This window comes from Glycine max, chromosome 19 (assembly GCF_000004515.6).
Source record: "Glycine max cultivar Williams 82 chromosome 19, Glycine_max_v4.0, whole genome shotgun sequence".
Classification (NCBI taxonomy): Eukaryota; Viridiplantae; Streptophyta; class Magnoliopsida; order Fabales; family Fabaceae; genus Glycine; species Glycine max.
Genome location: NC_038255.2, coordinates 39,363,516 through 39,424,265, shown reverse-complemented (window position 1 = coordinate 39,424,265; position 60,750 = coordinate 39,363,516). Strand labels below are relative to the sequence as shown.

The following is a 60,750-nucleotide window of genomic DNA, read 5'->3' as shown; positions in this document are numbered from 1 at the left end:
AAATTGTGATTGAGATTGCGTATAAGTGACAAGTTGAGCATGTGTTTATTTGTGAGATACTCGTAAGCATGTGATAGTGGATTGTGACGTCGTGAGATGTTAAATTATGGACATGAAATATGATTGTGAATAAGTGTTTGATTAATACTTGATGTGATATTACTTGTGTTGTGAATTATGAATTATACAATAACCTGACTGGTGTTTACCTTGAGAAAAATATTTATGCGCAAGATGTTAAAAGGAAAGTGTAGGGTTCCTAGTTAGGAACCTGAGGTGTTAAATTATAGCGCAATGTGTTAAACGTGTTAGAAAACAATTGTAAGGTCCTGGATATTATATAATTCATGAGCAGTGTCTGCGTACAAAAGTTGTTTTAGGGGTTAGACCTGAATCATGAAGGTGAGACTCTAACGGATTCTTTGGAGTCTAGGCCTTGGGGATAAATACACTCGATTTGAGTGCTCTTTTTAGCCTATGTTGATCCCATATGGTTGGAGCATTCTCGCCAAATAGTGTTGTTTTTCATTGACATGGTACTACATTGCATATAGGATTAAATCTTGATGTATCTATTGCATAACACCTATGTAATGGTCATTGTGACTTGTTATGTGATAGTATGTAATGAATTGTGTAAGTGTGAGATATGGTATTGTATTTGAGATGTGTTATCCTGAACACGTGATTAATGTGAAGGTGTAGAATGTGATTTTGTGATTAAATCCTTGAGGACAAGTGATGTTACGTAATGAGTGATAAAATAATATAAATTGCACTAAGTTGAGCTTGTTATACTTATGTGTGTGTGTGTGTGTGTGTGTGTTTTCATTTATCTCTACATGTTTAGGAATGTGATAACTCACTCCTTGTGTTTTGTTTGTATTTGGATCATGTGATGATCTCGAATCTTGTGTTCGTGAGAGCAGATGGTTAGGTGGATGACTTTAAAGAATCTCATGCTAGAAGACACTGGGACACAATGCTCTGATAAGATGTGACATTGGGGCATAAGTTTTTGTATTAATTGCATGAAGTTCTGAACATGTAGTTTTTATCATTTTTGTTTCACATGCTGAGTCTTTAGTTCATTATCTAGAGTTTTGGACGGTCTTGTTTTGAGTCAAAAATGTTTTCATACCCTTAATTGATAAGTTTTTAATTGATTGACATTTGAAAGAAAAGAGAAACCATTGATGAAATACAGAAACAACACATGAGGTGCAAAATGTGCAAGGGGATTATGGACTTTCACATTGAGCATTCTATATTGGCTGATAAGGTAGAAATAGAAATAGTTTAGTGTCATGTGGCTTTTCCTAAATTGACCCTAACCTGTTTAGACCCCAGTAGAGCATAAGTAGATTTCTCGTCCTGATTTGCTTAATTTGTTTGCTCATTAATTATGAATATCAAACTTTTCCTTTTCCGAAAAATACAGTTCACACTTCATAGTATGCTTCAACTCACGTTATGTAATCATAACTAGCTATGACTAGGATGTTTACATTCAAATGAAGTCAATGAAGGTGAGTTGAAAGACACTAGGATTGTTCAATGCCTAATATGACTAAAGGTGGACTCTCCTCAACCTATATTAGTCTTTTACTTAACAGTTTAAATGATACTTTGGGAAACAGATACACGGTATATGTCATGTGTGTTTACTGAAAATATGAATAAAAGTTGACATGGTAAAAGTTTTAACTTTTCACATTTTGTTTTGTTATTAAAAGAAAGTGAAAGAAAAGAAAGTTAAATGAAAGAAAGATAATAGAAAATGAGATGATTTTTTAGTTGTTTAATATGAAAAAAATAAAAAATAAAAAGAAAAGAAAAGAAGTTTATCTTCCTATGTATGATTGAGATGAAAGTGAGAAAAAAGAATGTATTAAATATTTTTTTTATATCTTTTTAATGTAAAGATAAACAAGTGATTAAATGAATAATTTTTTTTACTTAAAACAAAAATCTCTCTTGTTTTCTTTACCCGAGGAAAGATGTTTTTTATGAGTCATATTTTTTTTAGAATGGGATGATCCATTACTGGACGATCCACTCATCTTAGTTTTGATGAGAACAAAAATATAAATTTATGATGACTAATGATTTATGTGTAAGTGAATAGGACTTATCAATTGAAGCAAATACGGTAAGATCTTTCTAGTCTTAAGTGGTCGTTATCATTGTCCACTCTCATTCACTGGAACTTTTTTTATACTAAATCATTTTCAATGTCCAATTGTCCTCAATACTTAAAAACAAATATGATATATTACTTTAAGAGCAATCCATTTATTTCGTTTTGTATAAGGATCAGGTTATAAAGAGTATATTTTGTGAAATGATATTATCTTTCTTTTTTAAATGGCTAATGTTTAAGATTAGAATGTGAAGAACAAATTTAGAAAGAATTGATTCATGGTCATTCTTACTGAGGAGAACATGTCACACATGGTATGACCACACTATTTTCTTCTCTTCCAAGCTGGTGCCAAAAGAACAACATAGATAACGGTCAAAAAATTGAATGCACAAGATCCCACAATGATTTGATCTTCCTTTTCCTATAAAAAGCATATCAAAGCCCCGCTTAGTACTAACAAACATTATTCATACATTGAGAAGAAGCGAGAAAGAAAAAAAAATACTATTAAGTGAAACACGGTGCTTATTGAGTCTATCATTTGCTTAGCTAAGTCATTGTACTAAAGATTACTTCATTGTAAACACACTCTTCGAGTGATAGAATCCGTGATTCTACAAACTATTTGTTTGTGAAAGTCAAGAGTGGGTTAGTGACAAAACAATACTTTAGTATTCTTAAATTCAGGAGAGGTCTAAGGATTATGCTAGTAGTGGCCTAGATAATACTTGTAAAGTCAAACATGACATGTTAAAATACTTGTTGTAATCAAATATTGATTAATGAAACTCTTTACAAGTTCGTGAAGGAGAACTGAACATAGCTCAGGTTTAGTGAATCAATATAAATTAAGTGTTTATATTATTATTCTTAAGCTTCTTTGAGTATTTCTTAAGGCTTATTATTAACACAACTTTGCACACAAGTTTCATATTAAACTGCTCTTTAAATTACTGTTTTGTTAATCATTGGATGACAAAACATAACTCTTGTGAAAATCTAAGTTTTGTCACTGGACAACAATTCTCTGAGAACACGTTTTGATTGTAAAATAACTTTCATTGTGAAAAAATTATTAAATTTATCTAATACATTATTTAAACTTCCTTCTATTGTGATTGATTGTATTGTATTTTCTCTTCCATGTAAAAAAACACATTTTTTTTATATTTTCTTTTCACTTATTTTTGCTTTCAACTAAAGAAAGTTAAAGTAGTAAGACAAGGATAAGTGGTTAGTCCAAAAGTAGTGATGAGTTTGAGTGCTTAACTTCCACTTGATAGTAATGAAATAAGCAACAAATGTCAAGGAAGGTAGATAAATATGGGTGAATTAGGAAACTACCATTGTTTAGTAGTAAAAAAATAGAACGAGAGTTTTTAAAAAATGAGTCTTATTCTGAAACATTTATACCCTCAAATGCAATAAAATAAGAGGAAGTGAAGTTGGTTTATTTATTACTAAAATAACTCTTTTATTAAAAAAATAGGATATTAATATTAATGGCTAGTAATATTAATATCATATATGATTGGTTATATAAGCCACATTTGTACTCATGTAATCTGATTTTTCTCATTTAAGTAAATTCACTTTTAGTTTTATCCATTTTTTTCTTTTCTCTTCTCTGAACCATGAATGCTCACACCGTGGTTAATGTCTTTCACTATTGCTAGAGAATGCTCACACCGTTGTTGCTTGTTGTTTTCCACTGATGAAGGCGTAGCATGAGCAACACAGATGAACATAATCAAAATATAAAAAATATAATTATCTAATAATTATAATTTAAAAACACAAGCATTTGAGCATGACAAGCGTCTAAGCCTAAGCCTCTAAGGGTTCAAATTCTGATTCTTGTATATGAAGAAAATCAGGACGAGAGACGGTAACTCACCTTTTAGAGTCTTCAAATCTCCCAAAGGAGAAAAATATTCAAAAAAATAGAATAACCCTGTGTTTTTAAATGGAAAAGACAAGGAGAGAGAAGAAAGAAAAATGAAATTTAGAATGAAAACATTTCTCAAAAAAAAAAAAATGGTTACGAATTATGATAGGAAATGATTGGCAAAATGTATGAATGATTGAAAGATGCAAATACAAGTGGTTAATCAGTATTTATCATATAAAGATATAAGATTAACCTAATCTTTGATGAAAAAAAAGATAAAAAATATAAATGACTAACTGATATTTTTAATAAAAATTAACAAATTAAAATGAAAAAAGGATATTTATCCTAAAGAAGAGAAACATGGACTTGTATTGGCAAGGGTGTGATATCAAGCCGTACAAGTAGAGACAGGTGCATGAAGGTGTCCAAACATGCGTGGAAACGAACCGTGTGAGGGGTGAGACAAACTTTGGATTTCATTTGATATTTTGCAATCAAAGCCAGTGCACGCTCGTGCAGGGGACCAATTTGCTGCTGCTGCTTTCACCACTCTTTTTTCTTCCTTTAATCACCTTTTTATTTTTTTAGAGGGAACAGTTTGATTAAAATTTATTCCAAACGTCACAACCTGCTTTTGGGAGAATGAAGAACTAGATATTTCTAGACTTCGATTGGTATCCAAGAAATTGGAAAAGTAATACAATGAGAGAAAAAAAAGAAACGCATTTCCCAGAACTTTCCTTAGATTGGTATTGGCAAAATGTAGGAGGAAAAAAGAAAATTAACAGTGAGACGAATGCAAAAATTACCTTTGGTTTAGTTTAAACATGGAGACTAATAGTTTTTTTCTTTCAGAATTTAACAAAAGTATGTCATTATTTTTTTAAAATAAAATAGTCAAATATTTAATTAGAAAAATCAAAGAAAATGTAGTCAAGGTATTTGTATAAGTGTATAACGTTTCAATCCAAAATATGTTCAATATAATCATAATCACAACAATTTATTGCGAATAAAGATTTTATGATCGATCCCATTAATCTGTCTAATTATATATGTTATTAAATTTAAAACAACATATTATTAAATTAATTCTAAATAATGACTTAACCAAGTAATTCACAAAAATATTTTTTAGTCAAATTTTAATTACCTTATAGTCAAACTCGGAAGTAATTGGAATTTATTTTCCTAGTAAACCGAATGATTAAGACACAAAAAATTTAAATAATAACTTAACTACTTATTAAATTAAAAAAATAATTTATTGCTTCATTAATGTTTTAAATTTTGACCAAACACTAAATATAAGTAAAATAATTAATTTAAAACATAAACGGCTAAAATAAATGTTTTTAACAGAAAACAAAAAATGAAATATTTCAAAACATAAAAAACTAAAATAAAACTTTTCAAAATATAAAAGCTGAAAATAAAACTTTTAATACAATAAAATAAAAAATATTAAAACATAACAAATCAAAAACAATATTTATTAATAAAAAAACTGTAAGTGAATATAATATCATTTTATTTTAAGACAAAATGAGTCATGTTTTTGTCGTCCCACGATTGGGACACGAGGCTCCCCCATTCAGAGGAAAAGGGTCCCAAACACTGCATTGGTTGGAATTGGATTCAAGTTTTGTCATGACACGTGTGTATGCACTTTATGCCTTTTCCTACTCGCATCGCATGTGCTTCCTCAATCCTCATCCTCTACTTATTATCCCATGAACCTATATATTATGGGTCTTACACTCTTACTTACCACTGTCCTTAAAGTTTCTATTAAAAACTTTTAAAAAATAATATTTAACATACGAATTATATGATAATTATAAAAAAATTATAAAACTTATAATTTTTATATCTTAATAAAAACATTTTACATTTTAATTTCTTAATCAATATTTTTTAATGATACTTATTAGAATTTATCGTATTATATATGCCCTCCTTTTCATTTTTAATTATTTTCCAGCAACCAAACCATTGTCACTATTAAACCTACACGGCTACACGTGTAGGATCATTCTTTTTCCAAGAAACACGTGTATGTTTCCCTGGCCATGATCTCAACCACACGTGCCCCGCGTCTTCATTCTTAATCTTTTAAGATATTTTATGACATTTTCACCAACAAAACAAGATATTTTATGACAGCCAACCAAGATTAATTTTTAGTTAATAAAAAGGTAGTTTCATATTTTATGTAACCGCGTGGGTTCGAATTTTATCATTAATTAATATGAGGATTTTAATAGTAATTGGTAGGTAGTTTATAGTTTTGTGTACATAATTTTATAATTATAATTCTATAAGAAAATAAAATAAATAAATAAAAATAAAATAACCTTCTTATAATTTAAAAATAACTTAATGTCATGTGTTCTGTAACGGTATTAATTTTATAATTTATAATTTTTTATATATTATAACTTTTTAATGTATTTATCTATTATATTTTAATTAAAAAATATATTAGTATATATACACAATAGCTAACGATATTAATATACAATAAAATAAAATGTTAAACGTTATAAAAGTCACCCCAATTTTTTTATGATTATACTATATTTTTATATATGTGGGTCAAATTTGTATTTTTCCTAAAATTTTATACTTCATAAAAAAATTATCCCCATAAATTTTATTTTATATTTAATAAATTTATATATTATTTGTTGAAGAAATTTGAGCATCAATCAAATAAGTTAATTTAAATTATAAAAAACTTTTTTAATTGAATAAATAAGGAAAAAATGATTTGAACTAAAAACTTATATCCAAATTGGTGAATGTTAACATTGAAAGATGGGGTTCATGAATTTAATGTTTTTTCTTATAATTTTAATTACATGATGTAAAACATGAGTCTATCCTTATTCTACAAAACTGATATAATTAATATATATTGTCTAAAAAAGATATATTGTTAACTAAAAAGTATAAATGAAATAAATTAATCGATCATTTCTTGTAGTACATTATTAAACAATATTAGAATCGTTATTAGAAAATGCAAAAGGAGGAATGAAATAATTGATTAAGAATAAAAATTCTAAAAATGAAATTGTTTGCATTTAATAAAATAATAATTGAATATAACTCTAATAGAATGAATAATAAAATAGGATCTATTTATACAATTGATTAATATTGATTTAATTAATAATTGAATTAAATAATAACGTTTAATATTTTTGAAGAAAATGAATATAGGATCATAACATCACCTCATATAATCAAACCTTCTTTTATATAATGCCTAAAAATGATATATAAGCAATTTATAAGTTAAAAGATTCCAAATCTCATCCAAATACAAACAAGGGTATAGCTTTTAGTCCTTGTAAATTTTTATTTTTTTTGTCTTTAAAGCACTTTAGATAAAGTAGGATAAATCAAGGAGATTTTCACCTATGGATTATAAGTAATAAATAATTACATAAGTGAACTTTATATCATACTTCAATCCAAAATTTTAAGGCTCAAATTTATGAGTCTTCTCCTCATATATATGATACTTAACTTTTTTATTTATATCTGATGTGATACTTCAAATTAAACTTTTTAAAAGATAAATGACAAAACTAAACAAAAAAAAGATAAAGAACCAAATAAGTGATTTTTTCTACCTCTTAATAATTGAAGTTTTATTTCTTATTGTACATATGTAAAATATTCTGTAAGAAAAATATTTTTGATAAAAATAAAGTTCTTTTTAAGTAATTCTTACATATTAAATATATCGACCGTCAATTGTCACTTAAAAAGATACCTATAAAAAGGACAGAAAAATACTTTAATAGAGTCAAAAAAATTTACATACAGTATTTTTTATTTAGAATTAAATAAAAATAATTTAAGAAGTATTATTTTAAACCATTAGTTTTTATTAAAGTGCCTTTTTTAATTAATTCAGACAACAAATTTTATATTAAAATAATTCTGAATGTAACATAACAAAATTAAGTAAAACAATCACATTGTGCTAACGGGACAAGCCCAAAGCCTGATTGGAAAATTTTCTTAACTACTCCCCTGTTTGCAATAGTAAAGATTATATGTATCTTCTATTTCAATAGTAAAGATTATATGTAGTAAATGGATTATTGTATTTTGGGTGGTTGGTCACCTTATTATGTTTCATCAATAAATTTGTTGGCCTTTAAAAAAAAATTATTGCTTGCCCTAAATCACACACAAGAATCAATAAGTCATTGGTTAAATGGTATTAGGTTAGATTTCTGTAAATAAGATCTTGGATTCAAGTTTTATAGATGGAACTAACATGATTAAAAGAAATTTTTTTACTAAAAGTGATCAATCAAATTTTTTGATAAAAATTAATCATTAACAAAAAAAATTGGTAGAAACTCTATATTAGTGTCATGGATAAAAAAAAATCACTACAAAAACATGCATTATGAATTAATAATTTATATGAGTAACTTCTCTATGATTGAAATGTTGTCCACATTACAAGAATATTTATTTATAAAATATTTTAAGAGTTGAATTGTTATACATATTTGTGTAATGTTTTTTAAACTATCAACCAATCATAATACATAATACATATGTTATATGTGACTTAAGGTGTAATTTTTATACATGTTATATGTTAGGATAAAAAAAAACTTTTTAAAATTGTGATATTTTATGATTGATTAATTATGTAAAATTTTAGTGTATACCAATTGAATCCAAATTTACAATTTGTTTAATTTGTATGTGTAGATCATTTAAGATGCATTATCATAATATTATTTAATAAATTAGGCTTGTCAAAATTATTAAATAACATAGTAAGTGTAAAATATGTAATAATATATAAAATGTTATAACCAGTTAAGAGAAAGTCGTATTGTTCGACTAATATATCAACAAATTTCAAGCACAAAGTAAAATAACAATATATTGTCCACAATTGTTCTAGTAACTTTGGTGACACGAATAAAATTAATTAAGATCATACTTATGTTTAATAGTCTTGAATTTGGTTTAGGTTAAATCACTGATATATTTTTTAAAATAGAAATTAATCCTTCTTGAATGATTTCCTAAAATTGTTTTCAAGTAATTGCCTTAATCTGAGAAGCATGAATCTTATCACCCTGAAATTATAATATAAAAATAATTAACTACACTATTGGAAAAAAAAAAACACAAAAGAACTAATTATTAAAATATCCTTACTTTTTCATGAAGAAAAACATTTCAACTAATTTGACCATGTTTATTAATTTTAAACACTGTTAATAAATTAATCACACAAATCTTTAACTTGCAATCAATCTTTTCAATAACAATATCACCTATGAATATAAATATAAGGATAATTGTAATACATGAAACAAAGATATATAAATAATAATTTATGAATTAATTCATGATTTTATATAGAAAAAGACAAAGCACAAATAAGACTTTATGAATCATTATGCATTATGCTCTTAGCTGATATGATAAATTTATAAAAAAAAATTTAATGAAAAATCGTAAAAATGAACATTATGTTTTATACTACCTAAGGCCTTGTTCCAATTTGTGGTTTATGGTTTTGAAATGTTATTTTTTAAAATCAAAATGTGCTCAAATAATCTATGGTGAGTTTTGATTTTATTAGATTTAAAAATTATTTCTACCAAAAACACAAACAATTAAAGCAGGTTTTAGGAATTTGGCGTTGGTTTTATCTTAGTCTGTTCACTTTTCTCTTCTCTAAAAATGAGGTCGCCTCTCCCATGCCGTGTTGCTCCCCTCCATTCACGTCTTGTTGTTGGTGCTCTCCCTCCCCCCTCCCCCTTTGTTCACGCACTGCTACTCTTTGTCTCTCCTCTGTTCACACGCCGTCGTCTGCTCTATTGATTCGCATCGGTTGTCGCCCTCCACTCTCGCAGCCACTCGTGTCCCTAGTCTCCTGCTTTCTTTCTGTGTCGCTCACACCTCTTTCCTGTGAGTGTATTTTCTTTGTTGCATTGTCTCTTTCTCTCACTTTTCGTATGTGCCTTGATATGTTTTATTAAGGTCTTGTTAGACATTTTGTTTGATAATTTGTGCTGAGTTGAATCTATGTTTAAGTTAAAATTATCCCTTTATTTATACTATTAAGATTTTTTTTGTTCTATTAAGATATTGTTAAACATTGTTTTTGATAGTTTGTTCTAAGTTGAAACTGAGTTGAATCTATGTTTGAGTTGAAATTATCCCTTGATGTATTCTGTTAAGATCTTTTTTGTTCTATTAAGATTCAAATGGAAATGATTTTTCTATAAAAAAAGCGTAGTTTGGAAAATTTATTATTCTATTATGCTTGTGTTGCTTTTGAATTTGTGTTGTTGATTAAAAGTTTTGGTGAAGAAATTAACAAAGAATGCCTTGTCTTATTACTTGAGTTCCATAATGTTTTTGAGAACATTGATTCTGTTATGGTATAAAGGGACAATTTTTTGAAGTGTTCAATTTGTCCTTACTAATTGGTTTGAACTTTGGGAACATTTTGTGCATTAAGTCAGTCTTATTTCAGCATAGCTGATGGAATGAAGTGGTTGGAGATGATGTGGTTAAGATCCTACAGACAAAAAAAGATATATGACCACAAAATGTTGAATCTCATTTCATAATTTTAATGGAGGAGGAAGTTGAGAAGGGTAATAGACAAACAACTACTCTTACAAGGTTGGCATGTCAACATATCAAGGAAGAGATGATTTCTTTTTGGCAAGAAATACACAAAAATCAGTTTAAGAACAAGTTTAATTAGCTAAGAGGAAAATGAAAAGATTTCACTAATTTGATTAAAATAGATACTAGATTAAGGTGCAATTCGACAACTAGTAAAATTATTGCCACAAATGATGAATGGAAAAAGTTATATAAGGTTTGTTTTAACTTGATTCTATGTCTTTATGGTATATTATTTGTTATTCTTTTACAATATACTAACAATTGAAATTTTGATATTGTTGAAATATAAAACAACAAAGTTGTTTAAGAATAAAGGTTGTCTTCATTATGATATATTGTCTATCATCTTTGGGGACACAATTGCTTCAGGTGCAAATCAACATCCTTCAACAAAAATCCCGTCAATATTAGATGTTGATGATAGTGAAAGAGAGGATGTTGATCAAGAGGAACATAGCTTGTGTTTGGATTAAAACATGTGTATGCTTGAATTTTTGGATTTTTATATTTATGATTTCATTAAGACTTATACTTTTCTATTTTCCATTTTACGAACCAATGATATAGGTTGGTGAATTTTTTCTATTTTTCGTTCTACGAACCTATATTATGGATTGTTGGATTAATGAATGCTAGTTAGTTGTCCTAATTTTTAGTGTGAAGTGGAAATATTTATATTTGTTCATAAATTATTGCTAATATGTAGGTTAATGGTCATGGAAGGCATTATTAGAAGCCTAGAAAATGAAGAGCTTGAAAAAGATATGCAACTTTATATTATGTTTGAATATATTAATTTGTTGAAGCCATGAATGGGTGGTTGAAACATCAAATGATCATTCAAGAAATTGTTATGAAAATTTTTGAAATTTATTAAGTTATGTGAGCTGTTAAAAGAAAAGAGGGAAAAATTAAAGACATTAGGTTTTTAACTGTTCAAAAGCATGTTGTCATATTTTTTGTCATTGTTTGTCAAATGACGGTTACTAGATTTGTAGCAGGTTAGTTTCAACACTCAGTAGACACTATTCATAGGCATTTTAATACTGTTTTGAAAACCATTTGCTATCTATCCAAAGAATTGATTGTTCTTATTTCTTTTGATAAAGTTTCTCTAGAAATATAATTGAATCCAATATATAATAATTTTTTCAAGGTAGTCTTTCTTCTTCTTTTTTATAATCATAAGGATTATTGTTTTATATTTTTATATCTTAAATTTTTTTTATTTTGTTAAAGGATGATGGTACACACATTTCAACATAATTTCAAAAGATGAGCAAATTTTATACTCTGGAAGAAAACTTGAACCAACTTGCACATTTCAAAATATGCATTTCAATATGTTGGGTTGTTGCTCATTTGACATGAAATTTACATTTGCAATGATTGGTTGAGAGGGTACGACAAACAACTTAAGAGTCTTTTTAGAAACGACTCAAAATCCAAATAATCATTTTCCTATTAGTCATGAAGGTAAATATTATCTAATGGATTCTCGATACACCAACATGCCTGACTTTCTTCACAATATCGTGGAGAACGCTATCACTTGCGTGATTATAGAGGCTAGTGAACACAAGATCCAAGAGAGTTATTTAATTATACACATTTTTTATTAGATAATATAATTGAAAGATGTTTTGGGATTTTAAAAGCATGTTTTCCTATTCTAAAATCAATGTTGTCATATGGCTTGAAAAGACAAAAAATATATACCACTCGCATATTGTGTTCTTCATAATTTTATTAAAATGAAAATACAAGATAATCCTTTATTCAGACAATATACAAAAGAAAACAATGAAGTTGAAGAACTAGATGAGAAAAATATGACACAACAACATAGGCCACCATTAGTGACTACAAAAAATACCCATCGAATGATAAATTTTCGAGATCAACTAGCTCAATGATTATGAGATTCAACTAATGTAATAGTGTAATTGTACTTAAGTGTTATTATTATTATTATCACATTTTAGATATATAAACCTTATGCACTTTTATGTTTACTCGTGTAATTTTTCGTTTAATAGAAACTAAATATAAATTTTAGAAATATGTGTTAGATATCCCGACATATTATTATTAGTGTAATGTTTGTGTCATTTTTTTAAATAATTTTAAAAAATTGTTGTACAACTTTTTTAATACTTTTTAATTATTTTTTATTGTGCTTAATTATTTTTAATATATTTTTATATTGCATAATCTGGTAATGAAGTGTGCTAAAATATAATAGTGAACTTATTTTATTTATTTTCAATTTACAACAACTTCTTAAAATTTCAAAACCAAAATAAACTGGGTTTAATTTTTAATAATTTTAAAATTAGAAAAAAAAACCACTCTCAAGGAGACCTAAGAAAGTTAGTGAGTTTAAAAAGAATCATTTAAAAGAGTAATATAATTAAAGCAAAAGAAGAACGATGTAATGAATTAATTTGGTAAAACATTCCCTAAACAAAAACTTGACAAAAAAAAAATAGATGAAATAAATTCTAAAACTATCACACGACTAATAAATCTAAAATAAAAGCATTATAATATATCAAAGAGTAATGTTAGTGATATTATCTCTGTGATACTTTGTTTGTATTTATTGAAATTTATTAAAAATTATCCAACATATGTGTCTTGTGTATCGTTATGCATTGTATTAAAAACATAAAATAGTCATTATGCATTGTATTAAAAACATAAAATAGTTTTATGATGCGTATAATATTTGAAGAGAAAACAATTTTTAAAAAATAAATTAATATCCTTTTTAATTTTATTAAAAAATATTAATTTACATTCAAAGCAAAAGAAAAAAGTATTATATATTAAACTTAAAGTGACATAATTATTTAATAGGACGATCAATCAGTTGTAAAAGCCATTCTTGTAGACTTTAGTTCTCCTTCACCAGCTTCATAAAAATAGATAGTGACATGAGATTTATTGTCTCAAGAAGGACAAGAATTTTTCATATAGGGTTTTATGTTTTTAATTCATGAACTTTTTTTTTTTGAGTATTTCACTTTTAGTTCTGGAATAAAAAAATTGACCAGTCTTAATTTGTGATATTTTCTACTTATATTTTTAATTCTTGTTGTCAAATATTATTATTAAATGATGATGTTGTGTTAATTTCATTATTATTTAATTAAATTTAGTGGTGACTCATTTTCTAGCCATTCAAAGTCAAACCTTAGAAATGAAATGTCAAGGTCAAGAAGGACCCTTGTAGGCAGCGACAATATCATGTTTTGTCTAGAGGGGATCATCATTGAAGGAGGGAGGTTGGACAAACCATTGGGAAGGGGAGGAGGGGGGTTGAAGGGTTTGAATTTGGGAATGGGGTGACTTAGAAGAGGGAAGGGTGGTGCAACATGATTTGTTGATTAGATGAATTATAAGGTAGTAGTCAAAGAAGAAGGAAATCAAGAATGATTACGGGTTTGATTTTCTAACTAACAAAAGTTAATAATTAATAATAAATTTGTTGATTAACAATGAGAACATGATAATAGAAAGATGATAGTGATTGTGTTGAAGAAAGAAGGAGAAAGAAGAAATGATTTTATGAGAGAAAATTTATAATAAGATTATATATGTTTAAAGTAAAATTCATCAAATTCTAAACAGTACAATTCCTCTTTTTTTTGTTAGATCTCTTTTAATTGATTGGATCTAAGTAGATTAATCTTTTAATTCTTTCAAAAACAAAGAAAAAAAAGAGAACGATTACATTTGCTATTTCATCCTTACATTTAAGAGAAAAATGTAATGAATAATTTTATTTATTACACTACTTATCTTAAAATTTTAAATACAATCCCCATTATTACTTTAAACAAGTAAAAATTAATAAGTAATATTATTAATTTAACTGGACTTAGAAAAACAATTTAACTGGACTTAGAAAAACAATTTAACTGAGTTTTTTTTTTTAAAAATAGTATACAGACAAAAAGATAACAATAGTTTTGGACCTTTTTGCGTTTTTGGTTTATGGATTAGGACCCTGGTCTCTCAATACTCAGTCTGAATTGAGAATAACCGCGTATAATTTTATAAAGAAATTATGATTCTTATTTTTATGATTTGCATTGAAACCTAAAATATTTTTGACTGTGAATAAACATGCACTTGCTACTTTACCTTATCTCAGTGCCACTCATCATCATCACTATCTTCCCTTCCCTATTTAAAATCCTTGACTTATTTCTCTTCCAAACACTGCCTACTCCTTAATATCACTGTCACTACACACACAACACCACAACAAACTAACACAGTAACACAACACACACACATTACAAAAATACAAACACACCTCTCTCTCTCTCCCTCTCTCTCTGTGGTTGGTTTTTGATTTTGAAATTGTGGTTAGGGTTCATCTTTTTCTTGTTTGTTATATGAGATTGAAGCAAGCATTAGCAGATCTGTGATGGCGAGCACCCACATTGGGAATGCCGGAGACGCCGACGCGAAGGCCTTGAAGGGTCGCCCCAAGAAGCCCTCCGACGACTTCATCTCCCTCTTCCATGGCTCCGATCCGGTCCGCGTCGAGCTCACGCGCCTCCAGAACGAACTCCGAGGCATGCACCATTTCTACTTCAAAAAATAAAAAAAATATTATATCAAATACCTCTTCAATCGTGTGAAAAATTGTGCTGTATTGAACTTGATAAAAACCGAAAATAAATAAATAGTCGCTTCTTCTCAATTTCTCTATCTGGATTCTGGAGCTTGCTAAAATTGAGCTTATAAAAAGTTAATTGAAAAATGCAGTTACTTTATTCATATTTATGGCAATGCGTTTATTTTTATTTTTATTTTTGTTTAGTGAATAATCTTTAAATTGTGTGTGGTTTATTTTGATTGTTTTTTATTATGTTTTTTTAACAATGGATTGGCTGGTTTGCAGAGAAAGATAGAGAGCTTGGGGATGCACTTGCGGAAATTAAGTCATTGAGGAATTCAGAGCGTCTTAAGGAAAAGGGGGTTGAAGAGGTATCTTTCTGCTTCAAATTCTCTAAATGTTCAAAGCTGTTAATCTGCTTTGTAATTTTTTAAGAAAATTAATTTGTGAAATAGAATAGTGTCTATCTCGTTGGACCATCAAATTGCGGTTCAGAAAATTGCTTTTAGTAATTCTCTGACTTGCAGTATAAATGTTGAGAGGCTTTTGCTACGTGAAGTCAGTGTGCAATGAAGATTTCGGTAGTTAAAAATTTCAAATTTCAATATTATGACACCTGTGTTTTCATTTGTTTAATCATCTCAGCTAACAGATGAGCTGATCAAGGTGGATGAAAAGCTAAAAGCAGCTGAAGCTCTTCTGGAAAGTAAGGTACACTAGATATTTCCTCGTTGAATTTTTTCTTCACTTCTTGCAAAAACCATTATTCCAGTGCCACTTAATACTTATATGTTTGACAGAACCTTGAAATAAAAAAAATCAATGAGGAGAAAAGGGCAGCACTGGCTGCACAATTTGCTGCAGAAGCCACACTTCGAAGGGTTCATGCTGCACAGAAAGACGATGAAATGCCTCCTATTGAAGCGATTATTGCACCCCTGGAGGCAGAACTCAAGCTTGCTAGGATGGAGGTACATTTTGATGGCTATGTTATGCATTGAATTAGCTTTTAGCTGGGACCGGATGGTAGTTTATTCAGTTATTCAATGTCCCATGGATGCTCATTCCATGATCAGAATCAAGACCAAAGGGGTATATATTATTTATCCTTGCTGCTATATTATTTTAGGTGGCAAAGCTGCAGGATGACAACAGAGCACTGGGTCGGCTAACCAAATCGAAGGAGGCTGCTCTTCTTGAGGCTGAGAGAACTGTTCAGATTGCTTTGGCAAAAGCATCCTTGGTTGATGATCTGCAAAACAAAAATCAAGAGTTAATGAAACAGATTGAAATATGCCAGGTTTGTGATTCTTTTTTTTTTTGAAAAAAAAATAATTTTTGCTTATACTTGCTAGTAAGGCACATATTTTACATACTCAATTAGTGGAATGCAAAATTTAATGAAGTATGTTACACTCTTATGTTAGGAGGAGAACAAAATCTTGGACAAAATGCTTCGGCAAAAGGTTGCTGAAGTTGAAAAACTAACTCAAACTGTTCGTGAGCTTGAAGAGGCTGTCTTGGCTGGTGGGGCTGCTGCTAATGCTGTCCGTGATTACCAGCGTAAAGTGCAAGAGATGAATGTAAATATTAACCTTCTTCAGATAATCATCATATATACTGTTTGTTGTTTTGAGTCTATTGTAGATGCTCTTGGCTGCTTATAAGTTCTAACCTTCAAAATTGACATAGGATGAAAGGAAAATTTTGGAGCGGGAAGTAGCACGTGCCAAAGTTACTGCGAACAGGGTTGCGACTGTAGTTGCAAATGAGTGGAAAGATGCTAATGATAAAGTGATGCCTGTGAAGCAGTGGCTAGAAGAAAGAAAATTTTTTCAGGCATGTAAACAGCTCAGAAATTGCTTTTGCTGTCTTTTGCAAGTTATTTGGATGTTTCTTGCAGCAGATGTTTTGCAAAATACGCCTGTTGATTGATGTTTTGTCATACATACAATATGTCATTTACCGATTTTTCCTGTTCTAATCTTTTACACTAGTCTTCTTAGTTACATTGTGGTTGGATGTTTATATATCTAATGCCAAGGTTTGAGGACCATTGACTGGTAGAGAGAGGGAATGAAAGAAATAAAATTGATCAACAAAGTAGCTATCGCAATTTGTATTTCTCTTGTTGCCTCCTCCTGCCATGTTGATGAGGCAGGTGTTTCTAGCTCAGGTTTTGGAGCCAACACAGAAGTATTGTATAGCTTTCTACCCTGTGACTTCCCATTATTTATTTTTACTATTTTATATAGATTATTTGTTTTTACTATTATATCTCTATTTTTCTGCTATATACCATACATTCCCTGTATATTCTTGTCATCGATTAACATAGCAAAAACTAACAACTAACATTGGCTGATAAAAAAATGACAAAGTGCTTCCCTGATTTGAAACCAGTAGTCAGTCATAAGTGGAAAAACTGTAAGAGAAGCTGATAAATGTTTTTGATATTATTTGCAAGAATTTGAGTGCTAGAATGAAGTTATTTGATAGCACATAAATTAGATGGAGTTGTTGATTTTTTATTAGAAACTTGAATTAATTCCATTATTTTGTAGGGTGAAATGCAACAATTACGTGATAAATTGGCTATAGCTGAGCGCACTGCAAAGGCAGAGGCACAAATGAAGGTATATAATATGTTTATCTGACTCCAAACACTCAATTCGTATCGAAAAGCCTCTTCTAAAATATTTAATTGATATGACAGGAAAAATATCAATTGCGCTTCAAAGTTTTGGAGGAAAGGGTTAAGACATCTAATGGTAATTCCAAATTCACTGTATCAGATGGAAGAAACATTGCCACTGGGCCTTCGCGGAGACAGTCTTTTGGTGGAGCTGAGAGTCTCTCTGCATCTTCTTCCAATGGATATCAATCTAGGAAAACCTCAATTTCGAGACCAGGGTCTCTAAGATCAAACAGTGCTAATGTGTTACTAAAACATGCCAAACTTTCATCGAGATCATTCGATGGTGGTAGTAGAAACTTGGAGAGAGAGAGGCCAACTTCAGATGCCAATGGGCTAGATAACATGCCAAGAAACTCCAACATTCAGACCATCACCAGTGAAACAATTACTACACACGAGGAGAGTGCAAATGGTACTCCAGTCAAAAAATCTAAATCAGAAAATGAAGACTATGTTTCAGGAATGCTGTATGACATGTTGCAAAAAGAGGTTATATCTCTGAGGAAGGCTTGTCATGAAAAAGACCTGACTCTTAAAGATAAGGATGATGCAATAGAGGTATCATCTCATTTCTTAAATAAGATTACTGATTCCACATTTTCCCTCATCTAATTCAGTTTGTTGTTTTAATGTTGGAAGATGTTGGCAAAGAAGGTTGATACATTGAGCAAGGCTATGGAAGTTGAGGCCAGAAAAATGCGTAGGGAAGTTGCTTCTATGGAAAAGGAGGTTGCCGCAATGCGGATTAGCAAGGAACATGATCATAGGGCACGGCGAGCAAGTGCTCCTAGGGGGGCTGTAAATTCCCAGTCAATTCCTTCCAGGTCAATTTTTTTTTTTTTCCCTTTGTGTGATATTGTGTCTTTTATTCTTCATAGTTAAGTATAAAAATACATATTTTTCTACTTGAACATGGTTTTATCACTGTCAAAATATAAGATTTGGCTCCTCCAGATTGGTGTGTTAGGTACAGAGTGGATCAGCATTCATCATTGATGAAAAACTCAACTGTTTAAATATTTAGAAAGTACGAGCAACTTGATAGCAATATATGAATTTGTGAGAACTTATTGAGTTTCTCATGAATGATTGCCCAAATTTAGGTGCGCCCTGCACTTTAAAGGATATTAATATATAAAAATATATGATGTCAATATGAGCTTCAACGTTTAATATTGAAATGCAGCTGCTTATCATAATTCATAACTGAAGCTAAGATGGTCCCATTGCCTTTTGTATTTGAATTAGAACTGCTACCTATTGGGTAATTCATCTGGTACTTGAGTAATTACCCTGCCTGGTCTGGTTCCAGATACTTTACAATGCATTAGGATAACTGAAACAGTTTGATCCTGAAAATAGAGGGGATTTCAGTCCTAATATTTGGTATAAGTTATAACACAAAGGCTTGTATCTTTAAAACATAGTTTTACTGTAAGCATTTTATCAAGGGATGCTCTTGTATGTTGCGGTGAAATGATGCTATCATTTTTTTGCGGATATTCACAGCACTTTTCATTGGATTTTCAGGAGTGCACGTAACTTTTAGCCAAACTCCTTGGCATTGCCTGTGATCCTGTGTAACTCTAAGGAATTCTTCCCCCATGTGCTGAATATTGTTGTTGATTTATCATTTTTTATTCTCTTTTCCTTATCTCCTGTATTTAAGCTGTCTCGACCAGGGGTAAGGTGTAAAGAAGGGACCTTGTGTTCTTGTAGGGCATCCATGTCTTGTATATTTTTTTGTATACCATCTTCAGAAAGAAAATTTAGAATTAGTGGTTCCACTTGATTTGTGGAAGTGTATCTGAATATAGCTCGCTCAAAAGTTATTTCAAAATGCTTTGAGTTTCAACCTTTGGGCTGTACCTAATCTGGATTGATTATAGTCTAAACTGGTTTGAAGTTTTCTTTATTTTCACCGAACTCTTGGGAAAAATATATTGATGCCGCTCATGTTCACGTTTGGTTGTTTAATGCAAAAGCTGTTGGACATTCTTATTTATGGTAACGAAATCTAACAAAAACAGAATTACCAATTTGTAACTGACAAAGGTCTGCCCTTGGCCCGAGTCAGAAGTCTTTAGTGACCAAGCATTGTGCTCACGCTAGAGTTGTCTCTACTATTTCTAGTAATATAACAATATCATATATTATAAAAAAGAAATACACAAAAGCAAATATATTATTAAAAAGAAATACGCAAAAGTAAAATTAAGAGTTTACTCAAATAACGATGGGTGATACTATAATTTTGCGTTTCTATCTTATACATAGACACAAATTGATATTAGAGGATCTTAATCTTAGAAATACTTTCATTCAAAAACTAAAATTAACTAATTAGTATTCATTGCAATACAAGGACTTTTTATTTAATTTCAAATAAAACTAATTTATAGAATTTAATATTTAGAGATTAAATAATTGACTTAATTTTAATTCTAATACTGTATCTAACTTATTTTCAGTTTCAAATTTCAAAGGAACGCAATATATGATAATAAAATTCTAGCCAGTTAATTTCATTAATCGGTAAGAGTGACAAAAGGAAGGAAAGGTTTACTCAATCCTAGTCTTTATTCGAATTAACTACATCGAAAGAAAGGGTACATAATGATTTTTTTTTCTTAATTATCCTTCGTTTTTAAGAGTTTCTCTTCTTTTTTCCCCCCCTTAAGAGCAGGTTTTCAAATTTTATCCTGTTTTTAATGTATTGGGGTATGAGAGTAAGCGTTAAAAAATAAGGTAAAATTATCAATTTTCCTTAAAGACACAACGGTTCTGATATTAAATTTTTAGAGTGCCTATTGATGAGCACCCATGTGGCATGTTTGTTATGGCACAAAATTTTTGGGGTCCAATAAAAAACCTTCCTCTATCCTAATAAGGGAAAGTAGCAATCTACGATTTTTGAGCTTAAATTGTGCATTTTCTTCCTCATCGTTATTAATAAATGACACGGGATGAGATTGCAAATTTCATAAAATCGTATCTTTACATCATATCATTTCATATAAATACTATTACATCAACGGTCACAAAGAATGCACCACCGGTGATCCATTTTATCCCGGACCACACCATATACAGACCCATCAAACTTGTATTTTTTTCTTGTTGGAAAATCACACGTGTCTTTAATCCATGGAATCTAATCATTTCTCAATTGTGATTTATTTATTCATTATTATTATTTTTTAAATCGTGGGTATGTTTTTTGTTCTTTTTCATACAAAAACATTGTTTAACTTCGTGTGGAGGGAAAAGATTAAGAAGTCAGGTACGCTAAAATGAGCAGTGTAGGGTTTAGAGAAAGAAGATAGCGTCAGTGAACTGAAGAAGGTAACTTAGGAGGGAAACGGAACGATAAAGTATTTGATTTTGCACCCAAATGCGAATGTGATGGCACATGTTCTTCTGCTTCGCCCTCCTCTGCTTCGCGTCATGTCCTTTCGCTTCATCACCTCCTTTTCCTTCCACTCGCGCCTTTCTTCATTCCCTTCTTCTACTCTCTCCAAAACCAGGTATGCATAATTTCGCCTTCTGCTTTACCCTTTTGAAAAAGTTTTGAAATTTCGATAATAATGCCATAAGGGGTTGTTTTTTTGTCGTTATTTTTTTCTGGGTTTTCTCAGGACGAGTTTTCCTCTGAGAAAATTTTGGGCTCCCTGTTCGGTTCCAAATGCGGTCACTCCAAGGGCGTTTATGTCTTCTATCTCGACCACCGAAGCTTTTCACAATAGTGAAAGTCCCACAGCTTATAGTTCTGATCAAATTCAGGTGTTTTGTTGATTTGTTTTGATGTGTCAATTTGATTGTGCTAAATTTTTTGAGTGCCATATAAAAAAAGATGATATCTTGTGTGTTTCTTGTTAGTTAGTACCTTTGGGGTTTAGTGAATTGCTTTGTTAAATATGGTTTGGAAGTGGCATGTTTTTTTTAAAGGGTTGTTTGATACATGTAGGTGCTTGAAGGCTTGGACCCTGTGAGGAAAAGGCCCGGGATGTATATTGGAAGCACCGGCCCACGAGGGTTGCACCATTTGGTATTGTCTTCTAGCTTTTGTTTTTTTGCAGCTGTTTTGTTGATGCTTTGTTTTTGTTCTGAGGTTTTTCTTATTGAAGAAGTGTTTATGTGGTGTCATAGGTGTATGAAATTTTGGATAATGCTGTTGATGAAGCTCAAGCTGGGTTTGCTTCCAAGATTGATGTTGTTTTACTTGCGGATGATTCTGTGAGCATCACAGACAATGGTCGCGGGGTATGCTTTGTTGTTGTTTTAATTTTCTCATTGGTTGATTGTGCTTTGTTTGCATGTATCTTACTTTGTTCTTTTTTTGTATAACTGTGACCCGATTTAATTTTAATTTGAAGTAAGAACTTTGCCTTTTATTTACATTTAGAATTTAGATCCCCCTGAAAAAAATGAGTTGTTTTTTGCATACAGTATAAAGCTATTTTTCTTTAATGTAACCTTTAACTATTTTCTAACTTTCTTAGTTTTATGGAGTTAAATATTATACATGACAAACTAACTACTTCACAGTTGTGTCGACAACGCTAGGCAATTGTTATTTTGTGGAAATAAATATAATTTGCCATCTATTATGTTTTTAAGCTTCTATCTCTTGTGCTCTTTTGATCAGTGTTTATTTACTATCTTTTTCTTTATTTTGACTATATATACTAATTTATCTCATCATTCTCATGGAATGCAGATTCCTACTGACTTGCATCCAGTTACAAATAAATCTGCCTTGGAGACAGTGTTGACGGTATTGTTGCACATACTTGAATAAGTCTAGATACCATGCAATTCAAATCCAATTGAGTTTGTTGTGATATTTTAGCATAGAATATTATGTTTATACTTTATAGTGTAAGGAAATGCATGACTATTTGAAATTTGTTTGAGCTATTGAGTTATGGAGTTGATTTCCCCATTAAATAACTATTAGTTGTTATTATTGCTATAGTTGCCTTTTGTTATTCCATGCTATGAAGCATAGACTCTGACACGGATACCGAACAAGACACGGACACGAACACTTCGATACGACTAATGTCTAAAATATAGGACACGGCGACGCCGCACACCCTCAAAGAGAGAGACTCTAATAAAATGAAATATGAGTAACATATAACAAAATATTTAAATTGATGGTATATTCTTCTTTTAAAACCAACCTTCTATGTTTTTTCAAGTGTTTGAGTTGTGTAAAGGTGTCTGCTTAAGTGTCTAAGCCAACAAAAAATCATTTTTAAATTTAAAACCTAATAAGAAGTGTCAGACAAGTGTTGAACAATTGTTGGGGTGTGTCGGTGTCGGAAACGTGTCCGACACGGCGACACTTCAAACAAGGAAAGTGTTTGTGCTTCATAGATTCCATATGCTCATGTTTTAAATTTGTTATCCATTTGCTCATTGAAGGAATCACGATTTTGACCTTTTTTCACACCTGACATATGGAGCTATTTCCTCAGTCCTCGCCTTGATTATCTGTTTACTCTAGAAATATGCGATGTGAACTTGGTGTTTATGCCATCTATTAGCTTGTCAATGCTAAATTTGTCAAGAGGATCATTTAACCTTTTGCAGATATGATTAAGATTCTTCTCTTGGTATTTTTCTGCAAATGTTCTTGACAATATTCAAGGATATTCAAAGAACTGATTAGAGTCATCCATATCTAGATCTGTATTGTTGATGGACCTTACCATTCTTGTAGTTCCATAAAGATAAGGAATTGTTTAATCTGAGAAAATATTTTCTATTTTCATTTTGCTTCATGTTATCTGAAGTTTATACAGGAAAAAGTGAAAACAGAAAATGATAAAATGTTGACTGTTTCCTATATAAACTTTTAAAAACAGAAAACAAACTGAAAATAGAAATAATTTTTTTAAATGTAACTCCTCCTAAAATTTCCACATTTGCAAAGTTGGGAATTTGGGCCTTATGCTGTAACACAATTTTGCCCAAACTTTTGAGTACATTTTATTTATACTTGATCTTTATTGTTATTTTTTTTAGTTGATAACAGTAGTTTACTCTTATGAACTTTTCAGGTCTTGCATGCTGGTGGAAAATTCGGTGGTGCCAACAGTGGCTACTCTGTTTCAGGAGGTTTACATGGTGTTGGTTTGTCTGTTGTTAATGCTTTGTCTGAGGTATCTCTTTATCAATTTGCCGTTTTCTTTACGGTTGAATTTTTTCAAGGTTTAAACGAAATCAATGGATAACAAATTTCAAATGGGTATATGGATGTTTTGGCACTAATTTTACACACTTCATCATATAGTTAGACGCTAGCAAATAATGCAATCACTTTTATATCCTGTTTCTAGTCAGGGGTTGCTAATTATGCTTAGTTATCAATGTTATCTAAAGATTCAATTTACTATCTAACTTCACAGTTGCTAGAGATAACAGTTTGGCGTGATGGAATGGAATACATGCAAACATATTCTCGTGGAAAGCCAGTGTCAATTCTGAAATGCCTTGTGCTTCCAGATGAAAGGAAAGATCTTCGAGGGACACGTGTTAGATTTTGGCCTGACAAAGAAGGTTTATATTATATGGTCATGCTTTTCTAGGTTATGGAAAATTTCAGTTTTACACATGCTATACTTTTATCTTAACATGCAGTATTCACCACTGCTATTCAGTTTGATCACAACACAATTGCCGGACGCATTAGGGAATTAGCTTTCCTCAACCCAAAGGTGAAGTTGTTGATTTAATAATGTCCATTTGTGATGTTGCATGCAACACTAATTTTTCTCATTAGATATGGTCTTAAATGTGGTTATTTCATCATGACATTTTATTCATGGGTTTTCATTACTTCATGAATGTGTTGATTAGTGACCGAATTTCCTTTCATGACCAGATGGAACACTTCTTCTCTATTGGATATAAAAATCATTCATGAGCCTTCACCTAATAGCACAAGCCTTTGGGAGATTGAGTGATATGGTATCAGAGTCCCTATAACCAAGTGGTTAATTAAAGTTGAATTTAAGCATAAGATAAGGTGGCTCTGTGCATTTTCTATGCTTCCGGCCCACGAGCTCTTGTGTGAGGGGGAGTGTTGCACAATAAAAACCATTCATGAGCCTCCACCTAATATTTTACGCATTCGGGACACTTAGGTGATTAACATTCTTCTTTTGGAGTGAATTGTAAATATGGCAATTGGATAAAAAAAAGTGTTAACCGCTGGAACTGTAATTTGATGTATTAAGCAACTCTTGTTAAGTTTTCTGATCCTAAAATTTCAATTTTTTAGTAAATAGCTTCCAGAATTTTTTTCAATGTGATTGAAGGGATTAAGTTTTAGATTTATCCTTTTTCATTATCTTAGACACAATGAAGCACTGTAGGTACTTACAATCGTTTAAAATTAAAACTGTCTCCTTTCTCCCCATAGTTTAGCATATGGCCCAATTAATTTGTTTCTTTTTCAAAAAAATTAATAGAAACAGCATTTTATTTGTTACTGAATTTGGAGAGAATTATGAATAATTTTAGGCAATAGCACAACAAATTTTTAATAGATAAATAGTATACTTGAATTTTGGTTTTTTAAAATAAATAATATTAAGCCTAGCTCTTCACTTCTAATAAAATTTCTTGTTGTATTACTCTTAAATTAGATAGACGTAAGCTATTTGGTGTCAACAGAAATCATTATCCCTTCGTATCCTTTCATATGTAACATTTAATGCTTGGCTATTCTTTGAATCTGCAGGTTATATTCCAATGGCTTTAGTAGTGATTTAAAGGGAAAAAATGTATAAATTAAAAATGATTTTAGGAAACTGGTAACAACTTGTTCATTAAGCTGATCTTTAAGTCTTGTAGAGTTCTAATGTCATATCACCTTAAATCAAGAAACACCATTTTTTGTTTGTTGCTTTTTGAAGAACCTGTCAATGCCATTGGCTCTTGATTATCAATACCTTTGCTGACTGTTGTTTGTCTCTGTAAATTTGTTGAGTTCCTCTGGTAGATGAAAGAAGCTATAAGATATTCTACTCTACAATTTAGCATAGTTGAGTCTTCCAGGTCTAATAGATGAAAGAAGTTATGAAATAGAATTTAGAAACATCTTTTATTTGATGTGTTTGTTAATATGAAATTAAGATGTTTTGTAATTGATCAGAGTTGAGGGCGAGCCCTGGCACAGCTTTAAAGTTGTGCCTTGGTGACTGGTTGGTTATGGGTTCGAATATGGAAACAGCCTCTTTGCATATGTAAAGGTAAGGTTGTGTACAATGATCCTCCCCTATACTTTCGCATAGTGAGGAGCCCTCTAGCAATGGGGTACACTAGTGTTTCTTCTTTTTTTTTTTTGGTAATTGATCAGAGTTCAAGCTTTATCTTTATTTATCGATTAGGTTGAATATTAGTTTTTCTAGATCTTTTGGCTCACCTAACAAACCAGACCGAGCTGCCTCTAGCATTGTCACTCAATCCTCATTGTGCCACCTATAAATCAAAGACTTTCAGAAGAGCATTTATCTATCTACTTTGCGTCTTACAATGGGTTTTCTCAACCACTGCAGCTTACAATCACGTTTCGGAAAGAGGACAATGATCCAGAAAAAGTTCAATATAATGAATATTTCTATGCTGGGGGATTGGTTGAATATGTGAAATGGCTTAACACCGATAAGGTCTAGTACTTTTTTACCTTTATGCTTGTAATGTATGGTTAATGTCATTATTTTTTATTTTTTTATTGTTTGGTGTTTGCTCAGGTAGGATATCTTATTCTACTCTGATTTCTGTTATACTCTTGTACATCACATTTTATTATCTGTGTTTTTCTATAAAATATTTGTTATACTTCATAAAGTTTTTACTGCACAATTCTTCAAGATCACAACTCACAACTGTGAACTTCACATGCCAATTATTTAAAAAAGTTTAAATGGTGCAAGTTTTATTACTCACTACTGCTTTTGGGGTAATGTTATTGACACAATCAGTTGAATCACAATTGAACTCACCCCTGCACTGGGGTCATTATATCTCTGTAGTTTGTCAGGCAGATTAATGACCTAGACCTATGCCGGATGATGCCATGACTTGCACAGGTTTTTGTTAGTATTTCACTTTCAGTTATGTGGGTACTGGGTGGGTAGCATTAAGTTTTCTTTACATGCTGCATGGGAATTAATAACTTTGGTTTGATGTCTGACAGTTGCCCATGACTGTAGAATAACAAAATAAGGCCAAATAGTTAGATCTGGAAATAAGGCAAAGCAGTTACAGTAGTAGTTAGTTACAGAATTAGTTGGGTAGTTAACTTAAATAGTAGGAGTGTAGAAAAGATTGGAGGAGATTTGTTCAACTGTGAAAGGGGCAAGCCTTGGAGGAGATATCTCTACTGTGCATTTTCAGTCTAGCAATAAAATTGTTTTCTTTTTTCTATTTTCTTTTATGGGTTCACAACAATGCTTGTAAGTGCTGATTTTCTATTTTTAAAAAAGGTTATTTTCTTTAATTTGTTCCTTTTAAATTTTAATTGAAAAACTACTTATTATCTAATATATTTGGATTTGATGTTTCCAGTAGCTGTAAATTGGTTATTGACTAGTGACCTTCTGTTCCAGAAAGCTCTTCATGATGTTCTGAGTTTTAGAAAAGAAACAGATGGCATCACAGTTGATATAGCTTTTCAATGGTATGCCCTCCAAGTCCAATTGATATATCAGAGTTAGCTAGTTATATTTCATCTATTTTGTCAGGATTTGTTTGTCTTTGTTTGGCACCTGACTCCTTATGAATAAGAATAAGTTGTGAAGTTAAGGGTTAGTCTTTTATATCGTGTAAATATAGAAGCTCAAAATGAACAATGGAATTGTATATTTTCCTGTATAATATGGTTGACAACTATTGATAATTCCATTTTAGTTTGTGATTCATTTCATTGCTTCTTTACCAGGTCTGAAGATGCATATTCAGATACAATACTGGGATATGCTAATAGTATACGCACTATTGATGGTGGCACTCATATTGATGCTATGAAGGCTTCTATAACAAGAACTCTTAATAGTCTTGGAAAGAAGTCCAAAGTTATTAAGGTATTCCTTAACTGTTGTTTCTTTTTTCATTTATTTTACCTGTTGTTGATTTGTGCCTAGCAACTTTCCTGAAATACAAAACTCCTGCTCTAGACTTTGCTGCTTTGTTATTCTCTGACAGTAACTAATCACATTATTTTACCCTTAACTTTGGGTGCACTACAGTAACTAATCACTCAAAATGCCCAATCACTTTCCTTATTTTATATTTTCTCCTTAACAGAACTGGAACTTCTGTACATGTTGACATGTTCTATTAAACATGGTAATTGTATAATAGCAAATGTCTCCCTTTGTCTAAAATGGATTATTTTATGAATAGTTCACAAAGTGGATTCTTTTCATTGTTAAATAGCATTCTGTTCTTTGCAGGAGAAGGATATTACTCTAAGTGGCGAGCATGTGAGAGAGGGTCTAACATGTGTTGTCTCAGTCAAGGTCCCAAATCCTGAGTTTGAAGGACAAACAAAGGTAATGCCTTTATATTAGTTTGATGGAATGCTTATATTCTTGCCATTAGGCCTCCTGGAACATTGGAGTTTCCACAATCTTAATTTCTTTTCCTGTATTTCATGGTACTCCCTTTTGTTTTTTCTTACCATTCTCTTTGCTGTGAAAAGACAAGGTTAGGAAATCCAGAGGTGCGAAAAGTGGTTGATCAATCTATTCAGGAATATCTTACTGAGTATTTAGAATTGCATCCGGATGTTCTTGATTCAGTACTTTCTAAAGCTCTTAATGCTTTTAAGGTAATAATCTCTTTCTCAAGTTTACTATTCTGTATTTTAAACCCTATTGCTGTTGATAGGAATGTTAACCAAAAGCTTCCTTGTGAATTTATTGTCTAATTAGGCAGCTCTGGCAGCAAAAAGAGCAAGGGAATTGGTGAGACAAAAGAGTGTTTTGAGATCTTCATCCCTTCCAGGAAAACTAGCTGATTGTTCATCTACAGATCCTGAAGAATGTGGTATACTTATTTCTATTTGATGTGGAACTTATTTTACTTACCGTTTGAATCACAATTTTGTGACAGACCTAGAATTATTACTGTTAATCCTGCATATCATATAACTCTCAGAATATGACATTTGTTGAGATCTCACATTGACTATGAATATGGCATAAAACTTATAAAAAAGACTTGGACAATCCTCATTTCATGAGGTAGCTTTTGAACTTGAGTTAGCCCAGCCCATATATGAGATGGTATCAAAGCATATCGTAGATCTGATATTGGGTCACCCTCAACTGTCCAAAAATCTATCTGATCCCATCGCTTTTCTAGTACAATACATAATAAAAAAAATATTTCTATCTCCCTGCTCTCGATCTTCAATCCTTGGTGTGAAGGGTGTGTTGAGACTTGATATCCCTCTGTGACTAGATATGGCTAAAGGAAAGTTTATGAAGGCTTGAGCAATCCTCACCTTGTGAGCTAGTTGAGGGTTGAGTTAGGCCTAGTCCAAATTATAGAACATTAACATATATATATATATATATTTGCTTGCAAAAGTGCTATTATTTTATTGTGTTTTCATCTGGAATTGCTATCCATATGTTATCTCTTTAGTCAGTTTAGTGCATGTTTTCCTGCTCTTATTCCTTTGTAGTGATGCTTGCTTGTCTCTGAATCAACTTAACAAATGCTTAAATTAACCAGAGATTTATCATTTATGTGACAAAACAAAACACACTCAATTAGAAATGAAAAAACAAGGATAAACTCCATTTATGTTGTGCTAATGTAACTTAAAATAAAAATATTTTCAATGAATCTACAGAGGAATTTAATTACAATGATTTGAGCAATGAGAGCAGCCTTTCCAGAGTCTAAATGCAATAGCATAATAGCCATCTCTTTTGATTGATTGCTTTTCTGAAAGCATTGTTGTCATTCCTATGCGCTTCTACAGTATTGTAAATCGTAAAGGTTCGATAAAGAGCATGGGAAATTGCTGGTGGTCCATTATAGTAAGTGGTGGAGGATGAATGACATCACATGCTTCCTTATTTCTGGTTTTTAGCTAAACAATTTTTTAGATTAGATCAAGGCTAGGAGTCATAAAAGATAAAACTTGAATTCTTTAATCTCTTTATTTCAGTGTATTTCTTCTGAATTTTGACTTGGTCTTCCCACCTAGTTATTTTTAGAGTTTTCAAAAGTATGTCCTTATCAGCTATTGCTGAATTATATTTCAATTTTCAAAGCTGTAGGTTGATTCCCTCAGGCAATTGTGTGCAGCTTGGTTTGTAAGGATTGGGGTAAAAACAATAATTTAAGAGTCCTTTGGTGATATTTGGGATCATGTCTAGCCAATAATATTCTACTCTTTAAAACTAATTGCTTCTTAATAGACCCAGGACTATTTGTTCAATATATTTGCATTTGCATTGTATATGTAGAGCTTTGTCCTAGCATGGTTAATCAAATTAGCTGAGATCTTTTTGTTAAATCTTTTGATGAGGTGGTAGAGTGTTTTGAATTGAAAGTTCTTTGTTCTTTGTCCCTATATTGCAGAAATCTTTATAGTTGAAGGTGATTCAGCTGGAGGAAGTGCTAAGCAAGGGCGTGACAGGCGCTTCCAGGTAAAGTATAAACATTTGGATGAAAGTCTGCACAAAACCAAGAAGTGCAAAATTCCAAAGAATTTTTTAATCTTTGTTACATGCTTTGCAAAAGTTGGAACCACTGACTCTCCTAAAAGCTTAAGCTCTTAGGTGTTGACACAAGACATGTTTTATTATATCTTTAACATGCTCCTTGCAATAGCCCTTTGAGTTTGAAGGGCAGTTGTGGACAATGCACAGCCTTGCCACCCAATACCTTTTGTGAAATTAAACTTTTTTATTAGAAGAATGGAGGCAGTATGGACCAAACTCCTGACCACTTGTCAAGAAGGCTTTGATGTAATTTTGAGGACCTAAAATCTTACATTCTTAGATGAAGAAGGCGTAGAACTGGTTTTGTTATGTCTCTAATAGAAACTTTTTATTTGATTTCTTGATTTAATTTTTTGACTAGTTTATGCCTTTGAGAGTTAGAGTTTCATTTGGACACAAAGTTATGTAAAATTGTAGTTGTGCACTTGTGCTTTTAAGATTGCCACTTTCATCTTGAAAAGCAAATAACTAAAGGGAACTCATCTTTTACTTTTTTTAGAGGAAATAATTTTTGTTTCCTATATCCTTCTTGTACAATATTGCCATTTCTACCATCTTTGGATATTAATAACTAACTTGATGAAATCTTAGAGGTGTTAACATTGTGAATTGTACAAGGTGCATTTTTTTCTATGAAAAATTTATTAAAATGAAAGTAATATAATTTTGTTTTTTTTTATTAAATCTTCATGTTACAAAATGGTAGATGTCATATCACAGGTTTCTAAGTTTAAGTATCTGGGATCAATATTACAGTTACAAAACGATGAGGAAATTAATGAAGATCACACTCAAGATACAAGTTGAGTGGTTAAAATGGAGAAAAACATTGGGGGTTTTTTGTGACAGTAAAGTATCTACCAAGTTCAAAAGGTGTGAATGTTGGGCTTTAAAGGTATAACAATAGAAAAAGGTGGGAGTAGCAGAATGAGAATGTTAAGATGAACCTGTATGCAAAAAAGGATAGGATACAAAATGATTGTATACAAGGAGATATTGGTGTGGCTCCGGTTGAGGAAAATATGATAGAAAATTGGTTAAAATGGTTTGAACATGCAAAGAAGGTCCCTAGAAGCATCAATGGAGGTAGTAGATTGTATGGATTTTAGCCTCGTGAAAAGAGATAGAGGAAGACCGGAAAGGATATTGGAGAATATTGTTAAAAGAGTTCTCATGGTGAATAATATTCCTAAGAGATTTTGTTGTCATTAAAGCTTTATGTTACATTTTGAATGTAAGAAAACATTATAACAAAGGTAACATTGTGTTCAATAGAAATTTAAAATTTTGTGGAGTTTTCACATATGGATTTGGCTTTCATACTTATTGATAATTTCTTGATTGAATATTCCAATGCTTATTTTTCTAATTGTTGTATCTAATCTAATGCGTTAAATTCTTTGTTTACTGACATGTGGAGCACTTAGTTAGATTGGTGTTTATTATGTATATAAAAGAAATATTTGGAGTTGTGCAAGTTATTTATCATACCATATTTGATGCAGGCCATTCTCCCTCTGAGGGGTAAGATTCTGAATATTGAAAGGAGGGATGAAGCAGCAATGTACAAAAATGAAGAGATCCAAAATTTAATTCTTGGTCTTGGTCTCGGGGTGAAGGTTAAAATTGTTCATGTTTCATTAATTTGCTATTAAGGAAGGAGTGAAAGCACATAAATGAATAAATAGATGATTGAAAATCCTGAAAAACAAGCTGTTGTCAAGTATAACTAAATTATATTACTGAATTGAAATCTCTTCAATAACTGGTACGTTTTGTCTTTGTCTTAGTGATTTTCTTTTTGTTGAAAAAAAAAGAACTGATTTATAGTGATATGATATATGATCCTGACTCCTGAGTCCAAGTGGAAGAGTACATGCATGCAATCTACTTAAAATTCTAATTTTAAATAGTAAAGGAAATCTTTAAATTGTTGAGATTCCCAAATGAAGGCCCACAAAAAAACAAGTTAATACCAATTGATGTGAATTTCAAAATGAATTTAGAGACAAAAAAATAGAAATGTGAAGATGGACATGGTAATTAGGAAAAGACAACAGATACATTTAGGGTTAATGTCAAAAGTAATCCTGATTCCTGAATATGATAGGAAGTTAAAAATGATCGATGAATTCCAAAATTGAATTGGAAAATCCATCTTTGAATAGTATGATAACTAAGCTATTAGTGATATTCTCGGTACCTGCATTAATGCATCAAAACAATTATATCAGAGTAAAAATCCTTGATCACCTGTGCCAGAATCCTTTGCTCTTAACTAACATAAAAATTTTAATTAGGAAATTCCTTTTGTTGTTTCAGGGAGAGGATTTTAAGAAAGATGCACTCCGATATCATAAGATTATTATTTTGACTGATGCTGATGTGGATGGTGCCCACATCCGAACACTGCTACTGACATTTTTCTTCAGATATCAGGTAAAATGATGGCAAAATGCTAAAATCTACTCTTACATGGAAGATGAAAACCTAGTCGGCTCCTATAAGATATAAATCAAAATAAATGATCAAATTTGATGCAGTGTTTCTTTCTTGCAGAGGGCTTTGTTTGATGAAGGTTGCATATATGTTGGTGTTCCACCATTGTACAAGGTTTGCCTAAAGTTTTTGCTACATGGAATGTCTATCAGATGGAATCATGCTAACTTTGAGCTATCTTTACTGAAATAATCAGGTTGTAAGGGGAAAACAAGTGCACTATTGCTATGATGATGCTGACCTTAAAAAGCTTCAAAGATCATTCCCTCCTAATGCATCATACAACATGCAAAGGTTCAAAGGTATGATGAGAAGTTATTTTAGTTGCATGCATTAGAAATATTTGTAGGCTTGTATAACAATCTTGACAAAATAAATTTTATATAAAACAATATCTTATTTAATAGATAGGGTTATTAATGTCTCAAGAACTGCTATTTTATCATGAGGTAGATCAAATGAATCTGACTACAAAAGTGGAAAAGTATATGGAAATATGGGTGGTCAAAAAAATGAATTTAAAAATAATTGGATGCACTCATCTTAAACTACCAGTCTCCCACCTCAAATTTGTGAACAAAAAAAATTGTACAAATTAAGATTTTCTTGTTGTCATTGAGGTTGTTTTCACCCTTTGGCGATTCAGGTTTTAGTTACACCATTTCAATAATAGGGAGTTTTTGTGAAAAGCGAAATATCTGCTTCATTCATGACCATACCAAATAAGAGGAACAATATGACCTCATGTCAGTACTTGGGGGTTTAGTCGATCTTGTAATATGATTATCTCTGCCATGAGTGGGGCGTCTTGTAGACCCTTGTAGTGAACAATATATTAGTTGAAGAAAGTAAGTTTTAAGAGTCTATTGTATTGAAAATTATCTGTTTCTTTTAGTTTATGACTTCTACCCATTTATTTTAGTAGATTCATATGCCTCCCCAGTCCCCAATGCTGAACTTTTGTTTTTCTCTGGGAGCTAATTGTTTTACAATGTTTTCTTGATTCTATTGATAATAGCGTGCTATTGTATATTTTATAAATGCAGGGTTGGGAGAGATGATGCCTTTACAACTATGGGAAACAACCATGGATCCAGAACGCAGGTTATTGAAGCAATTAAAAGTTGAGGATGCAGCAGAAGCAAATATTGTTTTTTCCTCTCTTATGGGTACTCGGGTAATGTGACTATGGCTACATATTTTGTGATTTTTTTAAACCTGAATCTATTTGTTTCTTTATATTTTATTACTGATACATTGAACTTTAAGAAAATTATGGGAACCGTATTTGACAATTAACTTGTGATTTCAAATTTTCAATACATGTTTTAATAAAAAAAGGGGGAAATCATCAATGCATTTGTGAACTGTGATCCCCCAAGCTGTTATGCACATTTTTTGTATTAAAATAAATAATTGAAACAAGGTAGTTTTCTATCTGAGTCTCCCTGATGAAAATTGAGGTGGCTTATGAAGTTAAAAAAATAGCAATGATCAATGTGTTATGTTTTTTTGTTTCTTGTTCATGCATAATCATGAAATATGTATTGACATGTGCTGTGTGCTTAAAAATACTTGAATACTGGCCTTGATTGATGCTAGATTCTAAGATACAAACAATGTCATAACAGTAACAGGTGATTACCACCGATCAGCTTAGTAGTTATTGTTGTTGTGCCATAATCTGATTTTTATTATTAATTTGTATCAGGTGGATTTTCGGAAGGAACTTATACGAAACTCTGCAAGCATGATTGATCTTGATCAGCTAGATATTTGATGGTGCAGCTAGATGTGGAGAAGTGGAATGCCTTCCATATTAACCATACACTACAATACAGTCAAGCACAAAAAAATTTCTATATGCTGGGGAATGTGGAGAGGTCTTGAATGAAAGCAAGGCTCCTGTTTTTTCATTGGTGCCATTTGATGATTTAGAGGAAGGGTTTACTAGCACAAAATGGAGTTGCACTTTTAGTTGATGGGAAATATTTGGGAGGCATGTTGGAGGTTCTAATTTTATTTTAAAAAATTTGTCAAGTGCATATGTTTTTTGCCCCCACCTATGTATGGTCCCAAATTTTGTAACTGCACGTGTAATCATATTCAAGTACTTCAGATGTTACCCTTCACAGGTTACCATTAAAATGCAAGGTTAAAGTGTACTGTGATCAAACTGGGTCGAGTATTTGCAGAAATACTAGAATTGAAACTTTTTTTGTGTTCCTAAATTATGTTTGAACGGTCAATGACTGAATGAAACGCGTGTATGGGGAGGCATCAACTTTAAGGAACATGACAAAGGCTATATTCACTGATATACTGCTACTTATTAATCTGCCATTTTGATAGCCGTGGTAAATTTCTTTGATGGTCTACAAAACACTTGTAGTGCTAATAGCATTATACAGATATCCCTTTTGCGTTTTGCTTGGGTCTCATTGAAAAACTAGTGTAGAATTACATGAACAGTCAATTATTTCATGCAACTTATTATACTTAGTCATCAATTATAATTAAATTTATGTGAATTAAAATTGATTCAATGCTGTTGATTAAAATATCAATAATTTAATTTCGTGTCGAGTATGAACTTCGAAATAAGTTTTTTTGTAGGAAAAATATTTTGGGATAAATGTTAGTACAAACTAAGACTGAAACACAGGTTTCAAGCCTTTTCAAAATTAAATATGCCACTAAACTAAAGTATATTTAATGTAAATAAGTATACAGAATTTTATAAATATTACCTTTATTACAAAAATTTATAAACTTATATACCGGTTCATGCAATTTAATTAATGATCTTATCAGTTTGACCATTGAATCATCAATCCAGGTAAATGATTGATTCAATTTTAGGAACACTGATTTGGGCCTGTGGTTTGGTTTATAGATCTTTGTAGAGGGCAACTTTTTTTTGGTATATAACTCATCAACACATCAGTATGATTTACAAAATAAAAAAGATGACTTCAATATGATATTGCATTTATATTTCTCACTTATTTGTGAGAAATAATTTATATTAAAAAAACAAAAAAAAGAGAAAAGATAAAAGTGAGTTAATTCGGAGTGTAAGAAAAATGATTGGTAAATAAATCCTTTTATATTGCATTTTCACATCTCCATATCATGTGTAAATTTTATTTGTCTTATATAGATTTTAATATACTTTTAACAACTATTTATTTTCTATAAAAAAGAACATAGACACAATATTTTAATATGATGTCAATAAATATTGATTGGGTTGGTAAAGATCGACCTCATATTTCACAAGAACTAAAATTTAATTCTTGCGATATGATAATCTAGTTGAGTCTTTTCTTTGAGACCTAACTTACCTAAAATTCATTCCAAACATATACTTTAACACTCACACAATGCACAAATTTATATCCAATTTCACAAACTTTTTGTACCACATCATTTTTTATTATTTTAAACAACTTAATAAAAATTTTGCCCCAATCATTTTTTTTGGATTTGAACTTGCATGTCTCCAACCCGAGACCATTAATATGATGTTACAGTAAGCAAACTATTAGTCCAGGTGAGGACATACTTTTGACCCAATTATATAGTTCTAAATAATTTCTTAAATAGGTTTCATAACCTACCCTACACTATCAACTTTATTGTCGCTCCAAAATTATTAGATAATTAGTGAGACTGATTCTTAATAATAAATAAGTTGCTAAGTAAGCAACCGAGATGGCTCTCCGATCGTGTATAATGTATAATATTTATTAAAGTTGCCTTTGGAGTTGCTAATAGAAGAGCAACTCGTTGAAAATGCACTAATTATAATTGATTGATTAAAAATCTTCACATTCATTTTATTAGTTATCATTTCGAAAAAACAAAATATCACCACTTATTTATTATTTTAAAAGTTTAAAATAAATATTAATTATAATTTTTTAGCTGCTCCCTTTTTTTTATACTTACTTACATTTTACTTAGATTCTTATATTTTTATTTTAGATCCAAAGCAAACGAACCCGATTGCTCCTAAGCAAAACAACTTTCTTTCTTGTATTGATATGGTTATTTATTTTTGCTACCAAGAAAGTTGCAGAAACTTTGGGAGGAAAATAGAAATAAATTCATTAAATTGCACCTAACGCGCTGTGATCACAAGGCTCCGTTAGGCTGCCATTAGTACCCTTCTTTACTAGTGAGAAATGTGCCTGATTTACATCATGCAATTGGTTAGAGTCCAAGCAGACGATATTTTCACCTTCAAGTAAAATTAGTTAAGCCGGAACAATTCTGCTACTTCAACGCAATTTCTAGACGCGGGTATTTTGCAAACGTTTTACCAACAATCAATTTAAGTTCCAAAACTCTTCCACAGAGCACGACTGCTATCATCAAGCATCTTCTTTACATGTTTGCATTTCAACCGAAAGACGAAAGATATAAGAAAACTAATAATAAACTACGCAATCGCATGCATACTTGTTAAAGACGAGTTTTACTAGTATGCACACAAAATATTCAAATCAAAGATACTTAAACCTACTATTTGACTAACAACAGTTGTATGTGTATGAGTAGAAACAACACATGCGCAAGAATCTGTTGGCCTCCTCAATCAAGCAAATCGGAGACTGGATTCTTCCTAAATCCATCAACTTGAACCAACTGGTTTGCCAAATTTCTATTGGGATATATACTATCAGCTCTCAACCTGTCCCTAATCCCATATGCTGGAACCTTTGCATTTATATAGGCATTCATTAGAACTTGGTACATCTTTGCTTTAGATGGATAATCAGCTTGTTTCATTCTAAGAAAAATCTTCTCCGAGTTATGGATGTCACCCCTATTAGCATACTGTTCCAAAATAGTTAGGTAGGTAGAAAATATTGGCTTCATCTGGCTCTGCTGGGCTGCCTTCTGAAGAACAGAATCCGCCTTCTCTACTTCCCCAGCTTGGACATAAAGTTTCACTATTGCATCCCAGGTCAATGGGCCAATTCGGCACCCACCATCTCCCATTCGCTTAATAAGATCCTTACCCTTCATTAGCATCTTATTATTTGCATAAACCTTCAGCAGTATGGAACAGGTCTTGGAAGAAAGCTTCCATTTCTTTACCATAATCTCAAAAACTTTCTCTGCTTCATCAATTTTATTCAACTTTCCCCAAGCTTCAATTGCTCCTAGACACTCATCATACCGAGGGTTTGTCTCACAGACTTTCCAAATTCTTCCCACTTCATCCACCTTTCCTAGGTTTGCATAGAGGGGAAGCAAAATTCGGCATAGCCACCGATTCTGTTTTAAGTTTTCCCCTTCCATCTCCTTTAATAAAGTTTCAGCTTTATCTTGAAGCCCAGAAGAGATGTAATGCCTAATCAAAACAGCCTGCGTGTTGATGTCTGGTTCAATGCCTTGAGCCTTCATCCTATCAACAATTTGATCCATTCCATCAATATCTTTGGACTGGCCTTTTGTGTCTATTAAGATCGAGTAAGTATGAGAAGAAGGGTTGATATTCTCATTTTCCATCAACAATAACACATCAGCTATTTTCTTCCTGTCATTCCTCTTATACAGAAATAGCAACTGATTGCAAGTAAATACTGTAATAGGAAAATCCAAGTCCTTCATTTTACTAAAAACTTCCTCTGCTTTCTTCACATTATTCTGACTGACACAGTTAGCCAATAAAGTCCGGTACATTATCTCTCTGCTACAAGATTCTGGAATAGTCTCAATGTAAACCTCTGCCTTATGTAAGCCACGCAATTTGGCAATTAAATCAAGCCGACTTGCATAATCTCTTTCAATAAACTCAAACTCCTTTTTTGACTCGAGCCATTCTGAGAGCTACATAACCAACAAGAAAAAAAGAGTAAATTTGCATAATCAAACATTCTCACGTGAACTAGAAAATAAAAAAATTAGGAAATTTATATGGAGGTTTTAAATTGCAGTCACACTGTCACAGACTTCCAAAAGCATGATATTGAAGCTGCAATTGAACTTGTGGACCACAATTTAAAACCACACTAAGTTGCTAACTACCGATCATTAAAAAAAAACATATTGAATGCAAGTCTAGAAAAATCTCCCATTATCATAACCATTTGCAACTGATCAATATGCAAGACAAGAATCATCCTCCCTCCCCTGCAGCCCTGAATACTAAATAGAGTATAAATAATAAAATTAAAACTAGGAAAAGTTTATGCTTAATCCACATCAAAAGGAAGGTTATTCCAATTCTATGGCTAATTATGTGGGTGGGAAATAAAAAAATACAGTACTAGGTGAAAGAAAAAGAAGAGCACCAACAAGATTCTTCTTCACAATAATCAGTATCAGTTCAGAAGGAAGATGGGCACAAAAAATCAAGTTGAAAGAGCACTAGGAAAGCCAGTGGCCAAACAAGCTCAAAATCCAAAAGTTAAGCTACAAAACTAATTCTATCCCAAACAGCTCTTGAACTGTAGACAGAGGAGGCATGGAATGCAAAAAGTTGTGGCAGATTAAGAGTGAGGATGTCGAGGCAAATTTGGAGCAGGTAATGACAGCTAGAAATGAGGCTCCACATGTCATGCAGGACAGGGAGATTCATTAGAAAAGCTACACAAGAAAGCATGTGCATGTAAGGATGTATGTAGGGTCTATTCAACTCAAGATCATCAGGGCTTAACCAGTATTGATGGGGTGACTTAGATACAAGAGTCACCAGCCGGTGGAGGACAGTGGCAGTTGTCAGAGGCAAAGATGTGGCCAAAATGACATCACAAAAGAGGAGTGTTGGAAGCGAAGATAAAACCAGTGGAGGAGATGGCCAGAATAAAGATTCTCTTGTAAATGCTGGAAGGTTGGCACAACAGCCAGAAAACTGTTTGAAACACACCAAAAAAAAAAATGCACATCGAAAATCATAAATCAAAGAGAAACATAGGTGTTATGGTTCACCAGAGATGTCATGAAGATGGATGGTAGTTGAAAATGACAGAGTGAGTGACAATATTTAATGGCAACAAACTAAGAGCTTAGTCAGGTTTAGCTTGAGGATGAGTGCTGGAGTGGATTATATTAGGACTTAAGAGATGATACAATAATTAAGCATGCTAGATGGTTCTATTAGGAACTTGGGATACATATCATATAATAAATAATTGGACCAGGCTGGTGCCTCATACTAGATGAACATGTACTTAATTTTGATTATTAGTATAAATAGGAGTATAAGTCTTTTATATCAAAACAACATTACAACTATTCATAGCTTCAGTAGTTAAATATATTAACACTTCCTCTTTTCTATCATATGCAGGGCATATGAAAGTCACTACACTTGAACAGTCAATCAAAACAAGCATTGCATAAGATTGAACAACAGCATTATTTTGCTCAGATTGAGAGTCAAGGAAATGATGGGCGCATTTGGTTTGAGAGCGTGGTTTCTATTTTCATTGTCTGTTTCCACTTTTAATTACAAAAAGGTCACCTTGTTTTTATTTTGTTTCTTGTTTTCAAAGGTTTGTATAGGAAACAGAAAAAACAATAAAAGCTTGTTTCTCAATACAAATCTTTGAAAAGAGAAAACAAAACAAAAATAAGTAATGACCAATGACAATTTAAGTTAGCTAATCACCATCAATTTTCAGAAATTAAAAGGAATAGTATACAAGCAAATTCAAACTTAACCCAATTACCAGCAAAGCTCTCCCAAACAGCTTACGCTTTCGAAGATAAAGCATGGCAAGCGAAACCTCCTCTCTGGTAAGCTCATTCCCTTTTTCTAACCATTTTTCCAGAACCGAATGAAGAGAGATACCCTGTGCATTCATGATCTCATTGAATAGCTTTGATTCAACCCTTCCACGACGCGGGTTTCCTTTCTCCTTGGCCGCCTCATCAACCTCATTGTGTGGTGGCTCCTCAACATCCTCCTTCTGACCATCATCCGATAGGTCGCCATCATCGGAAGTTAACAGATCCTCACTTTCATATCCACTGCCGGCAGGCATCTCCAGCTCGGAAAACCCATCCTCCAAATCATCCTCCTCTTTCGTGCTACTTGAAGAAAGCGCACGTTTTCCCACAGTAAAATTCAGGGAGGCATTATGTACCGAATGGAATCGCATATTCGGCGATAAAAATCCACCATACGTTATTCCATGAGATTCATTGATAACATCCTCTTCTTCAACAGAACTAGTTCCCGCTAATTTGACACAGGAAGCTCTCACATTAAACCCTCGGGTCCTATGCAAACAATAAACAATCACTTCCAACTCTTATTGATATTAAATGAAGTATGAACTAATAAGATAATCTGTGGCGCGGAGAAAATAGATTAAAGAACGAAGAATGTAAAATTTCGAAGGTGAAGGGATTACCTGAGAGGAATCGAAGCTCGACGAAGAGCCCACATGGGTGGTTACGCTACGAAGGTAAAGAAACAGTGAAACAGTTATGGAAACGCTTGAACCCTAGTTAAAACCCTTTCAATGGCTTCGCGCTTCTATATAATGCACCTAAGTCCTTTTTTTTTTCCTTGCACAGCAAAATTTACTAGAAAAAAAATCAAAATTAGTCGAAGTTGATTTAGTTTTAAATTTTTTACTTAACTAGTATAATAATCCGGTAAATATGTTTTGTTGTAATCCCCTCTATTATTAAATTTAGTAGCTATTTTTACATTTTAAATTTATTATAGATTATAGGAACTATTTGCCTAAAAGGAATTATGGGTTGACTTAATTTAAATCATTTAAAATTAATGAGCCAAAATTTAATAGTTTATTATTTAGTTAAGTTCATATTTCTAAATATCAAATGGGTTGTTTTAACAGTTTGGTTATTAAAATAAAATTATATGATTCCAATACATCCTCAATACATCTAAATAGTATAACCTTAAGAGGAATTAAAATCTGTAATAGTATGAAAACTTTAAATATTTGTGTGAAAACCTGTAAAGAAAATAAAAAAAAGTTTTGTACGTGGATAATAAAAAAATATTTATAAAACTTAGAATACCAAAAGTTTTGATTTACTCGATTGTCCATACTTTCAAGTCGTGCACAAAATTCTATAAATTCATAGAATGAGAAACCTACTCAAAAAATTGGATACCAAAAGGTTGACTTACTCGATTGTCCATGCTTTCAAGTTGTGAACAAAATTCTGCAAATTCATAGAATGAGAAACTTATTCAATGGTTCATAAAAAATTAAATATACTTTTGAAAGCCAATCAATTAAATTATAATAAGCAGTAAATCATAAATCATAATAAAGAATTAAGTTAAACAATAAGTAAATATTGTCAAACACTTCTCAATAAATCGGTTGTTGATGTGTATAGTTTTTTTCTTCATCCAAAATTAAAATCTTTAGATCTTTTCTTGATGTGACTCTTGATATTGCAAGATATTGCACCGGAGTGAAGACAGGCTTTGGAAGATAACCCCCCATGGGAAAGAAATTGTCCTTGACTTTTATTCATTTTCATAGTCAAATACAAAGTCACTTGAAATTGTCTCCTTTCAAACTTAAAAGATAAATCAAAATTAGTTGAAATGAGATTCTTCTTGGGAATGAATATTTTGTTCCCTACATTAATTCTAGTTAAAATTATGGCAAATTGACCAATAAGGATTTCTTTTACAAAGTATTTCTTAAATAAGGTTTGTTTTGAAAGATATGAAGGGGGTTTGATTTGGTCAGATTTCGTTATCACCGGAAACAAATCTCATCCACATAGCAACAACATGACATTTCGTCACCGACGTTGGCGAAACCCCTACACAGCTGTGTCCATGACATGCATATTGCCAATCGTTTCAATTATTTGCTTTCTCAACTCGCATGGTTTTTTAAAATGTTTTACATGTAATATTTTATTTGTTTATGATTTTTAAAAATAGAAAAAAAAATAAAAACTTTGTCCTAAAAAGCTAGGCCACGTGAAAAGCGCAGCTAAAAAGCTGTACCTATTTCACACACACGATTGGCGAAATGCATGCTATAGACGCAGCTGTGTAGGGGTTTCACCGACGTTAGTGGCAAAATGTCATGTTGTTGCCACGTGGATGTGATTGACTTACAGTGATGACGAAATGGGTCCAAAACAAATCCCCCTATAATATCTTTCAAAATAAACCCTATTTAAAAAATACTTTGTAAAAGAAATCCTTATTGATCAATTTGCCTAAAATTGTTGCACCTATAACCATTTTGCCCAGCTCATTGACCATTAGTTCTATTACACAAATCAATTGGCTGGCCAATGTTCCTCATTAGCATGAGAAGAACTCTCACCTTTAATTTCAATTTATAATTTGGAATTTCAGAACATTTGATTTTATTTAGAAACTCAGTAGTAAACCACTCACCTTCTACCTCATTGTTTTCGTCTGATTGACAAACAAAATTCAATATAAATATTTAATTTCATTTCCAGGAAACATTGAAATGACAAATTCATTAACATGTTGAACTGAATCTAGACTTGGTGCTAGAATTCCCCAATCTTAAAAATAGAGTTGGTGTTAGAAATAATATATTCATTAATCGTGAAAAAAATAAAACATATAAACAATTGTTTACAGCTTCAATCAATTCCGCGCAAGTCTTGTTTGAACATTGTTCTGTTTCATCATCAAACATTACAAACTTGACCTCACTTGTATCGTCTTTGACGGGTAGTTTGAGAAAAAAAAAACCTAAAACACAATTAAGTACTATAGTTTTAAAAAAATCATCATTATTGTATGAGTTATTTAAAAGTATTAACACTAATTTTAAAATGATTAAATTCAAAGAACATTTACAATTTATAATTAAATACCTTTTGGTGACATCTTTCACTTTGATGTGCTTACATTTACCACAGTAGTACATTCCTCACCAACAAAAGAATTTATAGTAGTAGTATGACAAAAGTAAAATCCTGAAAATAAAAAATAACATCAATTAACAATTAAACATAGTTTGGATATTTGTTGACATATTTCTTCTTTTAATATCAAAGTCAAACACCTCCTTCATATCATTTTTGCGGTAGGCTTCCTTCATTGCTTGCAGAGTAGTCCTTGGTGTAAATTGTAGGAATTCATCATCCAAACTCATCTTGGAAACATATTGCACATGATTGAATCCCTTAATAGGAGTTTCCATTGAACCAACCATTTTTTTACTTCAATTTAGCGACTTCAGGAATGTCCGGGTTCAACATCAGTCATGAACCAAAGGTACTGCTAATGTTTTTGTCCCTAATACAAATTTCAATAAAAACATCAGGTACAACATATTGATACGTCAAAAACTCTAATTTTTTATGACTATAATATTACCTTTCCAAGTTTTGACTTTGGAGAAGAGCACAACAATTACAACATTTGTTGAATCGCCACTTGCAACTAAAGATTTTAACTCGTCCACTAAAGCTCCAAACAGAGTGACATTGAAACGATAAATGTGGAGCAAAGAAAACAGGACCACTGCTTAATTATTATCATGTGATGTATCTTATTCCAATTATTATTAAATATTCGTAAAATATTTACCACTGCTCAACAATCTCAACGGTAACGACTCCCATATATTTGAGAGACAAAATAATCATATAAGATTTGAGATAAAAAAATACAATCCCATTACCTAAAACTTAATCACAAAAAACGTGAGATTAAATATGACACCAACATACCAATTAGGTATTTGCAGTCAAATCCTTCATGCACAACTATTGGGGGGTGAAATTGAATTTGTTTTTCGGCAAAACCGTTTTACTGTGCTTTATGTTGGGGAGATTTGAGGAGAATAAAATTTCGGATCTTCTCTTCATGGTGTTCAACTTTTCAATTTATATCGAACATGAGATTTCAGTATTTCACTTCATTCTTGTATTTCAATAATATACTTAAATTTGCATTTATATGCATGCATAGATGTTCGATAGTCTCCCCCGTTTGAGATGATGTTAAATTTTGATATGACACAAATTTCACCCTCTTTCAGCTTAGATTGGAAACCATAAAGAAATTGTTTTTGAGTCATGGCTTAGATTTTTTCTCCCTATAGAAGCAAACAAATCAATTTTTGTTTCCCTCATAAACAAAAAAAAATGAAAATACAAAATAAGTGAGATTTTTTATACACACCTTTTTATCCATGAGTATCAATGTCAAATACTATTTATATGTAGCATATTTAGAATCCATAACATTACCACATGTGGACAATTTTCAGTAGTAGATTGCAGTTTTGATTCGAAGGTGTCACGTGTGAAACAAACTCTATTTTGGAAGCCATTATTTCTGATGGGTAACGAATTGTTTTCACTAAAGAAAGGATAGATTTTATAACGTGAAATACCTTTTTCACAAATGCAATGTGTTTTTAGTCAATTATAAATAGTATTGGAAAAAATGCGGTTTTAGAAATTTTTAAGGTATATATGATAATTGAGCACCAATTCAGCACATCCTTAAAACATATATAAGGCCAATTTCAATTGATATATTAATAATTGATTTACTTTGAAATTTATAACTCAAGTAAACGTATAAGGCCAAATAAACTTACCAAATAAGGTATTTAATGAGACGAATCAATTGAAATCAGTTAAGTAAATTTATATTTTGGTTAATTAATTTCGGATTAATTTTTGTAGCAAATATATTATTAAATGCGAACAAATCAATTGAAATAAGTTGTCAAATAATTTTAATTTTTCTTATTACGGATTACACTAATTTATAGTCCAAGATAATATATTAATCTTGATTCAGTTATCAAATATTTTTTTTGTTAAGGAATGTCTAAAAATTAAGTAAATAGTATTTGTCTATAAAAAAAAACTTTTTGTTCAATCACCTTCTATTTTATTATTATAATCCTTATTTTCAACAAGTCATTGAGATGATCTTGGATTCGTTCTCCTTAAGTAAGTTCTCAAATTCAAATTTTATAAATGAAAAAACATAATTAAAAGAAATTTTTTTACTAAAAATAATTAGTCACATTCTCATATAATAATAGAAATTAAGATCAATTACATATTAATGATATATTACGTTTTAAAAATATTTATAAATCAATTAGAAACTAATTTATCTTGCAAATATATTATTTGATGAGAAATAAATGTATTTAATTTAAATTTGAATTTGGTTCATATTCAAACCAGTTCATTTTGATGACATGTGACATTCAAACCTTGATAAATTATCTGATTTTACCTTATGTCTTCCAAACTTGTGTAGGAAATATCAAATTTATAATTATAAATTACATTTTTTATGGCAAAAGTATCATAATATTGCAAATTTTGTCTTCTATTTTTTTTTTCAATGATCATTTTGATCTTTTATCTTATTATTTTTCAGTTTGATCATTTTATCTTTCAAAAGATTCACTTTAGTTTTTTAATCTTATTTAAAAAATTTAAAATAATCTTTTATTTCTTAAAAGGTTCAATTTAATACCTCATCTTATTTAAGGATCAAAATATTCCTTCAACTATTTAAATATATTTAAAATGGTTCTTTATTATTCAAAGAATAAAGTTGAATGACCATTTTGGAACTTTTAAAATAAGATGAGATATGAAAGTGAACTTTTTAAAAGATAAACACTTATTTTAAACCTTTTAAATAATATAAAGGATCAAGTGAACTTTTTAAATAATAAAAAATTATTTTGAACAAAATAAATCACCAAAATGGTCATTTAATCAATTTTTTTTTAATTTTGCTCCCCAATTCACAAACATTGCTAATTTTCTCCTGACACAAAAATGTCACAATTAAGACACGCGTGGTGATTTTTCTTTAAATCAACATAATTAAGTTAATTTTGTAATTTTTTTTATTAATTGCGACAATTTTTTATGTGGGGGCAAAAATTGTGATACTTTATAAATTAGGAAACAAAATTCATGAAAAAAAATTAGGACAAAATTTGTAATATTGTGAAATTTTGGAGAAAAAGTGTAATTAAACCTAAAAATATTATATGAACAAACATTTAGCAATTCATAAGTGGAAGGTTTTTTTTTTATATTTTGCCTTTTATAAAATAGGAAAAAATAGATATTGAGATAGTATTATGTTTTTTAAAAATATTTAATTTACTTAATTTGGATTAATTAATATTTAATGTATCTTTTAGATATTAAGTGTCACAAAAAAATGTGTTTTTAATATAATCAATCTCTATTATATTTTTATGTCTTTTTTATAATAACTAAATTAGAAGTTTCATTTATTCCTTCTTATTATAATTATTAATCTAAAATGTATCTCACATTAATTATTTTTCACAAAATATCATCCATTATGTGTTATTTTTTAAGTTCAATAAATAATAAGTAAAATGCTTTAATGTTTTAGACTTTTCATATGTAAATATTGAAAACCTTATTTTTCCCTTTTACATGAGTAGCTAATAAAAATCAAGGGTTCATTTGGTAGTAATAAAATAAAGGACAAACAGGGAAGGAGCTAGGAGAGAAAATAAAGAAGAAGTTTAGGGTTTTAGTTTTGTGGTGACATAACAGAGGCCTTAAAAGTCTCTTGAAAAACAAATACGAACAATATCCTCTCTTTGGGATGTGTTTGGTAACATTAAAATAGGGTGAAAGCGAAATAAATTTTAGTTGTGTTTAGCAAATCACCTTTTTTTTATTTAAAGTTTTTAGAAATGGATCCATCATTGAGTTAAAAAAAATGAAATTGATCCATCGTATATTTAGAAACCATGTTCTTTTTTTTCTCCCTTTTCTCAAGTATCTAATACCTAGTAAGATTGTTTAATTAATATCAAGCGCTAAATTTTGAAAATAATATTGTATCAACGTCAAAAAAAATAAATTGTAGATCAACTCCGAAATTTATGGTTGTATTACCAATGCAGCATAGCCTTTGTTAATGGTTGAATGAAATACTAATATACTATGTATCGTGGGAAGAAAATATTTAGTCAATGAATTAAAATCACGGCAAAAAGCCTCAAATTTGTGGCATAATTCTAGTTAAATTGAGAAAAATATTGTCCATAAACACTTCAAGTGTTTGTTTCACGGATTTTTTTAATTCTTGGAAATATGTGAAAATCCTTATTCCCTTGTTTGTTATTAGGATCTCATTTTCATTTGTACTCTCCTAGGTTTTGAGTCTACCAATAATGGTCGACCTCTACCAGGTTTACCACTCTAAGGATTGTAGGTGAACGACTTTCATAAATTAGTTAAGCTACATTCATTTGTTTGGATAAGAGACTAGAAGACTAGGTACTCTCTTAGATTTTGGATTGATCTCATCAAGGTTGACCACTCATGACCAACCTGCTTAGGTTGAACTCTCTAGCTCAATATCTCCAAGGTTGAAAAATCTTTAAGCAAACTTTAGGATGATCTCCCCAAGGTTGACTGATTGACCAAGTTAATTAGCCTAGTGCCTTTCTCATGTAAGTCGATTGAGTTATGATTTCTTCTAGCTTTTTCGTGTTATCATCCTTGAGGCTGAGGAATTGTATGCCCTTTTAGTCGTATGTCAACCCAGTTATGGTTTTCTTCTCACCTCTTCATGCTATTGCTTTCAGGTTGAGGGTTGTAAATCCTTCAGTTCACATGCCGATCGACCCTAGTCTAGGTGCCAACTGACCTTGTCAAGGTAGCAAGGCTCAATGTTGTGGCCTTATCCCAAAGTCACGTCTATGTCACATGTTGTGGTTACAACTGCCTAAGAGATACCTGAACCACTCCCAGGAAGATCACAATAGGCCTAGGCATGACAAGGGCTTATAATATGAAACTGGATCTTGAGGAAGACAAATTGCACACATACACTTAAATGCTTCAGGCTAGGTATCCCATCCCTAAGGATGACCTATACCGAAACACCATGAAAGTTACATTCCCTTCTTTACACTAATTTTATTCTCATGTTGAGGGGTGAAAATGTTACATTCCTTTTTTAAATCCCACTATAACTTCTATTTTTACTTCTTTTTATTTTAAAATCTAATTAAAAAGAATTTATAGAAATATTAAAAGTTAATAAAACATTTTTTAATATTCTCATAAAACTTTTCTAGTTAAAATATTCCTAAAAATGTGATTATGGCAATGCAACATTAATTACAAACTTGAAACAAACTCCCAAGAAATAGGTAAAGCAATAACTAATGACTTCCTTCATCTTAAATAGAAAGAGGAGAATTTTATAGTATTTTTTATTTTTTCTTTGAATTTTTTTTATTGTCTTACCAAATTGTAAAACGCCGGTTCAATTAATAATTCACGTATGTGTAGATAATGAAAAACAATCCGATAGAGCTGGATTTCTTATGATCTACATGCTTTTTTTATTATTATTATTATACTCACTGTTAGTTGATAGTTTTTGTTAGAATGATAAAAAGGATTCAAATTAATCTTTCAACTCATCTTTTCAATCACCAAATGAATCTTATAACTCAAAAATGAAACTTAGGATCTGCATGTGAAGCAACTCATGGCAATGTAAAAGATTGGTGTGTGACAAAAAAGAAAACTGAGAAAGTCTTTTGGTCAATGCAGATAAAGCAAGTTTCATTTACACAGCAACAGGATCTATATAGATTCATTAGATCGGAAAATATTGAGGAATAACCAATCAACCGTACAAGAGTTGAGAAATTCTCATCAAACATATTCACCAACCAAACAAAGGGCATCTTGATTATTTCTTCTTTTATGTGCAAAACTCCACCTATCCATAAAAGAAAAAAGACTTACATACACACCCTCTAGCCATATGCATGCATCAACTTAACGAAGCCGCGGCAAATCCCCCAGCCTTCATCATTTGCTTAAACTCTTTGTAGTCAACCATTCCATCACCATCCACGTCCACTTTCTTGATCATGCTTTCGCAATCCTCTATGGTTTTGCCATGCTTTAGGCCTAAAGAACACAACACCGCACTCAATTCCTCTCCTGTGATGAACCCATCTCCATTTTGATCAAACACATTGAATGCCTCCTTCATATCCTCCTCCTCGTCTTTCTCGTCCATTATTGTTTGGTACAACTCGCCAAACTCGTTGATGTCCACGAACCCATCTCCATTTACGTCGATCTTCTCGATCATTTGGGTCAAATCTTGCTCCGAGATGGTGATTCCAAGGTTTTTTAAGGAGTCACTAAGCTCTTTTCGCGTGATGCGGCCATCCCCATTTCGATCAAACATTTGAAAAACTCGTGCAAGCTCTCCTTGATCCATTGCTTTCAAAATGTAATAGACAAACAGAGATAAGGAGGAGAATATATCAAAAGCAAAAATTGTGAGCAAAAAAATGGAAAATTAGGATCAGAGAATTGACGACGCTGTAAAAGGCTAATGTGTTATGGTGTAATAGAATGTGAGGGGCAAAAAATAAGGAGCTTTAGCTACGAGATGGCAATGGCTTATCAATATCAACAAACTTGAGCCAAAAATGTTGTTGGACGTTCATGACACATCCTTAATTGCGTTAAATCGTTGGTTATTTTTGGTTTGTTGTTTCAAAGGATGTCCCCTTAACGGTTTAGGTCTTGCGATTGGCTTATAGCCACGTAAAAGTAAAAATAAAAAATATTATTTTAATAAATTTTATTTTGTGTATTTTGTAATTTGTAAATATAATCTTATGTAATTTTTAAAAAAAATTATAATTCATTTATATAGATCATAATAAGTTACTTCCTAGAAATAAATATCGCTTTGCATGTTCAGGTCATATTTTTTTTTTAATTGATTACATGTATCTTTCATGAGAAACAATCATGTTTAAGCATTGTGAGACTACTGTGACCACCGATTTACCTACTTTAATATTAGAGCACTCAACAATATTATACATGTTATATATCTATATGGTTCATAAATACTAATTAAATCGAGGGAGAAAATGTCAGAATTCGCTATATGTTGCAATAGAATTTTGCTTCCTTGTTCCCTGTTAACCTTCCCCAAAACAAACAAAAAATTCTACAGTTGAAATGACTATTTAGAAAAAAAAAATGAACAAACTTAGAAAATATATATATATATATATATATATATATATATATATATATATATATATATATATATATATATATATATAAACACCCAAACTCAATCATTCTACTTTAAAAAAAATGAAGATTGTCAATTAAGGGTGTAAATTAGGAGTCCATATATGATAACTCTAATTTACTTACAAATGCTTGATCAGTCTTGAAGGACAAGCAACTCAGTAATTTGGTGATTAAAGAGTTAATAGGGTAAACTAATTACATTATATATTTTGGTATGTATGCTTAATGTCCGTTGTTAAAATTGCATTCAAAGTTTGAGGTTGCAAAGTTTGAGCATTGGCTTGGATATATACCTAAAACAAATGTTAATCATTGTTTAAAGATTTTTTTTATTGGGAGACAAAAAAAATACACTCTCCTATAATTTTAAAATAAGCTTCCACATAATTTTTAATAAAATCGTATCTCTTTTAATTATTTAACTAATGTCTTAAAGATATTAGTTAGAAAGATCCTATACTTAATTAGTAAACATGAATGGTATTTGGCATTTGGTGTGGTGAGCTGTAAAAAATGACACAATTAGTCAGTCGCTTTATCCATTGATTAGTAGGTTTGGGTTCAATCTTACAGTCCACATATATATACATGAATGGTATTTGGCATTGGGTTCAATCTTACAGTCCATATATTTTAAGCTAAGCGTTGTATTTGGATTAAATTTTAGTTACAACTGACAAAAATTATACTAATATACTAGAGCAAAACACAAGCAAAGGTTTCCTTTTCAACAACTTTGATCTTATCTTCATTCATATATAAGCCCTAAGGGAAGCACCCAAGAGTAACCTAGATAGCTATATACACCACTTCTGTATCTAACATTCACCCTTGATCATACCATGCACGGACAATATATTGAACCCGGTGTGTTCTTTTATCATCCTACTCCAGTGCAATTACTTTTCTCTTTCATATGTATAACATTTTTTTTACATATTTTCTTATTATTTTATTTCAAATTGAATTCTCTATTCTCTTCACCTAGTTTTCTTATACTAGCTTTATCAATTACCACAAAGTAATTGCGCCTAAATGGGTTGCAGATTGGTGGTATGCTGTTATTTGTCACATGGACTCATGTAATGAAAATGAGAACGACTGCCGCTGCCGTTACTCTGGTGAGATATCTTTTTGCATCATTAATTTGACTTGTCTCATGCCATCATTTTCAACTGAATGCTTGATTTGATCATTTCAAATCCCACCAATAATTCATTTCAATTAACAATTATCAAGTACGAGCATAAGATTAATCTAACTTAATTGGTGGTTTATAGTCTCTACCATGATCAATTAATAAGGTTACTCTAGCTTAATGAGTGGTTTGTAGTCTCTGTGAAAAAAATTACTATGAAAATTACCCATGTTGTGGGCCATAATTTATATATACTCTGCTATTTGTGGATCTGGAAGCTGAATAACTCCATAACAAGACTTACTGCTTCTCAATTTTGTCTGACTAGTTTGGGAACCTGGAAATTTAACCCCACTGTGACATGTAAATTAGAGTGTGTTTAATATAAAATGATTCATGCCCCATTTATATATATCTGATTTGTGCACTCCCTATACAAATTAAATCAAAACAGTTGCTATTCTTGTTACATTATTTAGTTTGGATGAATACCTTGCGTGCAATTTAATTGGCTTTCCTGACTGAGACATTGATCGTAGAGTTCAAGAAATACCTTCATGGATCTAGAACGAGACGAGTAAAGCTACTCAGAAATGGAGAACAACGAAGAACAAACTGATAGATGCTTTGGAGGAATTAGAAAGCTTAGTGACGAGGAGATCCAAAGATGGGAGAAGTTTTTGATTAGGCTTCCTGTATTAATTAGCTAGAGTACTCACAGTATAATTAACTTTGCAGAATCTGAATTTAATAACATCTTTTCACTCCATTAAAAATATCAGAAAATGTGATGCAGCGGGCGTACGTGGAGAAAATCTCAATATTTTATTTTATTACAGTCTGTTAAGAATACATAGAATTGATTCATATATAGACAAAGTAAATCTAAATAAGGAAACAAAAAATGATCAATTATCCTAATTTTTCTAATTAAATAAAGATCATATTTTCCTATTTTTTTCAAATTAAATAAATATTATATCTTTCTAATTTTCCAAAATAAAAAACAACAAAATATAAAAAGTTCCTAAAATAAAGCAACGAACACTCCTAGAATTAGGATAGAAGATAATATTGTTATTTTGGCCCAAAATCGATGGAATTTGGCAAAAATCTGGTGGCATGCTCTACATTAAAATATTTCTTGGACACCTAAATACTAATCTATACCTAAGGAGAGAATGAAATAGAAAAGGACAAGTGATAGATGCAATAACAAGAGAGATGAGATAAATGAGGTTTGTAGGTTTGGAATGTTAGGGTGTTTAAATATTATTATTATTATTATTATAAAAAATTAGATATTAAAATAGTAAATAATTTTAAAGTTTCTTATAACATATAATGAGGAGATTTGCGTGGAAATTAAAGTCCTGGCTTGTCCGCTTGTGTCTTTTTTTTTTTCCCAATGTTTTGTACTATTTATAATAAAAGGCACCACTGACTTTGGTAGTAATAGCAATATTTTTTTATATTTAATATTAGTTTTTATTTTTTATCAATCAAGTAATGGTCATGGTTAGGCATAACAATTCTTCCCGCAACTCAGGAATCCCCACAGGGACTGTTCCATTCAAAGCCCTGCAGTTAGGGAAAGATTCCTTATGGGGACGGGGATGGGGATAAAAAATCCCGCAGCTAATTTGGGGATGCGGACTATACTTCCCGTCCCGCAAGGTCTCCGTATCTCCGCGTATATAGAATTTTATTTATATATTCTCATAACTTATAATATGTATAACATAAATATGAGGGTTAATATAATATTTTACTAATAAAAAAAATAAAAAATAAAATTATCATATATATATATATATATATATATATATATATATATATATAAGTAATATCTCACAAGTCACAAAGACACAAACATTACCCAAACCCTAAAATGTCGCATCAAACATTCAGATTTCGTTCCTTGATTTCCTTCTTCACCTTTGTTCCTTCTTGACTGCTTCACCTTAGTTCCTTGGATGGAAGTATGAAGACTTGATTCAGTATGATGATGTTAATTTATTGTATGAAAACTTGTAATGTTATGCTAGTTTTATTGTTTTTATTGTGTAATACTGTAACATTAATGTGTACTTGGATATTTCTTGAATGCTTTTATGGTTGTGTGATTTTATTACTATTATTATTAATTTATTTTGGTATTTTTAGTCATGTTTTAAACTTAGAATTAAACCTTAAATTTATTATTGTTGAAAATTTGAGATAAAATAAAAAAATTATATATATATATATATATATATATATTATAATTTTTAACATTTTTTAATGTAAAATGGGATCCTCGCGGGGAGCGGGGATGGGGAGCGAGGGAGTACTCCCCGCCCCGCCCCCGCCCCGCGCGGGTGTCATGCCTAGTCATGGTTGGCCAATAAGAAATTTTTAGAACTAATAATATAAATCAAAATTCATTTTTTTGTTAGATTTTATGACATATTTTTGTTGAATTCTATGTGAATGAAAATGAATATTTCTATATACAATTTTTTTTATTGCAAATATATTATTTTATTATACATTTATTATATTAGTCAATCAAATTTGTTTAATTTAAATATTTCTTATTTATTCTACTTTATTTTTCTTCCACCAATTCAACTTTTTTTTTAAACTTTATTTCTCACCTATTTCTCTTCTCATCTATCCTCTTCCATTCCATCCTTTTCTCTTGTGACAACCAAACAAATCCTAATTGATGACTTCATGACGTGAAGATGGTGTTTAGGGCAGGTCTGTCCTTGGTGCTGAGCTAGGGCAATAATTAAGGACCAAAGAAAGTGACAATTTAGGCCTGTAAACTTGCTCCACGATTTTGGTGTATCTGGCATATATGTTAGAAACAACCTGTTGTACTCTTCAACCAAGATTGGAGACCAAATGATCATATTGTTAGGAAAGCCAACATTACCAATATAAAGGCTATCCAAAATATGAATTATCATATTCCAAGGGGTGAGAGAACAAGTTCTTCATAGCTAGGTTGGATCAGACTGTTGTGAGTACCCTCATTAAGCAGGGACATATATAGCTTCAACATGCTCGAGTGTACAATTAGACTAGGACAAAAAAACTCATTAGTTAATTTGGTGCTTAATTAAAGACTTAATTCTTTAAATTAATGCTTAAAGTCCATTGTAAAAATTTCATTCAAAGTTTGAGCATTGGCTTGGATATATACTTGGTAGACATGAATGATAGTTTGGCATTTGGTGTGGTGAGCTGTAAACCAAGACACAATCAATCCGTCCCTTTATCCAAATTAGCAACAAAATATATAAACCACATACATAAAGAAACATTATGTCCCTCGCATTGGCTAAACTGTATATATTTGACTAATAGGATAAACTTTAGAATTTCTCACATATTTAGGAAAGGAAATACATTTGCTGACAAATTAGCCAATTTTGGTTTAAACTGCAATAGTTTCGTTTGGTGGGATCTCATTTCAAATTTTATCAGATATGACTTTTTTTAGGAATAGATACTCTTTACCTCCGTATAGATAATGATACTCTTTATTAGATACTCTTTACCTTCCAACTTTAGAATTGATGATACTCTTTATTGATCGAATTTTAGGGTTTTTTTTTATATAAAATGCCACTATAACTATCAGAAATACATTATGTTAGATTACTAATAAGAGTTTTAGGAATACTTGGATCCATAATGATTGATCAAACAAACACAACGGAATTTGAATCTGTAGGTAATTTCTTATCTATGTACTCTTATTAGGATCTATTACGGAATGCTGTAAAGACAACGAATAACTGACTAACAGTATAACCAGTGGCTTCATGATTCTTCTTCAATCGAAACCTCTTTATTCTTCACTAGGACATTCGTAACTCTTCAGATAGGGAGAAGAGAAACTATGTGTGACGGCTCGGTATATTAGGGACCATAACCTTTCTTATAACGTGTTAACCTAATAAGGTTCTCATTATCCCCTAATGGGCCAACACTGACATCTTCTCATTTAAGTCCATATCATTTGATTTAATTGTCTAACGGACTCACTTAATTTGATCACATAAAATAAAACTCACTAATGATAAATAGCTAATATAATTATCTTATAATATTAGCCCACATTAATTATTGAAATAGAAAATTTCAACAATCTTTCACTTGGGCTACATATTGTAACGATTATATCAAAAATCTTTAAGCGCGCATCCGTATGCTATTTACCTTTAGACTTCCACCTTAACAACCTGGTCCATCTCATCTATCAATAATGGAATCACTATGACTTTCGTTACTACAACAAATGTAACTAGACCCCAATGACCACCACATCAATACACTCAATGACATATGTCAAGATGAATAAGTAACATGGAAATTACATGCAATGTGATCTTAGTCATGCCTATTTCCAATTGGTCCAAACTTTATTCTTTATAGAGATCAATCCAAACACAATATAAATATTGCAAACAAAACAAGCTTATAATGAAATGATAAACTTCAACTTCATTTCTGCAGAAAATTCAAATAACAAAATGTTTGTAAATCATAAGATATAGAACATAAGTAAGACTTCCACTAAACTAAGATACTATAGGGAATTACACCTATATGTGCAATATGCTCATGAAAAAACTTTAAGTGTTAGATAGTTAGCATGGAATGAGTCCCTATATGTTCTATAAAATATGTATTTTTTGAATTTTTTATTTAACAATCAAATACTTTATGTCAACAAACTTTTACTTGGTTGAATCCTTAATAAGACCGCTAACATATTGTCCCAATAAACATCCGATGACTACTTAATGTTGGCAACAACAGGCAAACCAGTTACAATAATTTAACAACAATAAATTCTAGTATGATGTCTCATAGCAAAATATTAACTCCACCAACATGATTAAATGTGGATCCTTATGTGTAGTGATTGCTATTAAGACATTCTGTAAAAATCAAAGTTAGAATACCCAATGATCTCTAAACTTCAAGACTTTCGATATGAAAACATATAGCTTCTTGTTCTCTTCAATTAGCGCATAACGTGCTTTACTACTTTCTAGTGTTACATACCAAGATTACATGCAATGTGATCTTAGGACTTCCACTAAAAATTATTTCAAGGCAATAAAAAATAAACTTAAGAATACATGATAAATTGCAATATAATTGTTTTGCAACAATAAATCGTATGATGCTAGTAGGATGTCATCAACATATAATACCAAAATAATAAATTTACTCCCATTGAACTTTTGGTATATGCAATCATCGACCAAATTTACCTCAACACCATAAGAAGTAATCTTGATGAATTTTGTAATACCATAGGTGAGAGACTTGTTTAAAAGCATAAATAGATTTCTTTAGTTTGCATACCATAGACTTTAGATAATCTTAAACAAGGTTTTATGGTTGCACTGTATAAATTGTTTCATCAATATTTTCATTTAGAAACGTAATATTTACATCCATCTATGCAAAACAATTATCAAAATGATCTATAGTGTCATTATAATCCTAAAAAAGTCTTTCTAAGAAATCAGAGAGGAATTTTTTTTGTGATCAATGCCTTCATTCTTGTAAAACTTTTGGCGACAAGACAAACTACATATATCTCAATATTATCCATTGAATCCCTTTTGACTATATATATTTATCTACAACTTATGGGTTTCACACTTTCAAGCAATTTGACGATATCTCAAATGTCATGTTCAACCATCGGTTTTATTATATCATTTATGACATCAATCCACTTGAGAGTTAGAGCACAACATGACTTGACTAAAGTCACTTAGACCTTCTCAGCCAACCTAATGTCATATTCATATTCTTAAATAAATATGACATAATCATATCAAATTACATTTTTTCTTTCTCTAGTGGATCTTCTTAATGACACTTTTTGAGGTTATTGAGTTTGAACTTTAGGTGGTGCTTGAAAGAGAATCTTAGTGTTGTCTTGTCTTTTAATAATGTTACGAGTAACATCAATATTTAATTACCATATCCATTTCTTGAACAATGGTAAGTACGAAGACTTATCTATTGTCAATAACATGTTATTCTTTAAAGACAACACTCTTTATGTTTCCTTCCCCTCCAAACTCAATTTCTTCAAGGAGTCTTGCATTCTTGTCTCAAATATGATCTTAAAGTGAGATTGTAAAACTTATACATTTGAGAGCTTTAAAACTAACAAAAAAGAATTGTAACTAATTATTTTTAAGTCCAACTTACCTTCATGTAGCCTACAAGACATTACTTCGGCTAGAAATCCCTAAATGTGCAAATGCCTAATGTTGGGATTTCTCTTGCTCACACCTAATAAGGGTTCTTAGTGACTACTTTAATTGGTATCTTAAAAAGATATAAATTGCATTCTTTAATGTTTTTCCTCAAAGTGACTTGGGTAGAGAAGAATTAAACTTCTTACCATATCTGTACAAGTTTAGTTTCATCATTCTACAACTTTGTTCATGCTAGATTTGTCTAATATTACATGTTGTAAAAAAATTTCACAATTATTGAAGAAAAACTCATGAGGGACTCCAAACGTTGTACCTTATGTCATATCTACCATAGTATTCCCCATGGTCACATTTGACAATCTTAATTTTCTTTCTTTTTCTTAGTTGAAGTTTAACTTCAGCTTTGAAAGACTAAATGTTTAGAGACCAAAACTTCTCATAATTTAAATAAAGAGAAATCATCTATGAACATAATAAAATACATTTGTTCATTTCATGAATCCATAAGGAATAGAACACAAATATATGTGTGTATTAGTTCTAAGACATCCTTAGTTCTTTCAACACTTGAATTCATGTTTGTTTGTTTGTTTGTTTTCCCTTTATATACTCAATGTAGACTATAAGATTCTACCAATATAAAGGATCCAAAATTTCCTATAACACAAACATCCAAATTTTCTATTAAGAGATATGACTTAAGCGCTTATGTTATAAGGTGACAAAATTCTCATTTAATTTTAAGTTTTGTACCATCCAAAATTATTTGCAATAGAAATACTCAAATATCCATAAAAGAACTCATAACTTATAACATTTGAATCACAAGAGAGACTAACTTTATTATTTCTAATTGAACAAGAATAACTGAATTTGTCCAAATTAGAAATAAAATTTGGTTTAATAAACAACTCAATATATGTCTCAACCAAATTTAAATGAAATTGAGTCTTTTAAAGCAACATAAAAGTTCTCATAGCTTCAACTGCAACTTTATGTCATCGCCCACATAGATGAATCTTTCATTATCACTTGGCAGATGACTTCATAGGTAGCATTGTATAGACATGCTTATGTAAGTAGTAGAATCAAAATCTATCTACTAACGTCTTTTGGTACAAAACTAAATTAACTTTAAAACAAACAAAACGAGAAGTTTACCATTCTTCACACACTAAATAGTGTAAATGAGATTTTTTTTATATGTCTCATCCTACAAAAGCAACAAGGAAATTCCTTATCTTGTTCTTTTGTTTCTTCTCTAGAAAAAAAGTTATGAAATATCCTCAACTCTCAGCTGATTTCTTTCAAACTCTAAATTTTATACATGCAGCTTTGGGATTCAAATAGTATGAGTATTTTAAATTTTAGTAGTAGCAACAACAACAATTAAAGAAGAGAAAATAAACATACAATGCAAAAATAATCTTTATAGTAAATTTTAAGACCCAAATAAGATACCTAACACACCATTAATCCTCAATCTTTGGATTGAAAAAGACTAACTGCAATTGATTTTTTCAATGCATTGATTAAACATTGGTGATAAGTCTTGTCAAATAAAGGTTATCTTTGGACACTCCATTGCTCACATAGAAAACTTATATAATGATTACTCCGGTCAAATAATGATTGTCTTTAAACATTTCATTATTCACATGAAAAAGCCCACTATTTATAATCGTCACATATTTACCATCACAAACATGTAATTATTCTGACAAATTATGTCTTCCTTTGGGCCGAGCATAATTCGCATGAATAATTTCATGTAACATCTATGTAAATTCAATCAAATCAACTTACGCAACAGACGTTACATTGACAACATATTGTTTCAATCAATTTAACCAAAAAATACAAGACAATTTAATATAATAAATGAGAGGTCTTAAAATCACATGACTTTCACATATAATTAAGTTATATAAAAATATATAT

At 30.9% G+C, this 60,750-nt stretch overlaps 4 protein-coding genes across 4 annotated transcripts; 2 read left to right on the top strand and 2 right to left on the bottom strand.

Moving 5' to 3' along the window:
• The first annotated feature begins 14,843 nt into the window (after window positions 1-14,843).
• Window positions 14,844-20,029, top strand: LOC100814485 (microtubule-associated protein 70-2). Its single transcript, XM_003553336.5, has 11 exons — window positions 14,844-15,331; window positions 15,661-15,746; window positions 16,021-16,086; window positions 16,176-16,346; window positions 16,505-16,675; window positions 16,803-16,958; window positions 17,068-17,214; window positions 17,940-18,011; window positions 18,092-18,631; window positions 18,713-18,897; window positions 19,604-20,029. Exons 1-11 carry the CDS (start codon window positions 15,181-15,183, stop codon window positions 19,620-19,622), a joined length of 1,764 nt encoding a protein of 587 aa, XP_003553384.1. The 5' UTR covers window positions 14,844-15,180; the 3' UTR covers window positions 19,623-20,029.
• A 1,271-nt stretch (window positions 20,030-21,300) lies between these two features.
• Window positions 21,301-35,623, top strand: LOC100807172 (DNA gyrase subunit B, chloroplastic/mitochondrial). The gene is made up of 21 exons (XM_003554076.5): window positions 21,301-21,600; window positions 21,712-21,856; window positions 22,041-22,121; window positions 22,223-22,336; window positions 22,794-22,850; window positions 24,145-24,246; window positions 24,493-24,643; window positions 24,725-24,801; window positions 26,647-26,757; window positions 27,700-27,770; window positions 28,032-28,173; window positions 28,546-28,644; window positions 28,794-28,922; window positions 29,026-29,140; window positions 30,692-30,759; window positions 32,340-32,453; window positions 33,157-33,273; window positions 33,394-33,447; window positions 33,530-33,635; window positions 34,380-34,510; window positions 35,045-35,623. Exons 1-21 carry the CDS (start codon window positions 21,479-21,481, stop codon window positions 35,111-35,113), a joined length of 2,175 nt encoding a protein of 724 aa, XP_003554124.1. The 5' UTR covers window positions 21,301-21,478; the 3' UTR covers window positions 35,114-35,623.
• Window positions 35,624-37,618: 1,995 nt separating this feature from the next.
• Window positions 37,619-41,836, bottom strand: LOC100500196 (pentatricopeptide repeat-containing protein). Its single transcript, NM_001251390.2, has 3 exons — window positions 41,709-41,836; window positions 41,022-41,574; window positions 37,619-39,177 (listed from the first exon to the last, which is right to left on the bottom strand). Exons 1-3 carry the CDS (start codon window positions 41,741-41,743, stop codon window positions 37,933-37,935), a joined length of 1,833 nt encoding a protein of 610 aa, NP_001238319.2. The 5' UTR covers window positions 41,744-41,836; the 3' UTR covers window positions 37,619-37,932.
• Window positions 41,837-49,894: 8,058 nt separating this feature from the next.
• Window positions 49,895-50,721, bottom strand: LOC100806637 (calmodulin-like protein 3). The gene has a single exon (XM_003554075.5). The coding sequence runs from the start codon at window positions 50,582-50,584 to the stop codon at window positions 50,126-50,128; it is 459 nt and encodes a 152-aa protein (XP_003554123.1). The 5' UTR covers window positions 50,585-50,721; the 3' UTR covers window positions 49,895-50,125.
• Between the last annotated feature and the right edge of the window lie 10,029 nt (window positions 50,722-60,750).

Coding starts and splice junctions, on each gene's coding strand:
- LOC100814485 (XM_003553336.5), top strand. CDS start 15,181: ATGGCGAGCACCCACATTGGGAATGCCGGAGACGCCGACGCGAAGGCC. Junction 15,747..16,020: donor AGGAAAAGGGGGTTGAAGAG/GTATCTTTCTGC, acceptor TAATCATCTCAG/CTAACAGATGAGCTGATCAA. Junction 18,632..18,712: donor ATAAGGATGATGCAATAGAG/GTATCATCTCAT, acceptor TAATGTTGGAAG/ATGTTGGCAAAGAAGGTTGA.
- LOC100807172 (XM_003554076.5), top strand. CDS start 21,479: ATGGCACATGTTCTTCTGCTTCGCCCTCCTCTGCTTCGCGTCATGTCC. Junction 21,601..21,711: donor TCTACTCTCTCCAAAACCAG/GTATGCATAATT, acceptor GGGTTTTCTCAG/GACGAGTTTTCCTCTGAGAA. Junction 22,851..24,144: donor CCTTGGAGACAGTGTTGACG/GTATTGTTGCAC, acceptor TGAACTTTTCAG/GTCTTGCATGCTGGTGGAAA.
- LOC100500196 (NM_001251390.2), bottom strand. CDS start 41,743: ATGTGGGCTCTTCGTCGAGCTTCGATTCCTCTCAG. Junction 41,575..41,708: donor CGAGCTTCGATTCCTCTCAG/GTAATCCCTTCA, acceptor TTGTTTGCATAG/GACCCGAGGGTTTAATGTGA. Junction 39,178..41,021: donor TGTTTGGGAGAGCTTTGCTG/GTAATTGGGTTA, acceptor TTGGTTATGTAG/CTCTCAGAATGGCTCGAGTC.
- LOC100806637 (XM_003554075.5), bottom strand. CDS start 50,584: ATGGATCAAGGAGAGCTTGCACGAGTTTTTCAAATGTTTGATCGAAAT.